Genomic DNA, 68,158 nt, shown 5'->3' with positions numbered 1-68,158 from the left:
CAATCTTATTAATTCTTTCAAAGAACCAGCTCCTAGTTTCGTTGATTTGTTCTATTGTTTTTTTGGTTTCTATTTCATTGATTTCTGCTCTGATCTTTATGATTTCTCTTCTCCTGCTGGGTTTAGGGTTTCTTTCTTGTTCTTTCTCCAGCTCCTTTAGGTGTAGGGTTAGGTTGTGTACCTGAGACCTTTCTTGTTTCTTGAGAAAGGCTTGTACCGCTATATATTTTCCTCTCAGGACTGCCTTTGTTGTGTCCCACAGATTTTGAACCGTTGTATTTTCATTATCATTTGTTTCCATGAATTTTTTCCATTCTTCTTTAATTTCCTGGTTGACCCATTCATTCTTTAGAAGGATGCTGTTTAGTCACCATGTATTTTGGTTCTTTCCAAATTTCCTCTTGCGATTGAGTTCTAGCTTCAGAGCATTGTGGTCTGAAAATATGCAGGGAATGATCCCAATTTTTTGATAACAGTTAAGACCTGATTTAGAACCAAGGATGTGATCTATTCTGGAGAATGTTCCATGTGCACTAGAGAAGAATGTGTATTCTGTTGCTTTGGGATGAAATGTTCTGAATATATCTGTGATGTCCATCTGGTCCAATGTGTCATTTAAGGCCTTTATTTCCTTGTTGATCTTTTGCTTGGATGATCTGTCCATTTCAGTGAGGGGAGTGTTAAAGTGCCCTACTATTATGTATTATTGTTGATGTGTTTCTTTGATTTTGTTATTAATTGGTTTATATAGTTGGCTGCTCCCACGTTAGGGGCATAGATATTTAAAATTGTTAGATATTCTTGTTGGACAGATCCTTTGAGTATGATATAGTGTCCTTCCTCATCTCTTATTATAGTCTTTGGTTTAAAATCTAATTGATCTGATAGAAGGATTGCCACTCCTGCTTTCTTCTGATGTCCATTAACATGGTAAATTCTTTTCCACCCCCTCACTTTAAATCTGGAGGTGTCTTCGGGTTTAAAATGAGTTTCTTGTAGGCAAATATAGATGGGTTTTGTTTTTTTATCCATTCTGATACCCTGTGTCTTTTGATTGGGGCATTCAGCCCATTAACATTCAGGGTAACTATTGAGACATATGAATTTAGTACTATTGTATTGCCTGTAAGGTGACTGTTATTGTATATTGTTTCTGTTCCTTTCTGATCTACTACTTTTAGGCTCTCTCTTTGCTTAGAGGACCCCTTTCAATATTTCCTGTAGAGCTGGTTTGGTGTTTGCAAATTCTTTCAGTTTTTGTTTGTCCTGGAAGCTTTTAATCTCTCCTTTTATTTTCAGTGATAGCCTAGTTGGATATAGTATTCTTGGCTGCATGTTTTTCTCGTTTAGTGCTCTGAATATATCATGCCAGCTCTTTCTGGCCTGCCAGGTCTCTGTGGATAAGTCTGCTGCCAATCTAATATTTTTACCATTGTATGTTACAGACTTCTTTTTCCAGGCTGCTTTCAGGATTTTCTCTTTGTCACTAAGACTTGTAAATTTTACTATTAGGTGACGGGGTGTGGACCTATTCTCATTGATTTTGAGGGGGGTTCTGTGAACTTCCTGGATTTTGATGCTTGTTCCCTTTGCTATATTGGGGAAATTCTCTCCAATAATTCTCTCCAATATACCTTCTTCTCCCCTCTCTCTTTCTTCTTCTTCTGAAATCCCAATTATTCTAATGTTGTTTCGTCTTATGGTGTCACTTATCTCACTAATTCTGTCCTCGTGGTCCAGTCGCTTTTGTCCCTCATTTGCTCAGCTTCTTTATTCTCTGTCATTTGGTCTTCTATATCGCTAATTCTTTCTTCTGCCTCATTTATCCTAGCAGTGAGAGCCTCCATTTTTTATTGGACCTCATTAATAGCTTTTTTTTATTTCAACTTGGTTAGATTTTAGTTCTTTTATTTCTCCAGAAAGGGCTTTTATATCTCCCAAGAGGGTTTCTCTAATATCTTCCATAACTTTTTCGAGCCCAGCTAGAACCTTGAGAATCGTCATTCTGAAATCTAGATCTGATATATTACCAATGTCTGTATTGATTAGGTCCCTAGCCTTTGGTACTGCCTCTTGTTCTTTTTTTTGTGGTGAATTTTTCCGCCTTGTCATTTTGTCCAGATAAGAGTATATGAAGGAGCAAGTAAAATACTAAAAGGGTGGATACAACCCCAGGAAAATATGCTTTAGCCAAATCAGAAGAGATCCCAAATCATGAGGGGGGAGAAAGGGGATAAAAAGGTTCAGAAAGAAAAAAAAAAAAGAAAAAAGAAACAATTAAATAACGAAAACCAATAAAGAAAAAATATAAAAAGGAAATATATATATATACATATATATATATATATATATATTAGATAAACTAGTTAAAAAACGTTAAAAAAGAAAAGGGTAAAAGTTAAAAAAATTTGCAGAAGAAGAGAAAAAAGAATTGAAAAAGAAAAAAAAATTAAATTAACTGCAAGGCTAAAGAATCATGGAGAGAAAGCCATGAGTTCCGTGCTTTGCTTTCTCCTCCTCTGGAATTCCGCTGCTCTCCTTGGTAGGTGAACTTGGTCCTGGCTGGGTTTCTTGTTGATCTTCTGGGGGAGGGGCCTGTTGTAGTGATTCTCAAGTGTCTTTGCCCCAGGCGGAGTTGCACCGCCCTTACCAGGGGCGGGGCTGAGTAATCCACTTGGGTTTGCTTTCGGGAGCTTTTGTTCCCTGAGCGCTTTCCGTAGAGTTCCAGAGGACGGGAATGCAGATGGCGGCCTCCCAGTCTCCTGCCTGGAGGAGACGAGAGCCCAGGGCCCCACTCCTTAGTGCGCCCTCAGAGAACAGCGCCCAATTACTCCCGTCACCCTGCCTCCGGCCGTGCTCCGAGCTGACCGAGCCTGCAACTGGTTCAAGGTAACCCCGAGGTTAGAGCTCACTCCTCAGCTCTGTCTCTGTAGCCGGCTTCCCCATTCTAATACCTGTAAGCTCTGCGACACTCAGACACCCACGATCCTTCTGTGACCCTGCGGGACCTGAGGCCACGCCGACCCTGCATGGGCTTCACCCTGGTTTAGCCTCTGGAGCAATGTCCCTCGGTGGAACAGACTTTTAAAAGTCCTGATTTTGTGCTCCATTGCTCAGCCACTTGCTGGGAGCCGGCCCCTCCCCCCGCAGTCTATCTTCCCATCGCTTTGGATTCACTTCTCCACCAGTCCTACCTTTCCGACAGTGGTTGATTTTCTGTTTCTAGAATTGCTGTTCTTCTTCTCTTTGATCTCCCGTTGGATTTGTAGGTATTTGCAATCTTTAGATAAGCTATCTAGCTGATCTCCTGCTACCTGAAGTAGTCTCAGCCTGCTACTTCTCCGTCATCTTGACTCCTCATTTTTTTTTTTTGTCTTATTTCTCTTTGCCTCTCATTTTGGGAAGTCTCTATTGAGCTATTCTCATGATCAGAGATTCTTTGTTTAGTATGTCCAATATGCTAGCTAATAATCCCCTCAAAGTCTTTCTTCATTTCTGTTACTTTTTTGAAACTTAGCATTTCTTTTTGGTTATTTCTTAGGATTTCCATCCATCTGCTTACATGGCCCATGTGTTCTTGCATGATGTGTTTCGTCCAATAGAGTCCTTAGTATTTTATTTTAGTATTTTAATAATAGTTTTTAAAAGTTTTTAAAAGTCATGGTCTAGGAATCCCAACATCCTTGCCGTATCTAAGTTTGGTTCCAGCTTTGGCTCTTTCTCTTCAAATTGTGTTTTTTGCCTTTTAGTATGTCTTGTAATTTCTTTCTTATAGCTAGACACGATGTCCTGGGTTTGAAAACTGCCACAAATAGGCCTTTAGTAATGTGGCAATAAGATGTAGGGAGAGGGGGATTGCTCATTGTTTCATGACTAGGTCTCAGTCTTTTAGTAAACTTTTACATCTGAGCTATAAATTTCCTGTGTTATACCCAATTTCCCCTTCATTCCACTTAGGAGGAACCAGATGTCTAGGGTGGACTGAAGTTGGCTCTTTCCCTTTTCCCACCTGGAAGGCTAGAGCCAGCCAGAATTGAGTATTTCCTTTCCTCCAGACCAGTTAGACTCTGAAAAAACCTTTGCAGGTTAGGGTTTGGCTAACTAGTTTTTCCTAAATGCAGACCTTGTTAACAAGAACAGAATGCTGTGATGTATTTAAAAATGGTTCACTTTCCCCTGCCCCTGCCGAATGAGAGGATTTTCTTTTATAACACTGTGAGGACCTGATGAGTTCCTGTATGTAAAACTTATGGAAGAGTGGGGACCGATCAATGACTGGGTTCCCCTGGAGTTTATCTCTCAGGCTTGCCCACACTAAGCCTCTAGCAACTTGTCAATTGTAGTTTGTATTTTCTTATCCTGGCACTGCTTCCCATGGAGATTTCTCCTCCAATAAATTGTATTCTTCTGTCTTAACTTAATGGTTTCTTCAGCTTCAGAAGAAGCAGTTTGCCCTGTAATCTTGCTTTTCTTATGGGTCCAAGAAGAGTTGCTGGCTTTTCAGTTGGTTCTGCTTTTTACTTGTTGTTAGGGTGCAGTGTAAACTTCCACTGTCTCACATGCTAGACTGGAAAACTGAAGTCTGGATTCTGTTTGTTTTTTTTTTTTTTAAAGATTTTATTTATATATTTGACAGAGAGAGAGAGAGAGATCACAAGTAGGCAGAGGCAGGCAGAGAGGAAGGGGGAAGCAGGCTCCCTTCTGAGGAGAGAGCCTGATGTGGGGCTCAATTCGGGGCTCGATTCCAGGACCCTGAGACTGTGACCTGAGCCGAAGGCAGAGGCTTAACCCACTAAGCCACCCAGGTGCCCCTGGATTCTGTTGTTTTAATCCATCCTGCCACTCTTTGTTTTGACTGGGGATTTTTAAACATTTACATTTAAAATAATTGTTCATAAGAAAAGATTTACTATTATCATCTTATTGTTTTCTGTATGTCTTATAATTTTTTTTGTCCCTCCTTTCCTCTCTTACTGCCTGCCTTTGTATTTTTTTTAATTTTTGCAATGACACTACTTGATTCCTTAACATTTCCTTTTGTAAATATTTGACAAATATTTTCTTCGTGATTGCCAGAGGGATTATATATAACATCCTAAATTTATAACAATGTATTTGAAACTGATAACAACTAGACTGCAATTGCATACAAAAGTTCTACTCCTCCCTTTAGAGCTTCACCATCCACACTCTATGTTATTAATGTTACAAAGTACATCCTTGTATGTCCTATACCCATTAACTTAGACTTATAATTCTGTTTGTGCTTTTGTCCTTCCTATCCTGTAGCAGAATAAAAAGTAGAGTTATGAACCAAAATTGTGATCATACTGGTTTTTATATCTGTGTGTGCTTTATCTTTACTGAAGAACTTTGTATTTTTGTATAGGTTTGAGTTACTCTCTAACTTCCTTGAATTTCAACATAAAAGACTCCCTTTAGCATTCCTTGCAGAGAATGTCTAGATAATGAACTCTCTCAGTTTTTGTGTACCTGGAAATGTTCTAATTTTTCCTTTATTTTTGAAAAGCAGTTTTTTAGATAAGGAATTCTTGGTTATTTTTTAAAATAATTTAAACATACCATCCCCCTCTCTTCTGGCCTGCAAAGTTTATGTCTCAAGTTGACATTGGGATGAAGTTGGTTTATACAAGGAATAAAGAATGTGTTCTGTATTTTTTCAATTCCCTTCAGGTTCTGTTATGTGATTGATAAATTATACCAAAATACTAAGAGATGGCTTCATCTGTAACTATCCCTGAAATTAGGAAGATTATCAAACCTTTTACCAAAGTACTAATACTGCCCCTCTCCTAGTGATTCCATAAGGACCTGGTTGTGTCAGATGTTATCCCTGCTTATCCTCTGAGATTACCATGTTGAAGCTGCTATATATAGAAACTGCATGTTTAGGCTGCTTCTTTGTTCTGAATCAGTTTCTTCATGAACTAATTAAGGTTATGAAACAAGAAATGGATGGAGAGAAAGATATAATCTGAATGATCTAAGGAAAACTTTCAAGGACATGGGATTTTCTTAACATCTTTTTACTTTCTGAATGTCCTGGAGTCAAGAGGGAAGATGTAATTCTTTGAAACTGAGAGAATGCACATTTTTCATTCTTTATGGATAAAATGAAGAAAAAAATTCTAGGAAGCAAAGATCTTTTTAAGGATATCATAAAGTGAGGATCATCTCTTATTTTGACCATATTTCATATTATATGAATCTATTGAAGGAACAAAATAAGGCTACTTCATGATCTCCATACTCAATGACAGGTTGGCATTTTCAGGGAGATGATACCATAGAGGTTGTATTATGTGTGTTTGTACAAGAAAAAAAAATTAGAAACCAGCGTGTGTGTATCTGTGAGTGTGTGTACTTTCTAGTTCCATTTTTGCAAATGCTCTGTATTGTATCTGTAACTCCAACATGTACTTAGCACCTAAACAAGTGATAGCCACTACATTAGTCTAGATTATAACATTTCCTATTGGTTATGTGCTTACACATGAATGTTGGGGACCTTTGTTTACTCACAGAATTTTATTTCACTTTAATCTCTTTGTAATCTTTGAGTCCCAGCTACACTAGATTTATTTCATTACATCATGATTGTCCTTCAGGTGGAACTTCGCTTATGCACCTTTCCTTTTCCTTTGTTTATGTGTGTGTGCATATGGGTGCAGATAGGTAGATATGCATTATTTATATCTATACCTAAATATCTATATTCAGAACCCAGGGGAAAAACTCATGCAATCTTCACATTCTAGCCTAAGTAGAAGACTTTTCTTAATTCACTAAACTTAATTTGATCCCTTGCTGTCATTTCTGTGTAACTCATCCTTCCCTCTCCTTTGGGAAAAAAATTTGCCTTATATATTACCTGTTTAAAGTTATAGTGTAATTACTTGTTAAAAAGCTAAATCATGGGCAGGGGGAAAGCCATAGTTGTGTTCTTCAAGTGTTTTTCACTATAATAAAGCTAGGTTCTAGTAAGTGTAAAAGCCTAGAAACTATATATATATATATATATATGTATATATATATATATATATACATATATATATATGGAATATAAGAGTTTTGGCATTATTCAGGAAAGCCTATATAGCGATAACTGTGTAACTTATTAGTTCATATTGCATTTATGAGAATTTGTTTGAGATATAAGGAAAGCAGATTCTCCTTAAAAACTGATGACAACATAACCACATACATACTAAGTACTGCCTTAATAGGCGATAAGAAAAGCAGAAAACTAGTAACCAAGGGTTACTCTACAACTAGAGTATTTGTAGTGACTTAAAAGTTAGTTCTTTTCTTCAGCTCTCTCAGCTCCTGCCTCATGCTCAACCCCTTTATCCCAGGGCTTCTCTGCCACAGAGGTTTGACTATATGTTGGAACTATAGGAAGAGGTATAAAGAAACCCACTACAGTCAGTAACTGGTGCCTAAAGTATCATTAGGTAAATATACCAGTCCAATAAATAAACTGTTGTGCATGTTTGGAAATTTGGGTTTCTGGATCAATAAATGAAGGAGCACAATTAGTATACAGCTGTGCAGTGAAATAATCTAAATCAGAAAAAAAAAAGAGGATAAAAAAGTAGTGAGGGGTTAATGTTAAGAAATACCTTATCTTTACAAACAGATATCTGCTGGTTCAAAAAAACAATATGTGCCTACTTAAGTAGTACATGATAGAAAGAAATAGGCAAAAAGAAAAAAGTAACATCGTTGATAACTTTAACAGATTAGTTACATATGCAGAGTCGTAAATGAAAGGCTAAAGATAGAAATTGAATTGATGCTACTTCAAAAGTTGTGCCAAAGACTTCAGTATCATGTCCAGAGAGGGACAAAGACCATTTATTTCTATTCCTCACATAAATGGCAGAGTGTATTATAAGGGTCCTTTCAATAACTCCTAGATATTTTCACAAAGTCTCTGCTAGATCACTTCCAGTTATGGAAAACTCACTGACCTGAGGGAAATACTGAATGAGAGCTTAAGGAAAAAATTCATAACCCCTCAGTAAATATTTGTTGAACTAAGTACAGGTGTGACTAAAGATGGAATCTTTTATTGCAAATGAAGGGGCAAGGTGACATATAGGTCCCTGATATAGTAAGTATTATCTTTCTGTACTTCTGTCATTTGGTATGTTATTACTGATTTTAGCATTATTATCCTAGTGAATTTAAATACACATGATTATGACTTAAATTGTTTTTAGCAACAAATCATTAAGGGTCTTCTTGAACTGAACCTCCATGTTTTCAGCATCTGGTTGTGCTGCTTCCTCTTCAGAAGTAGTGACAAAAACCAAAGGGAAAAGCAACATGCCTCCTCTCAACACTTCTCATCCCTCTCCTGTCACCTTCCTGTTGATGGGCATCCCGGGACTAGAGCACCTGCATGTCTGGATTGGGATTCCCTTCTGCTACATGTATGTGGTGGCTGTGGTGGGGAATGTGACCATCCTGGCTGTGGTGAGGGCAGAGCGAAGCCTCCATGAGCCTATGTTCCTCTTTCTCTGCATGCTCTCCATCACCGACCTGGTCCTCTCCACATCTACCCTGCCACGAATGCTCTGTCTCTTCTGGCTCGGAGCCCATGACATTGCTTTTGATGCCTGCCTGACCCAAATGTTCTTCATTCACAGTTTTACTGCTATGGAATCAGGCTTTTTCCTGGCCATGGCCTTTGACCGTTATGTCGCCATTTGTCATCCACTGCGCCATACCACCATTCTCACTCATGCTCGCATCACCATAATGGGTATTATTGTGGTGATTCGGGGCATAGCCTTCTTTTCTCCACATCCCATCCTGCTCAAACAGCTGCCCTACTGCAGAACACGAATCATTGCCCATACCTACTGTGAGTTCATGGCTGTGGTGAAGTTGGCGTGTATGGACATAAGGGCCACCAAGAGTTATAGCCTCAGTATGGCTTCTATCATTGGCTCATGTGATGCCATCCTCATTGCTGTATCCTATGCCTTCATCCTCCGCTCTGTATTCTGCCTGCCATCCCGAGAAGCTGGCTTTAAGGCTTTGGGCACATGTGGATCACATGTCTGTGTTATTCTTGTGTTCTATTCCACAGCTGGTTTTTCCATTTTCACTCACCGTTTTGGGAAGAATGTGCCTGCACATATCCATATTTTTATTGCAAATATGTACCTTTTGGTGCCCCCTTTCCTCAACCCCATTGTGTATGGAGTAAGGACCAAGAAAATACGGGAGCGTGTTCTTAGGACATTAATGGTCAAAGTTGCTTGATTTTAGTTGGATTGACAAAATAAATGGAAATAAAAGAGATGATATGAGTAAGATAAGTTGCTGCTCTTACTCCTGCAAGTTGAATTGCATCTACTGCCTGAAAGTTCTCTTGCTTACTACATGTCTGTGAATTCCAAAAATTCTAATCTAACAAGTTATTTCAGATTAGTCATTTATTAAATATTGGAGGACAAATTGTTAATCTCCTTCTAACTGTATATCTTTTGGAGGATAATTACAAATAGAGAGTGAACAATAGAGAAAAAGAAGACAAAAAGACATACATCGTAAACAAAATAAGATTCCTCTAGAGAACTAAATGATGGATACTTTCCTACTCTTGCTTATGGAACAGTTTAGGGTACAACTGAAAGAAGCTTCCACTGATGTTTCTTTTTGTTAATATATATTTGTATGTTGGTAATAAAGAAAAAGCCATGAAGATCAATCTATCATCTACGTATCTATCTATCCAATATTACCATTCATGTTTTTAAGCATTAAGGTGGAATATAACTAAAGGGTGTTTACTGGTGCCTTTTTTATTATTGTGGTAAAATACCATAACTAATAGTTATTATTTTAACCACTTTTAATTGTCCAGTCCAGTGATTCATGCATTCACATTGTTGTGCAATCATCACCACCAACCTTCTTCAGAGATTTTTTTTTATCTTCCCCATCTGGAATTCTATGCATTAACATTAACTCCCCATTCCCCACATCCCCTGACAACTGCTATTATTCTTGCTTTCTCTGTGAATTTGGCTCCTCTAGGTACTTCATCCAAGTGGAATCATAACAGTATTTGCCCTTTTGTGATTGGCTTACTTCATTCAGCATAAAATCTTCAAGGCTCATTCATGTTGTAGAATGCATCAGAATATCCTTCCTTTTTAATGTTGAATAATATTCCTGATATTATAGTGGATTATAGTTACACAGAGGAAACATATAGATCTAGATGTAGATTCCTATCCATCATCCATCTATCATCTATCTATCATCTATCATCTACCTATCTTACATTTTACTTATCCATTTATCTGTGGATGGATGTTTTGCTTCTACCTTTTGGTTATTGTGAATATTGTTGCTATGAATATAGTTGTATAAATATCTGTTCGAGTCCCTATTTTAATTTATTTGGGATATATATCCAGAAGTCAAATTGCTGTATCATATGGTAATTCTTTGTTTTCATTTGTAAGGAATGATCATGCCTTTTTCTACAGCATCTGTATCATTTTACATTCCCACTAGCAATGCACAAGTGTTCCAATGTTTTCATATCCACACCAACTGCTGTTTCTTTTTTAATTTTATTTTTTAAAGTAATAGCTATCCTAATAAATGTGAACTAATGTCTCATTGTGGTTTTTGATTTTCATTTCCCTAAAAATTATTGATGTTGAACATCTTTTCACGTGTTTATTTGCCATTTGTACACATTCTTTGCAAAAATGTTTATTCAGGTCATTTGCTCATTTTCTGATCCAGTCATTTTGTTGTTATTGTCAGTGCTGTTGAGTTTTAGAAGTTCTTTATGTATCCTGGCTATTAATTTCTTATCAGATGTATGATTTTCAAGTATCCTCTCCCATTCTGTGGGTTGCCTCCTTTTTACTCTGTTGATAGTGTCCTTTGATGCACTAAAGTATTTTTCTGTCATTTTTAATTAAAGAATAATCAACATACAGTGTTCATATCAGTTTCAGGTGTACAATATAGTGATTCAACACTTACCTGTATCACCTAGAACTCATCACAGCAGGTATACTCCTTAATCTGCATCACCTATATCACCCATCCCCCCATCCACCTCTCCTTTGGCAACCACCAGTTTGTTCTCCGTATTTAAGCACAAAAGTTTTAATTTCGATGAAATCCAGCTTTTTTTTTTTTTTTTTTTACTTCTGTTGCCTATGTTTTGGTGTCATATCCAAGATATTGTCAAATGCAATGAAGTTTTTCTTTTATTTTTTATATTTTTATATTTATATATTTTTATATTTTTATATATTTTTTATTTAGTTAGTTTTTCATGAAGTTTTTCTTTTATTTTTTTTTCCCCTAAGAATTTGATAGCTTTAGCTCTCCTATTTAGGTGTTTGATCTATTTTTACTAATCTTTTATATGCTGTGAATCCAACTTCATTCTATTTTATGTGGATCTGTAATTTTTTCATCACCATTTGTTGAAAAAAAATTATTCTTTCCCCATTGAATGGTCTTGTAGAAATTACCTGACCATATGTGTGAGAGTTTAATTGGGAGCTCTCCTTTTTATTCCATAGGTCATATGTCTGTCTTTAGGCCAGTAACATACTGGTTTAATGACAGTCATTTTGGAGTAAGTTCTGAAATCAGGAAGTATGAGACCTGAACTTTGTTTTTATTTTTCAAAAAAAAAATTTTTTGGCTATTTCATGTTCCTTGGGATTTTGTATGAATTTTACATTGGATTTTTCTGTTCAAAAAATGCCAGTATGACTTTGATAGGGATTGCATTGAATTTGTAGATCACTTTGGGTAGTATTAACTTATTAACAATATTATGTCTCCCAATCTATGGGTATAGGATAATTTTCCATTTATTTGTGTCTTCGTTAATATCTTTCTACAATGTTTTATGTTTTTTACTGTACAAGTGTTTGTCTCTTTGCTTAAATCATTCCTATTTTATTCTTCTTGATATTATTATAAATGGAATTATTTAGATAATTTCCTTTGTATAAAATGCAATTTTTGATTTTTGCATGTTGATTTTGAATCCTGCAATTTTGCTAATTTATTAGTTCTATTAGGTGTGTGTGTGTGTGTGTGTGTGTGTGAGAGAGAGAGAGTGAGAGAGATCTTTATGGCTTTCTTCTCAAAAAATCAAGTCATCTGTAAACAGAGATAATATTATACCTTCCTTCCCAACTGGGATGCCTTTTATTTTTTTTTTTCTTGTCTATTTATTCTGGCTACAACTTTCAGTACTATGTTAAATACAAGTGATAGAAATGGGTATTCTTTGTCTTGTTCCTGGTCATAGAGAACAAACTCTCAGTCTTTCACCATTGAGTACAGTGTTAGCACAAGTGTTTTTCATATATGGCCTTTATTATGTTGGGGTCAAGGTTGCTGGTTATTTTTTATTATTCCCTTTCTAATATATTTTTTAAAAAGTTAACTATGTAATACTGTCATTCTTTCAAATCAACCAATTACCAAAGCTATATAGTATTGTGAAAGGTATCTATATTAGTCAGAATCTAACCAGGAAACAAAAGTTCTTGAATATTTAAGATAGGGCATCTTCAATACTAATAATTATATAAGCTATAGAACTTCCAAGAAGTGAAATATTCAAAAATAAAGTCTTCCAGAAATTAAGAAATATAGGTACTCATTGGGGTACCTGGGTGGCTTAGTTGGTTAAGCCTCTGATCTTGATCTTAGCTCAGTTCTTGATCTTGGGGTCATGAGTTCAAGCCCTGCATTAGACTCCATGCTAAGCCTGGAGTCTACTTAAGAAATTAAAAAAAAAAAAATTTAATTTTTATTTTATATATTTTTTCAGTGTTCCAAAACTCATTGTTTATGTACCACACCCAGTGCTCCATGCAATACATGCCCTCCATAATACCCACCACCAGGCTCACTCCATCCCCATCCCCCACAAAACCCTTAGTTTGTTTCTCAGAGTCCACAGTCTCTCATAGTTTCATATCTTTGAGATTTGATTGAGATATGAGATATGATTTGTATTTCTTATACAAAAAAATTTTTTTTAAGAGCTATGGAAGGCCATACCAACTCTAGGTCTGTGAAACAGAGAGAAGAATCAGGAGTTCAATCATATCTCAAAGATATGAGTCTCTCAGTGGAAGCTTAAACCATGGAAGTCCCCTCTGGCAGGATATGGAGTCCTGGAGCAAATGGCAGTTAAAAAGAGTAAGAAATAGGGAGAAATAAACCAGGTTTTTCTTTCTTTTTCCCTAATATTTTCCCACCAGTGCCCCCACTGAACAAACCCAGCATAAATATACATCATCTGTGATCCTGAAAAATATAGCCTATAATGTTCATCACTCCTGAAATACAGAAATAGAATAGGAGGATGAGGAAGGACATATCTATAAGGAAAACATACCCATTATTTGCATAACGCACTAACCAAAATGTAATTAGTGATTCTTTTGTAGAGGGGGATAATGAATATTCTGTACTTGATCAAAGAAGTAAAGTTCATGGGTGATTCAAGAACAGGAACATGACTAAAAAATATCCTAGAGCTTCAGTTGTTTTTCAGAACTAAATAAGATTCAGGTAAGTTACTTTAGACTATCTGGAGACATATGGGAATGTTAATGTTGACACCCTAATTAAATCATAAACATGCATCTTTCTGGTATCCCCCACTCCTTCTAGCTCTCATCACATACAATGTAAGAAGACATTAATTTACAACCTCTGAATGTGCTTAGGCCCAAGGGGTATAATAAACCAAGTATCTCAAGAGACTTGGGAGTCCAGAGGCCATCTCCTTTTTGTTTCTAAGCTAAGAGCTTAGGTGGTGAAGACACTACAAGATTGATTCCCTTCAAGAGACCAAATTGTGCCTGGAGAGACTGGAAGAGACTAGTGAAATTGTTTACAATCAGATAGCATTCTCATGAGTGGTGATAGGCAGGATATTCCTTGCAGGCCTCTAGTCCCCCAAGAAAAGAGGTATAATGGCTCTTGCAGTTATAGCCAGTATTAAGCTGACCCTCAGGGTGAGCAATGAGACCATTTCATTGTAAAGGTAAGATAACCAGGATATAGGGTGAAAAACTGTAGTTGAGTTGGGATGGGAAAATTCAGGGCTTGCATGAGAAGGGAATATTGAAGCCTATGATGGGGCTCTAGATCCAGTCTTAAGTAATGAAGGCAGCACCTATGGTTCTCTGAAAGATGCTTAAACTTCTTAACAAAAAATAAGGTAGAAGATGAACTCAATATTTAAGATGATCTAAAACCTTTGTTCATAACTGTTAATCCACTCCTAGGATTTAGTACTGAGCCACATTTGTCAAAACCTTTAAAAAAAAATCAAACTTAGTTTTATTCTGAGTGAAAGGATACCTCATGTTACATAAGATCACCATATACCAATATTTGAAACAAAATAATGATTTATCGATTTTGTATTATTAGGATACCTTTCCAAAATAATTGCTTACATATTCTAAGGCACCCTTTCGGGCAAGCTGATATGTGGGAGCCAAGAGTTGCATTTAAAAGTTGGCTTCAGAAATCAGACCTGTAAATGCAGACAACAAACTGAGGGTTGCTAGAAAGAAGGGGGTGGGAGATAGAAAAAAATGGGTAAAGAGGAGTGGGAGATAGAGGCCTTCCATCATGGAATGAATTAAGTCACAGGAATAAAAGGCACAATATAGGGCATATGGGAGTGGGGAAAGTTTGCTTTGGAAACAAAAGTCAGTGTGAAGTATATTGTCTGATTGATGAATGTATTACTCACTCACTTTCTGGAAAAATTTGATTGATCTTTTACAAAAAACATACAAATATCTGGTAATCTGAATAATTGTGCTTTTCAGACTTAGTCATTTTCTCTATAGTCCTTTGCTAAATATTTTCTTATCATTCAGTTGAACTCATTTTATGAAGATAAGTGTCCTTCATTTATTAGCTCAATGAATCATCTTTAAAAATAGGACCAGTTTTGTTCATACCTCTTCATTCTGCTTTTTTAGATCATTTCCCCAATTGTTCTTTAGTATTTCCCAAGTCACCTTTTCCTTATATCTGTAAGTTCTATCATTGGGAGGGGAATAAGAGAATTAAAATCTCACAAATCACTGATCTTATTCGTGATTGTGGTACTTACACTTTTTTGCTTTTCTCAAACAGTAGAAAATTATATCTTCATTCTCAGCAATATATCAATTACTACTTCTGGGATACTTCTGAAATGCATCTGGCTATCTGAGCAACACTTTGTGAAAAAAAAAAAAAAAGTCAGGGAGATAGAATAGATAGGTAGATAATAGCTAGCTAGCTGGCTAGATAGATGATTTTCTACTGATTTTTCTTACCCTCCAAAACGCAGTCCCATGTATTTGATGCCTTTCAAGATTATATTACTGAAGGATTAATTCAATAGCCAGCATCCACTTTGGCCTAGAATAATGAAAAAAAAAAAAAAACAACCAAGCCTGGTATCCATATATTTATAATTTTTGTGATTTTTTAAAAATTTGGACAGGGCCATGGAATATCTACTGTTTGCATAATGTTAAATTATAACAGGACCAATCTTCACCCTACCACCTTCCTACTGCTTGGCATCCCAGGATTGGAGACTGTCCACGTATGGATTTCTATCCCTTTTTGTCTCATCTACATAGTGTCACTAATGGGAAATGTTGCCCTTCTATTCATTGTCAAGACAGACCACAAACTGCATGAACCTATGTACCTCTTTCTATGTATGCTATCCGTGGCTCATTTGATGCTTACTTCTTCTACACTTCCCAAGATTCTCAGCCTCTTCTGGTTCAATTACAGAGAGATCTACTTTGAAGCCTGCCTCACTCAAATGTATCTTATTCATTCTCTGTCTACTATGGAATCTGGGTTTATTTTGGCCATGGCTTTTGACCGCTACATAGCCATCTGCCACCCATTAAGACATTCCACTATCCTAACACCTGCAGTGATTGTAGGCTTGGGTTTGGGCATTGTCTTCAGAGGAGCTATACTCCTCAGTCCACACCCCTTTCTACTGAGGTGGCTTTCCTACTGCCAAACTAATGTCATCCCTCATACCTACTGTGAGTTTATGGCCCTGATAAAGCTGGTTTGCACCGAGACCAAGATTCGTAGAGCCTACAGCCTAATTGTGGCATTCCGGACGGGGGGACTGGATTTCATATTGATCATCTGTTCTTATGTTCTTATTCTTCTCACTGTCTTTAATCTCCCATCCAAAGCTGCCCGCCTCAAGACCTTAAGTACATGTGTCTCCCATGTATGGGTCATCTTAGTGTTTTATACACCAGCTTTTTTCTCTTTTCTTACTCATAGGTTTGGCCACCACATTGCTCCACATATCCACATTTTTATAGCCAATATATATCTTCTTATTCCACCCATGATGAACCCTATTATTTATGGTGTGAAAACCAAGAGAATCAGGGAGAGATTCTTTAAGTTCTTAACAATCAAATGTATTTAAAATCATATCTTACTGCTTGGGAGATTATCCCTTTGTTTTCTTCTTTCAAAAGTTTGACACTCTGGTTAAGAATATCTTGATTTCATCCTACTTGAAATTTGCTGAGCTTCTTGTATATGAGGACCAAAGAGTTGTTTTTTTAAGCAGTTTTTGAAAAATTTCAGCCAATATTTCTTCAAATGTTATTTCTGTCTCTCTTGTCATTTTCAGTTTTCTTCTATAAGTAGGTTGCTATTTTTTGTTAGTATCCTGAAAGTTTTTGAGACTTTATTTTTCTGCAATTTTTTTTTTCTTGCTTCTTTAGTTAGGTAGTCTCAATTGGCCTTTCTTCACGTTTGCTTATTCATTTTTTCTACAAGTTCAAATATGCTTTTGGGTACTAGGAGTGAATTTTACATTTCATTTATTATATTTTTCCATTATATTTGGTTCTTTTTTTGTAATTCCTATCTCTTTATTTCTATTTTCTATTTGGTGACACATAATTCTCAAACTTTTTTTTTCTGCTTTAGACTTGGTTTCTTTTAGTTCACAGAACTTATTCATAATAGCTGATATGAAGTCTTTGATTAGAAAGCAAATTTTTATTTTGAGTGTTTTTTTTTTTTAATCTTGTGCATGTACTATGCACACAGGTATATGGTTCTAGATTCTAAGGACTATGTTGGAACTTTTCAAACTCTCTGATCAGCATCTCATTCTCTGTTTTTTGCTTGTTTGTTTGTTTGTTTAAGTTTTATGGTCAGTCTTTTGTTAGCCCAATCAGTAAATTTGCCTTAAGATACTCCATTGGTAAACAATTGCCACTAAAAATGTCTTTTATTCAGGGTGATTTCTGAGTCACGTCAAATTAGAAAAATAAAAAACGCTTTTGAATGGGGCATTTTAGTGAGCTTCTAGTTGTGTCAAATAGTGACAGTTTATGTTGATGGTGAATTTTGGACTGCCCTGGGATGCTAGGATGCTGGTTTTCAAAGATATGGAATGAATTTGTAAAGACTTTAAATGCTTATATCTATTAATTCTCGTATCTGTGTCATTTGTCTGGGTCAGTATTAGTTGATTCATTGTTCTCACTTATGAACCTTTTTTCTGCTTAGTTTCATGACTGGTAAATAGGAACAAATGCCAGACATTATGTATTTTACCTTGCTGGTTGCTAATTTTTTTTTAAATTTCTCTGTTTTCAAGCTTTATTCTGAGACTTGATTAGGTTGCAAATGGGTTGATCTTGTCAGGTTTTGTTTTTATATTGTGCTATGCGAAAGCAGAGCATCTGGTATTCATTTTGCCTCACTGTATGGTCTCCCTCTATCTTTCTATCACTATTGTGATATTGTGACATAGAGATTACTCTGTAGATAAAGCTATCACAATAAATTATGAAAAATTCTGGTGTGGCTGCTCAAAAAGGGTTAGCTTCAAGTATTGCCCCAATTTTTTGTGTGTGGTTCTTCCAATTTCGGGTAGACTGGTTCACACATGTTATGGGTAGATTAGCTAGAACTAATTAGTTCGTGCATGAACTAATCAGCATTAAAGTAAGTTCTTAATGCAGTCCTTCTGAAGATCAAAAGAGTTCCCTCTCTGTGAAGATTACTTCTCTTTGGTATATTGGTTGATTGTTTCTAATTGTTTTATTCTCCCAAGAATCCCAGCTCCAGATCCTGAATTTAGGAATCATGTTGAACTCTGCCTGGGTTCTACCTTTCCCTAATGTGTTTTGATAGCTTTCCCTAGGCAGTAAGCTTGGGGATAACCTCAGTTGGTTCCCATCCCTCAGGTTCCATTGCCCCTCATTATCTGATGTCCAATATCTTGAGTACCTTGACTTCATTTATTTTGTGGTATTTTAGTTCTTTGTTGCAGGTCCCTTTACTCCAATTTGTCCAGAAACAAATGTCCCCATATAATTCTTTAAATTCAAATTTAGAAAACCTAAGCTATCTAAACTCTTATATCTGAGTCTTCATTATACAAATTGTGAGACATTTTTCCATATTATTCATTGGTTGAGTAAACATACAGAGACACATGCATATAGATACACACACAACGTATCTACACAGATTGCCATCAGAAATGTCAGTTGAGGACAAGCCTATCCAAAAGGATACAGAGTGGACTTTAGGTTTACTCTTTAAAGTGTTACCTTTTCCTTGTATTCTTTAAATGAGTTTCATTTTATCATGTTATTTTCCTCATATTATTAAGTGAAAATATGTCCTAAGGAAATAGAAAAGTCTGTGAAAACTGTATTCCAATCTAAGAGACATGTAAAGGCCCACATACAGGAAGCAAATTCTCATTCTCCTTCCCCACTACTAAGTAGCAATTATGACCAGAGCTTCATCTCCCTTTTTTTCCCCAAATTTTTATTATAAATATTTTTAAACAAACAGAAAAGTTGAAAAAATCACAAATACTTGTCATGTTTACTCAGTCCCTTGACTCTCCACTTAACATGTTATGTTTCGTTTATCTCATATCTATCCTTCTGTTCATCCCTCTATCATTTGTCCATTCATCCTGTTTGGTTTTTGATTCATCTCTCTCTTACTGACACCAAAACTTATTGAGATAAACTCAGTAGGTAATTAATCATTTCAATTGGCTCTGATTATTCTGTTTTAATTTGCTAATGAAATGACTATAAATGTGCCGTGCTTTTTTAACTGTGTATTTATGAAAGGGTGTATGTTACTGATGACACAGAGAGTAGACTATTTGGAAGCACTACATCAAAAACGAATGATGTACTCTATGTTGGCTAATTGAACATAATAATAAAATAAAATAAAATAAAATAAAATAAAATAATAAAATAAAATGAAGGAAAATAAATTATTCATATCTATTCTGTTGATTATTTTGCATATATACTCCAACATTCAAGTAATAAGGCAAGTGTAATAAGTAATTGATGTTAATATATCTATATTGGATAGAAATAATTGATATAACATTATACACTTGTTTTTGAGTGTTTAAGTGATATCTAGGGAAATCTGGGAGACTTTTTAAATTAGCTAGGACCAGGTTAATATTGTTATTATGTATTTAAATAATGAAATAGGGGTTGATACTATTCTAAACTTTATTTCCTACTATATTTTCTGTAACAGATATCATTTAATAAGTAAATGTATAATTCTATTTTTAATGCGATCAATTTTTTTCCCTATGGAAAAAGCCTACTACATGGAAGACTTATTGCCAGACATCAGGCATAAAACAGTGATAAAATCTAGATGTTGCTCTCAGGAATCCAGCAATTTATTTGGAAGATAAATTTAAGTATCATTGTATAGGGGGCACCTGGGTGGCTCACTTGCTTAAATGCCTTCAGCTCAGTCATGATCCTGGGGTCCTGGGATGAGACCCCCATCAGGCTCCCTGCTCAGTGGGGAGCCTGCTTCTCCCTCTGCCCCTCCCCCTGCTCATGCTCTTTCTCACTGGTGCTATCTCTCAAATAAATAAATAAATACTAAAAAACATATATATATACATTGTACATATATGTAAAATAGCATAAAAATTAGAACTACTTGAATGTGTGTTCTGTGAGTGCAAATGAGAAGCAAATAAACTAGGCTTTATCACCAGAGTCATTCAGAGATAGTTTCCTGGGAAGGTAATACTTGCTTCAATTGAAACTAGTGGGTATAGGGATTTTCTTGATAAAAAGAAGAAGAAGCCTGCATACTTTTCTAAAAAAGCATCACTAGCCATCAGGGAGATTCAAATTAAAACCACATTGAGATACCACCTTACACCAGTTAGAATGGCCAAAATTAGCAATACAGGAAACAACATGTGTTGGAGGGGATGTGGAGAAAGGGGAACCCTCTTACATTGTTGGTGGGAATGCAAGTTGGTGCAGCCACTTTGGAAAACAGTGTGGAGATTCCTCAAGAAATTAAAACTAGAGCTTCCCTATGACCCTGCCATTGCACTACTGGGTATTTACCCCAAAGATACAGATGTACTGAAAAGAAGGGCCATCTGTACCCCCAATGTTTATAGCAGCAATGGCCACGGTGGCCAAACTGTGGAAAGAACCAAGATGACCTGCAACGGATGAATGGATAAGGAAGATGTGGTCCATACACACTATGGCATATTATGCCTCCATCAGAAAGGATGAATACCCAACTTTTGTAGCAACATGGACGGGACTGGAAGAGATTATGCTGAGTGAAGTAAGTCAAGCAGAGAGAGTCAATTATCATATGGTTTCACTTATTTGTGGAGCCTAAGAAATAGCATGGAGGACAAGGAGAGTTAGAGAGGAGAAGGGAGTTGAGGGAAATTGGAAGGGGAGGTGAATCATGAGAGACTATGGACTCTGAAAAACAATCTGAGGGTTTTGAAGGGGTGGGTGGTGGGAGGTTGGGGGAACCAGGTGGTGGGTATTGGAGAGGGCACGGATTGCATGGAGCACTGGATGTGGTGCAAAAACAATGAATACTGTTATGCTGAAAATAAATTAAAAAAATAAAAAAATATATTTAACAGCATGTATAGCAAATTTAGTGACCAATGAATGGACTCCAACAATAGGAGAAAAGCAGGGTCAGGAAGGTCTCCTCCTGGGCCAGTCTTTACCTCAGAAGCTAAACTGTAATTGTATCTAGAGGGTCTCCGATATAGTAAGGTGAGTAAAAGGAAGGTGATGCTTAGGGAATTTAAAATGGAAACCATTGACAAGAACATTTTATGGACTTACTGGTGCATACAGCTGAACAAAATATTTTGGAAATTTAAGATACTTAAGAGCAAAAATGATGATAAATGAAGTAGGCTAAATTCTGAAATAGTGCTTATTTTGTTGCTGCTATAGAAATGTGTCTGAGAGATGTAGCTAGATGCTTTGTTTGAGCTTCATAAAGTGAGAGTAACAAAGATCAGTAAAACTAAAAATCAAGGTTTAAATGGTCCAAATTTTCATATTTGTCTTTGCATATCAATCTGATCATATTCACAGAAATTGATTTGTACTAGGTTCAGTAAGTGTTTTTAATCTAAAATAGCAATATGCTTTTATAGAGAGTTTTATGAAAAAAGAAAATTTTCCAATGAAGAGAAAAAACAAGCTTAATAGAGCAAAAGATGTTTCAGAGACATAATCAGAGTAATAAGTTTCTACTTTTCATTTGAAAATAAGTTTCTTTTGTACTTTTTTATTTGTTTAGTGAAAATATAATCAAAATAAGTTCTTGACATGTTTCTAGCAATTACTAGGTGGTGTTTATGCAGTGAAGAATAAATGAGATACGGAGCAAAATGTCACAACTGTAAGTTCTATTCTTTCTTTCCCTAGGTTTCTGTTCTTTCTTCTGAAATCCTACTCTTTCAAGCACCTTTTGAATTTTGAGATAAAAACAAATATTATTGGCTAATTCCATGTCCTCACCCTGATACCTGAATCTGGCACAAAGTTTCCTACTGTAGATTGTCATAAGATATGTATCACATATTTCAGGTATAAACAAAGAGTATTTTTTATGCTCAACCTATTGAAAATAACATTGACGACACTTAAATTACAGCAAGGTTAGTGACTGAAAATGTTAGTTCAGAAAAGAACCAGTTTCCACCCAACTACTTTCCTTCTCCTTGGAATTCCAGGGCTGGAGGTGGCTCATGTCTGGATCTCCATCCGCTTTTGCCTGGTCTACCTACTGGCTCTGATGGGGGAATTGTGTTCTTGTGGTCATCATCAAGATGGACCCCAGTCATCATGAGCCCATGTGTCTCTTCCTCTGCATGCTCTCTCTGAATGACTTGATGCTTAGCACCACTGCCCTTCCCAAGATTCTCAGCCTTTTCTGGTTCAATGACAGAGAAATCAGCTTTAAAGCTTGCCTCACCCAGATATTCTTCATCCACTCTCTGTCTGCCATGGAGTCAGGTTTTTTATTGGCCATGGCCTTTGAACAATATGTGGCCATCTGCAACCCTCTAAGGCTCTCCACCATCCTTACACATGGAGTAATCATGGCTTTGAGTTTGCCCATTGTCCTACGTGGAATTATCCTGCTGAGTCCTCATCCTTTCTTACTGATGAGGCTTCCCTACTACAAAACCAATGTCATCACCAGTAACTACTGTGAATTTATGGCCCTGATCAAACTGGCCTGTGCCAATACCAGGATCCACAGACTCTAAGGCTTAACTCACCTCTCTTTCAGGTAGGCCGGACTTAATATTGATAATGTGCTCTTATATTCTCATTCTTCATGCTCTGTTTCAACTTCCATCAAAGGAAGCTAGACTCGACCTTAAGCACATGCAGCTCTCATGCTTGGGTCATCCTAGTGTTTTACATTCCCGCCTTTTTCTCATTCATCACTTATAGATTTGGTGAGAACATAGCTCCTCACATCCACATCTTTATAGCCAACATTTATCTTCTTATCCCTCTGATGACAAACCCTGTCATCTATGGTGTCAAAACAAAAAATATCAGGGAGAGATTTCTTAAAGTCTTCATAAACACATACATTTTGATATGTTTTGTTTATAAAGTTTGTTGTTGTTTTGTTTTGTTTTGTTTTGTTGTTTTTAGTTTTTCTTTTTGTTTTAATTAGCCAGCAAGACAGGTGGATACCATGTAATTATGGCCTTGTTTATATTCAATTAAATCACTACTACCTAAGAAGACAAAAATTTCCCAGGTGAATGTGTCATACTTACTAAAAAAATTTGTAATTGATATATGGAATACAGTAGGTACCAACACTTAGATACTACTTTGTGAAAGACATTACTATTTTTAGTATAGGGCCATTTCCTAATTTGTGTTCCCAACACAAACTGCCCAACACTTAGAGTTAAATTCAAGAGCATAAGTTACTTATTATGTTTCTTCAATGACAAATGTTTTCTCATTCCATCTTTCCTTAGCACAGGCACACTCAACCTGGAGTGGCTAATACACTGATGACAGTATAGCTTTGTAGGGAGTCAGCATTTTTTCGCTTGCTTGTAGCAGTTAATAATCTAGGACTTAAAAGTAGAACTGAAAAGGCAAAGTGTGTCTCTGAAATTTTTAAATTTTCTTCCATTTTAAAGAAACTGAGCATATAATTGAGGCTTTAATTATCATATATTGTTTTGTTTTGTTTTAGTTTATCATATATTCTTTAATTTTGTGTAACCAATGCAGAGGTCAGTTCTACATATAAGTAGAGCTCTTCTATATAAGTCAGCTTTGGCCACAGATAATATAGGAGCTGCTTTGCTTCAAAAATAATATATACATTAAAATTTTTTAGTTTGGGAAAAAGTATAAAACAAAGGGAAAGGAACAGAAGCAGAAAATCTGCATACAATTTTCCCATCCAACAAGACTGTTATTCTTCAAAGTAGCTGTTTAAAACTGAAGTTAGTTTTGAGGAGAAATGCAGCATGTTATTAAATTGGCTTTATATGATATAGATCATCTCAATTTATTCACAATGACCATATGGCAATGACTGTATACTTTTCCTGACAATGCAACTGAAATATTTTTTAGAAAATTTGAACACCATAAAGGTAAAAGAAAAATATTTGTTTAGAAGTGTAAATCAAAGGGTGCCTGGGTGGCGGAGTTGGTTAAGCATCTGACTCTTGGTTTTGACTCAGGTCATGATCTCAGGGTTGTGAGATCAAGTCCCATGTCAGGCTCCATGCTCAACATGGAGTTAAGACTCTCTCTTCTTCTACCTCTCCCCCCTTAAAAAACATAAATCTTTAAAAACATAGATCTTTAAAAAAAACAGTCTAAATCTAGCATACTGACAATAAACACAATGGACATTTTGTTAGTCTTCCTTTCATGAAACTGTGATTTGGAGTGTACATAAATTTTGTAATTTTCCATGATGTGGACAGTATACTTACTTTTCTTACTCTAGAAATTACCTTTTGTTTTTTTTCTGTCATTCCTTATATATTCTTAAGTCTCTCTCAAGTTAACTAGTGTGACAAAATTGTCAATCCTTTTATACCTTTCACCATTTTTATTTGTAGTTGAAAAAAATATTAGGGAAAAAAAGAAATATTAGAATCAAGAGAATATAGGTAGTTTTAAAAACTACTGAAAATGGAATATTTATTTTAAGTGATATTCTACACTTACTCAGATTTTACTTTATGACTATGAATGATTGTTAGGAATAATGTCAATGTTAATATCTAATTCCTTTTTGATTTCCACAAAATATTCATTAGTATGGGTATATTGGACCTTATTAAATTTACTCTCTGTTGCTGGGCAATTTCTTAAAAAAAAAGTTATTTATTATCTAACTAGTTATGTAAACTTTACTTTTTAGGTCCAAAGCAAAATTGAGAGGAGGTTACAGAGTTCCCGTATCCCTCTGCCCTCACAAACACATAGGATACCCTACTATCAACATTCCTCATGAAGGTGACGCATTTGTGAGAGTCAGTTACCTTACAGAGGCACACCACTAGTACTCAAAGTCCACAACTTTCATTAGGGTTTACCCTTGGTATTGTACATTCTGTGTATGTTGACAAATGTATCATGACATATAACATGTATCCATTGTTTTAATATCATACAGAATAATTTCACTGTAGTAAAAATCTTCTGTCCTCTACCTATTCATCCTTCCTTTCCCCCAGGCCCTGAAACTGAAACCACTGGTCTTTTTACTGTCTCCCTAGTTTTACGTTTTCCAGTATGTCATGCAATTGCAATCATACAGTATGTAGCCTCGGTTTCTTTCATGTAATAATATGCATTTAAGTTTCCTCTATGTTATTTCATAGCTTGACATGCTATTTTTTTTTTGAAGATTTTATTTATTTACTTGACAGAGAGATCAAAAGTAGGCAGAGAGGCAGGCAGAGAAAGAGGAAGGGAAGCAGGCTCCCTGCTGAGCAGAGAACCTGATGCAGGACTCTATCCCAGGGCCCTGAAATCATGACCTGAGCCGAAGGCAGAGGCCCAACCCACTGAGTCACCCAGGTGCCCCGACATGCTATTTATTTTTAGTGCTGAATAATATTCTACTATCTGAATATACCATGGATTATTATAATTATTATTTTGTACCACAGATTATTTATTCATTCACCTGCTAAAGAACTTGGCTGCTCCCAAGTTTTGGCAAGTAAGAATAAACATTCTTATTGTTTATATTGTTATAAACATTCATGTGCAGATTTTGTGTGGGCATAAATTTTCAACTCTTTAAGTAAATACTAAGGATAGCAATTGCTGACTCATATGGTAAGAATATGTTTAGTTTTGTAAGAAACTGCCAAACTGTCTTCCAAGTAAGTGTACAATTTTGCATTTCCACAAACAATGAATAAGAGTTCCTATTGTTCCATATCGTCCTCAGCATTTGGTATTATCAGTGGCTTGAATCTTCCCCATTATAATAGATGTGTTACACTATCTCACTGTTGCCTTAATTCACCATTCTCTATTAACAGATAATGTTGAGCATCTTTTCATATGCTCCTTGCCATCTGTATATCTTCTGTGGTGAGATGTCTATTGAAGTTGGGTCAGTCATTTTCTTCTTGTTGAGTTTCAAGAATTCCTTATATATTTCATGTAACAATCTTTAACCAGATATGTCTTTGCAAATATTTTCTCCCACTTTGTGACTAGTCATCTTACTCTCTTGACAGTGTCCTTCATAGAACAAAAGTTTTAAATTTTAATTGGAGTCTAATTAATCAATTATTATTTCATTTGTGGTGCCTTTTGGTGTTGTAAAAACTGATTGCCTAACCCATGGTCATCTACATGTTCTATGTTATCTTTTAGGAGGTTTTAGTTTTGCATTTTACTTTTAAGTCTGTGATCCATTTAGAGCTAATTTTTGTGAATAGTTAGAATGTGTGCATCTAGATTTTTTTTTTTTGCAGGAATTCAATTTATATTTAAGTTTATGTTTAAGTTTATTTATAGTCATGTTTATATATATATATTTAAGTTTATGCAACTTATATTTATGTTTAAGTTTATGTCATTAAGAATTGCTATATCAACTACTATTGTAAATATTTTCTTTTTTGTTTGTTTGGTTTTTTTAAAGATGTTATTCTTAAATAATATCTACACCCAACCTGGGATGCAAACCTACAACCCCAAGATCAAGAGTCACATGCTCTACTGACTGAGCCAGCCAGGCTCCCCTATTCCTTCTTTTAAAGTCAGATTTATTGGGATACAATTTATGCAGTGTAAATTTAATTCTTTTTAGTGGGCAGTTCTATGAGTTTGTTTGTTGTTTTTTATTTATTATGTATGTATGTATGTATGTATGTATTTATTTATTTATTTTAAGTAGGCTCCATGTCCTATATGGGACTTGAACTCATGATGACCTCTGAGCTGAGATCCAGAGTCACTTGCTTTACCAGCTGAGCCAGCCAGGTGCCCTTCTTCTATTTATAAGCAAATTCTGAATCACCATATTACTTTTATTACTTATATTACTTGTACTATATTACACTTCAGTTCAAAATTATATGCATACTGAACAATCTTTAATGAGATGAGCCATTTTTTAAAAATGTATAGTCCATACAGAATTGCTCTCGTTTGGATTACTTGTAGATATCATTTCATTAACTTTTCTGTTTGTTTGAATTGATTTCTCTTCCATGGTCCACATTTCTTTGTACATTGAGGAGTTTATCATTTCCTGTGCAAGATATATGTTCTACAGGTCTCATTTTTAAGAAATCATGATTGTGTTTTCTTTTACTATAATTGTTAAAAATAATTTCTTAATTGTCAGGTGCTTCTGTATTTTCATTTGATAATTCCTGCCTTAATTTTTTTATAACTAGCCAACAAGATAAGAAGATAGGCATCTATCTATTTATATAGATGCATATATAGTAGAGAACATAGATTATGATATATGAAATTAAATTCTATAATACAGTCTAGGATATTGTATGTACCAAACCATTTGTTGTTTTTTAATACATTTAAGTTTTCAGGATAATTTAGCAGAACCTTCTTTTTCATATGTATTTTGGGGTATTTTTGCATATATATAACCTCTTGTGCTGGCACCATTAGTTACATGAAATAAATTTGCCCTACGGATTTGGAAAAACCACATTTGTCATATACAAAATTGTTATGTATATTGAAATTTTCACAGGGCTCTTTATATTTTATTGTTCTTATTGGAAGCAGTGCTCTTATTTAAGAAATCATAGCCTATTTCAAGATAGTGAGACAGTTCTATGTTTTCTTCTAAAAGCAATATTTTCTAATTGACTAATTGTATAAACATTATGAAGCTGATTGTTTGGGGAGGAGGGTGCAATATAGGATGGGCATACATATTTCCCTAATTTGGCTACATTTTCTTTGTTGGAAACTCCATTCTATCCACACATTGTTATAGATCATATGTGGATTTCTCCCCCCACATTTTTTTTGTTTGTTTGTTAAGGTACAACACAGATAACATAAAATTTACCATAACCATTTTTAAGTGTACAGTTCGTTGGAATTAATACATTGACGTTGTTTGTAGCCATCAACACGACCCATTTCATGCCTCTTTTCATCTTGTAAAACTAAAATTCTATCCCTAAGATATAATAAATCCTCACTTTTTCCTTCACCCAGCTCCTAGCAGCAACAAAATACATGATTTCTTTTTCTTTTGTTCCCTATGCCTTTGGTTTCTTATTTAGTAAATCATCACTAAATCCAATGTCATGAGGCTTTTTCCTGACGTTTTTCTCTTAAAAGTTTTATAGTTTTAGGTCTTTTATATATTTTGAGTTAATTTTCATTTGCGGTCTTAGGTACGAATTAAACTTCATTCTTTTCCATGTAGATATCCAATGTTCCCAGAACTGTTTGTTGAAAAGACTGTCCTTTCTTCATTGAATCATGTTAGCACAATTCTATGGTTGTGAACAAATAAGAAACATATATTTTAGGGTTTCACCTAATAATGATATGTATACCTGCCTCCAGTTTCTGACACAGGGGTCCTAAAACTCATAAATTTCTAAATGATTTGAACATTAGGAATATCTTTTGCTCCTAGATAGGCACTGGTCACCAGAAAGACCAAAACATAATTAGAAGCTTGGAAGTTTCATCCCTAAACCCCAGCCATTTTTCCAGATAGAGGAGAGGGGCTGGAAATGGAGTTAGTCATTGATCATGCCTAAGTGAGGAAGTCTACGTAAAAAATCCCAATCGTATTGGGTCTGGAGAGTTTCCAGGTTGGTAAACACATCATCCACCTATCAGGAGGTTGATGCACTCCAACTGCACAGGGACAAAAGCTCCTTCCCTGACCTTGTCCTATGCATCTCTTCATCTAGCTGTTCATCTGTATCCTTTATCATATCCTTTAATAAACTAGTAAACATAAGTAAGTGTTTCTCTGAGTTCTGTGACCCACTCTAGCAAATTAATATAGCAAGCTCTGACTTAGAGCCCATCATCAGTCAGAAGCACAGATGACAGCCTGGATTTGTGATTGGCATCTGAAGTGGAATGGGAGAAATCTTGTGAGACTGAGCCCTTAATTTGTGGGACATGATGCCATCTCTAGGTTAATAGTGTCAGCATTGAGTTAAATATAGGACACCCAAACGATGTTGCAGAATTGTCAGGTGGGAGAAACCACCCCGACATCTGGTGTCAGAAGTGTTATGAGTGAGGTGGTAGTATAAGAGTAAAGGAGAAATAACAGGAGGGAGGACTGAGTTTTTCCTAACACAAAGGTTAAATCCTATTTGGTTATAATGTGTACTCCTTTTAATATGCTGCTGAAGTTGGTTTGCTGGAATGTTATTGAGGATTTGTGCCTCAGTGTTCATAACAGATATTGTCTATTCTGTTCTTTTCTTGTATCTTCTAGGACACCATATGTGACTTTATCTTTATTCTGTTTTGCTGATCTATTTTTCTGTCCTTGAACTGATACCACACTGTCTAAATTATCCTAACTTTTAATTGTTCTATTATCTTGTATTGAATGACCTCCAGGCACCTCAAGGGAGCAATCGAATCTTTTACCTTTAGTGTAATGCTTACTGTAGGTTACTTATTTATATTTTGAATATATATACATCTCATTGTAAACTTAATTTCTGTTGATTTTTAGTCATGAACGGCTATTTAATATTAACAAATGCTTTTTCTGTACATATTGGTATAATTATGTTTTTTCCCCTTTTCTGTTATATTCCTTGATTATCAGATATTAAACCAAACTTGCATTTCTGGGATAAATTTAATTGACAATATTTTTCTTATCATTAACGTTGAGAAGTCTTCTATCAAGAATAATTTATATTTATATGCTTATTTGGGTAATCTATCTTTTTACTCTTTTTTTTTAAGATGATGTACTGTATGGTGACTAACATAACACAATAAAAAATAACTAACATAAAAACGATTTTACTTATTTATTTGAGAGTGAGAGAGAGAGAGAGAGAATGAGAAGGAGCGGGCCGGGGGCAGAAGAGGCAGAGGGAGAGGTAGAAGTAGGTTCCCTGCAGAGCAGGGACTGTCCCCCATGCGGGGCTCTGTCCCAGAACCCAGCTCAGGTCATGATCATGGGATCATGACCTGAGCTGGAGGCAGATGCTTAACTGACTGAGCCACCCCAGATGCTCCCACTCTATCTGTTTTAAGATCTCTATGAGTTCTGAAACTTGACTTTTTTAAAAATTTATTTATATTGAGATACAGTTAACATATAACACTGTATAAGTTTAAGGTGTACAGTTGTTAATTTGGCACATCTACATATTGCAGTATGATTACCACTGTAGCATTAGGTAACACCTTTAATCATATCTTTTTATTTCTTATTTTTTATATTTTTATCTTCTTTTCCATTTCTATATTCTTATCTTTTATTTTTTATCTCATACCATTTCTTTTTTGGTGGTAGAACGCTTAAAATGTAATCTCTTAGCTACTTTGAAGTTTAGAATGCAACATTTTTGTCTAGAATCATTATGCAGTACATTAGATCTCCAGGATATATTACTAGTTGTAACTTTCCATTGACATTTTGCTAATTTTTAGAACTTATTGCTAAGTTCTAAATTTTTTCATTCGTTTTATTCATTTCAAAGCCTCACTCATATCAAATTTCATTATAAACAGATATTATGTGACAGAGTAATTATGAGTGTAATTTTGTACTCTCTCTGGTCTATTTATACTCCTCAGAAGGGAAAGAAACATCTGTTGTAGGGTTCAAGACCCTGGGACTAATCTGAAATTAGCCATTCATGTGGGAATACTTCAAATCTCTGAGTTCCTGGTTTTGATTCAGCAACACAATCAATCTGGAGGAATAGACAACTCAACTATGTTTGCTCAAGCTTAAGAAAAGAGAGAGGCAGTGATGGGGGACTATAGTATATTAGTTTGAGGAAGAGCTTTCTAGACCTCAGGAAAAAATATTCAAAATTACTTCGGACTCTTGAGACTCAGCTGTGCTGAAAATAAACTGAGAGCAAGATAAGGTGATCCCTCTGAAGATAAGTTAAATAATTATTTGGATCACCTCATTGTTGAGAGATAAATCAGTGTAACCCCACCATGAAGAATTAGCCATTTATAAAGTTAGATGAGGATGCTCTTGAAGTTCTCCTCAACCATCCTTTAGAGATTTTTGCCCACAAGTCAGCTGGTAACAACTTTGGAAAAGGAAGTGTATGCAGGTATATTCTCTGGGCTTGGGAATAATTTAACAAGAAATAACATACTAACCATTAGTTTCATGGTGAGTTAGTTTCACAGTGAACATCTGGCATTAACAGAGGTGTTGGAGTGCTCGCTTCGGCAGCACATATACTAACAGAGGTGTTGGAATAGAAAGTTAGGATTATTTTATGGATTTTGCATGGGCCATATTAGTCCATGAAACCACAGTTATAAAGCAAAAGAAATCAGAATGTATGTCCTTATTGCTTCTGAGTATGCTGTGAGAATCACTTATGATAAAATTTGTGAAAACCTTTAATAGGAGCTTTCTTTTTAATTTTATTGCATATTGTAGTGGAACAAAGGTGAAATTTTGGAGTGAAACTAGGGTGTGTTTTCCCCTACAACATGCTGATTGTGTGACTTTGGAGGAATATTTAGCTTATATAAAGTATGTTTCTTCTTTTATAAATTGAGAATAATGGCAGCTTCACCAGATTTTATGCAAATCAGCAATTGGGCACTGGAAATGACATTTGCATTTTGTGTGGTACATATAATGATACCAAAAGGTAGTAAGTGTTACTACTTTCAAATGTTGATGTTGTTTGATTTAGAGCTCAGCAGTCCTTCTTTCCCAAAGTGTATTCTAATTTCTTAGGTGTGGTAAGAAGCTCATGTACCCTAGTTAGTACTGCAGTATAAATTTTATAAAAAAGATTTAATGATTTAATGAGAATGTATAGACTTGTGGAATTGTTAAGTTGTCTACCTGAAACTGATATAACATTGTATGTCAATTACACTTCAATAATAATAAAAAGAGGCTGTGTTCTTTAGCAAGTAACTTCTCCTCCCTGGGAATTTTGTTAAACAAATTTAACAGTTATACTTTTGGGGATAGATGATAGATGGAAAGATAGATACATAGATAGATAGATATAGATATAGATGATATAAATATAGATATAGATATAGATATGAATTACCATGAAAACATGGACAACCTGACCAAGTCACATTTTTCCAGAAATCCTAAAAAATCCAGGGAGCATTATTTTTTGGGTGTGTCAATGAGTTGTTTCTGTTTTTTGTTTTTTTTTTTTTTTTTTTTTTTGTGAGAAAAACATACTCTTTATTTTTTTTTTTTTTTATAAACATATATTTATTTTTTCCCCAGGGGTACAGGTCTGTGAATCGCCAGGTTTACACACTTCACAGCACTCACCATAGCACATACCCTCCCCAATGTCCATAACCCCACCCCCCCAACCCCCCTCCCCCCAGCAACCTTCAGTTTGTTTTGTGAGATTAAGAGTCACTTATGGTTTGTCTCCCTCCCAATCCCAACTTGTTTCATTTACTCTTCCCCTACCCCATTAACCCCCCATGTTGCATCTCCTCTCCTTCATATCAGGGAGATAATATGATAGTTGTCTTTCTCTGATTGACTTATTTCGCTAAGCATGATACCCTCTAGTTCCATCCACGTTGTCGCAAATGGCAAGATTTCATTTCTTTTGATGGCTGCATAGTATTCCATTGTGTATATATACCACATCTTCTTTATCCATTCGTCTGTTGATGGACATCTAGGTTCTTTCCATAGTTTGGCTATTGTAGACATTGCTGCTATAAACATTCGGGTGCATGTGCCCCTTCGGATCACTACGTTTGTATCTTTAGGGTAAATACCCAGCAGTGCAATTGCTGGGTCATAGGGTAGTTCTATTTTCAACATTTTGAGGAACCTCCATGCTGTTTTCCAGAGTGGTTGCACCAGCTTGCATTCCCACCAACAGTGTAGGAGGGTTCCCTTTTCTCCGCATCCTCGCCAGCATCTGTCATTTCCTGACTTGTTAATTTTAGCCATTCTGACTGGTGTGAGGTGAGATCTCATTGTGGTTTTGATTTGTATTTCCCTGATGCCGAGTGATGTGGAGCACTTTTTCATGTGTCTGTTGGCCATCTGGATGTCTTCTTTGCAGAAATGTCTGTTCATGTCTTCTGCCCATTTCTTGATTGGATTACTTGTTCTTTGGGTGTTGAGTTTGCTAAGTTCTTTATAGATTCTGGACATTAGCCCTTTATCTGATATGTCGTTTGCAAATATCTTCTCCCATTCTGTCAGTTGTCTTTTGGTTTTGTTAACTGTTTCCTTTGCTGTGCAAAAGATTTTGATCTTGATAAAATCCCAATAGTTCATTTTTGCCCTTGCTTCCCTTGCCTTTGGCGATGTTCCTAGGAAGATGTTGCTGCAGCTGAGGTCAAAGAGGTTGCTGCCTGTGTTCTCCTCAAGGATTTTGATGGATTCCTTTCTCACATTGAGGTCCTTCATCCATTTTGAGTCTATTTTCATGTGTGGTGTAAGGAAATGATCCAATTTCATTTTTCTGCATGTGGCTGTCCAATTTTCCCAACACCATTTATTGAAGAGGCTGTCTTTTTTCCATCAGACATTCTTTCCTGCTTTGTCGAAGATTAGTTGACCATAGAGTTGAGGGTCTATTTCTGGGCTCTCTATTCTGTTCCATTGATCTATGTGTCTGTTTTTGTGCCAGTACCATGCTGTCTTGATGATGACAGCTTTGTAATAGAGCTTGAAGTCCGGAATTGTGATGCCACCAACTTTGGCTTTCTTTTTCAATATTCCTTTGGCTATTCGTGGTCTTTTCTGGTTCCATATAAATTTTAGGATTATTTGTTCCATTTCTTTGAAAAAAATGGATGGTACTTTGATAGCAATTGCATTAAATGTGTAGATTGCTTTAGGTAGCATAGACATTTTCACAATATTTATTCTTCCAATCCAGGAGCATGGAACATTTTTCCATTTCTTTGTGTCTTCCTCAATTTCTTTCATGAGTACTTTATAGTTTTCTGTGTATAGATTCTTAGTCTCTTTGGTTAGGTTTATTCCCAGGTATCTTATAGTTTTGGGTGGAATTGTAAATGGGATTGACTCCTTAATTTCTCTTTCTTCTGTCTTGTTGTTGGTGTAGAGAAATGCGACTGATTTCTGTGCATTGATTTTATATCCTGACACTTTACTGAATTCCTGTACAAGTTCTAGCAGTTTTGGAGTGGAGTCTTTTGGGTTTTCCACATAGAGTATCATATCATCTGTAAAGAGTGATAGTTTGACTTCTTATTTGCCGATTTGGATGCCTTTAATTTCTTTTTGTTGTCTGATTGCTGAGGCTAGGACTTCTAGTACTATGTTGAATAGCAGTGGTGATAACGGACATCCCTGCCGTGTTCCTGACCTTAGCGGAAAAGCTTTCAGTTTTTCTCCATTGAGAATGATATTTGAGGTGGGTTTTTCATAGATGGCTTTGATAATATTGAGGTATGTGCCCTCTATCCCTACACTTTGAAGAGTTTTGATCAGGAAGGGATGCTGTACTTTGTCAAATGCTTTTTCAGCATCTATGGAGAGTATCATATGGTTCCTGTTCTTTCTTTTATTAATGTGTTGTATCACATTGATTGATTTGCGGATGTTGAACCAACCTTGCAGCCCTGGAATAAATCCCACTTGGTCGTGGTGAATAATCCTTTTAATGTACTGTTGAATCCTATTGGCTAGTATTTTGGTGAGAATTTTTGCATCTGTGTTCATCAAGGATATTGGTCTGTAGTTCTCTTTTTTGATGGGATCCTTTTCTGGTTTGGGGATCAAGGTGATGCTGGCCTCATAAAATGAGTTTGGAAGTTTTCCTTCCATTTCTATTTTTTGGAACAGTTTCAGGAGAATAGGAATTAGTTCTTCCTTAAATGTTTGGTAGAATTCCCCCGGGAAGCCATCTGGCCCTGGGCTTTTGTTTGTTTGGAGATTTTTGATGACTGTTTCAATCTCCTTACTGGTTATGGGTCTGTTCAGGCTTTCTATTTCTTCCTGGTTCAGTTGTGGTAGTTTATATTTCTCTAGGAATGCATCCATTTCTTCCAGATTGTCAAATTTGTTGGCATAGAGTTGCTCATAATATGTTCTTATAATTGTCTGTATTTCTTGGGTGTTAGTTGTGATCTGTCCTCTTTCATTCATGATTTTATTTATTTGGGTCCTTTCTCTTTTCTTTTTGATAAGTCTGGCCAGGGGCTTACCAATCTTATTAATTCTTTCAAAGAACCAGCTCCTAGTTTCGTTGATTTGTTCTATTGTTTTTTTTGGTTTCTATTTCATTGATTTCTGCTCTGATCTTTATGATTTCTCTTCTCCTGCTGGGTTTAGGGTTTCTTTCTTGTTCTTTCTCCAGTTCCTTTAGGTGTAGGGTTAGGTTGTGTACCTGAGACCTTTCTTGTTTCTTGAGAAAGGCTTGTACCGCTATATATTTTCCTCTCAGTACTGCCTTTGTTGTGTCCCACAGATTTTGAACCGTTGTATTTTCATTATCATTTGTTTCCATGAATTTTTTCAATTCTTCTTTAATTTCCTGGTTGACCCATTCATTCTTTAGAAGGATGCTGTTTAGTCGCCATGTATTTGGGTTCTTTCCAAATTTCCTCTTGTGATTGAGTTCTAGCTTCAGGGCATTGTGGTCTGAAAATATGCAGGGAATGATCCCAATCTTTTGATACCGGTTGAGACCTGATTTAGAACCAAGGATGTGATCTATTCTGGAGAATGTTCCATGTGCACTAGAGAAGAATGTGTATTCTGTTGCTTTGGGATGAAATGTTCTGAATATATCTGTGATGTCCATCTGGTCCAGTGTGTCATTTAAGGCCTTTATTTCCTTGTTGATCTTTTGCTTGGATGCTCTGTCCATTTCAGTGAGGGGAGTGTTAAAGTCCCCTACTATTATTGTATGATTGTCGATGTGTTTCTTTGATTTTGTTATTAATTGGGTTATATAGTTGGCTGCTCCCACGTTAGGGGCATAGATATTTAAAATTCTTAGATCTTCTTGTTGGACAGATCCTTTGAGTATGATATAGTGTCCTTCTTCATCTCTTATTATAGTCTTTGGTTTAAAATCTAATTGATCTGATATAAGGATTGCCACTCCTGCTTTCTTCTGATGTCCATTAGCATGGTAAATTCTTTTCCACCCCCTCACTTTAAATCTGGAGGTGTCTATGGGTTTAAAATGAGTTTCTTGTAGGCAACATATAGATGGGTTTTGTTTTTTTATCCATTCTGATACCCTGTGTCTTTTGATTGGGGCATTTAGCCCATTAACATTCAGGGTAACTATTGAGAGAAATGAATTTAGTGCCATTGTATTGCCTGTAAGGTGACTGTTATTGTATATTGTTTCTGTTCCTTTCTGATCTACTACTTTTAGGCTCTCTCTTTGCTTAGAGGACCCCTTTCAATATTTCCTGTAGAGCTGGTTTGGTGTTTGGAAATTCTTTCAGTTTTTGTTTGTCCTGGAAGCTTTTCATCTCTCCTTCTATTTTCAATGATAGCCTAGCTGGATATAGTATTCTTGGCTGCATGTTTTTCTTGTTTAGTACTCTGAATATATCATGCCAGCACTTTCTGGCCTGCCAGGTCCCTGTGGATAAGTCTGCTGCCAATCTAATATTTTTACCATTGTATGTTACAGACTTCTTCTCCCAGGCTGCTTTCAGGATTTTCTCTTTGTCACTAAGACTTGTAAATTTTACTATTAGGTGACGGGGTGTGGACCTATTCTTATTGATTTTGAGGGGGGTTCTCTGAACCTCCTGGATTTTGATGCTTGTTCCCTTTGCCATATTGGGGAAATTCTCTCCAATAATTCTCTCCAATATACCTTCTGCTCCCCTCTCTCTTTCTTCTTCTTCTGGAATCCCAATTATTCTAATGTTGTTTCGTCTTATGGTGTCACTTATCTCTCGAATTCTGCCCTCGTGGTCCAGTAGTTGTTTGTCCCTCTTTTGTTCAGCTTCCTTATTCTCTGTCATTTGGTCTTCTATATCGCTAATTCTTTCTTCTGCCTCATTTATCCTAGCAGTGAGAGCCTCCATTTTTGATTGCACCTCATTAATAGCTTTTTTGATTTCAACTTGATTAGATTTTAGTTCTTTTATTTCTCCAGAAAGGGCTTTTATATCTCCCGAGAGGGTTTCTCTAATATCTTCCATGCCTTTTTCGAGCCCAGCTAGAACCTTGAGAATCGTCATTCTGAACTCTAGATCTGACATATTACCAATGTCTGTATTGATTAGGTCCCTAGCCTTTGGTACTGCCTCTTGTTCTTTTTTTTGTGGTGAATTTTTCTGCCTTGTCATTTTGTCCAGATAAGAGTATATGAAGGAGTAAATAAAATACTGAAAGGGTGGCAACAACCCCAGGAAAATATGCTTTAGCCAAATCAAAAGAGATCCCAAATCTTGAGTGGGCGGGGGAAGGGGACAAAAAGAGGTTCAGAAAGAAAAAAAAGAAAAGAAAAAAGAAAAAAGAAACAAATAAAAAAAGAAAACCAATAATGAAAAAAATATAAAAAGGAAAAATATATATATATATATATATTAGATAAACTAGTTAAAAAACTTTAAAAAAGAAAAGGGTAAAAGTTAAAAAAAATTAGCAGAAGAAGAGAAAAAAAATTGAAAAAGAAAAAAAAATTAAATTAACTGCAAGACTAAAGAATCATGGGGAGAAAGCCATGAGTTCCGTGCTTTGCTTTCTCCTCCTCTGGAATTCCACGGCTCTCCTTGGTATTGAAACTGTACTCCTCGTAAGTGAACTTGGTCCTGGCTGGGTTTCTTGTTGATCTTCTGGGGGAGGGGCCTGTTGTAGTGATTCTCAAGTGTCTTTGCCCCAGGCGGAGTCGCACCGCCCTTACCAGGGGCTGGGCTGAGTAATCTGCTCGGGTTTGCTTTCAGGAGCTTTTGTTCCCTGAGCGCTTTCTGTAGAGTTCTGGAGGACGGGAATAAAGATGGCGGCCTCCCAGTCTCCGGCCCGGAGGAGCCGAGAGCTCGGGGCCCAACTCCTCAGTGTGCCCTCAGAGAACAGCGCCCTATTACTCTCATCTGCCTGGCCTCTGGCCGCACTCCGAGCCAACCGAGCCTGCTACCGGTTCAAGGTAAGCCCGAGCTGTGAGCTCACTCCTCGGCTCCGTCTCTGTAGCCGGCTTCCCCGTTCTAATACCTGCAAGCTCTGCGACACTCAGACACCCCAATCCTTCTGTGACCCTGCGGGACCTGAGGCCACACTGGCCCCGCGTGGGCTTCACCCCAGTTAAGCCTCTGGAGCGATGTCCCTCAGCGGAACCGACTTTTAAAAGTCCTGATTTTGTACTCTGTTGCTCCGCTGCTTGCCGGGAGCCGGCCCCTCCCCCCGCGGTCTATCTTCCCGTCGGTTTGGATTCACTTCTCCGCCAGTCCTACCTTTCAGAAAGTGGTTGATTTTCTGTTTCTAGAATTGCTGTTCTTCTTCTCTTCGGTCTCCTGTTGGATTTGTAGGTGTTTGCAATCTTTAGATAAGCTATCTAGCTGATCTCCCACAACCTGAAGTAGTCTCAGCCTGCTACTTCTCCGCCATCTTGACTCCTCCCTCCGAGTTGTTTCTGTTTTAAAGCTATTATACATTTAAGTAATCAGATGCTGGTTCTTTTATGGCCAAAAATTCACTAGGGCAGCAGATTTCAAAAAGCATTGTAAAATTGAAAAGCTTATTGTCATTCAAAGCATTGTAAGTATGGAAAGTTTATTATTCCTTCATGTCCTGCGTTCAAAAATCTCTATTTAGAATTAACCTCATGCAAAAAGTCTTCAAGATTATTTTAGAAGGGTATTTTTCAGTGAAGGCAATGTTATAATTCCCCCCCCTCCCCCATTGCCTTGTTAAAGAGAGGAACCTGAGTTACTTACTGAAACTTTTTCTTAACCTGGCTATAACAGACAGAAAGAGAATAGTGTCAGGCAGAATACTGTGGAGCTTCTGTGCCTAAGGAGACATTCTGTACTCCAGCTAGTTCTTAATGAGATTAATAGCTGGCAGTGAATAATACAATACTTGTAATTTCAGAGAAGCTCATCAAGGAGGACTTAAAATGTTAATAAATCTGCTTAATTGTATTTTTACAGTAAGTAATTCTGCTGTATATTTATCAGAGTATATGTGCTTTTGACTGCTCCAGGGACAAAAAGGGAAAGAAAGCAAGAATATATCTTCATGTAATAGAATCACCATGCATGACTTTAACTCTACTGCATTCACCAATCCTAGTACCTTCTTTGTGATGGGCATCTCTGGTCTAGAAGACTTGCATATTTGGATATCCATCCCTTTCTGCTCAATGTATATTGTTGCCCTCATGGGAAACATACTCATCCTTTTCATCATCAAAACTGAGACTGTTCTCCATGAGCCCATGTTCTATTTTCTTTCCATGTTGGCCATCACAGACCTCATCTTGTCAACCTCCACTCTTCCCAAGATGTTGGGTATATTCTGGTTCAATTATCATGAAATCAGCTTCCATGCCTGTCTCACTCAGATGTTTTTCATCCATGCTTTCTCTGGGGTGGAGTCAGGGCTTCTCGTGGCCATGGCACTTGACCGGTATGTGGCAATCTGCAACCACTGAGACACTCATCCATTCTTACAAATTCTGTGGTGGCTCAGGTTGGCCTGGTGGCACTTCTGCGTGGGTTAGTACTAATGACACCACATCCCTTCCTGGTGAGGAGATGGCCATATTGCCAGTCCAATGTAGTCCCCCACACATACTGTGAGCACATGGCTGTGGTGAAATTGGCTTATGCTGACATTTCCATCAATAGTCTTTATAGTTTGGCAGTCATTATCTTAATTGTTGGGACTGATGTGACATGTATCTTTCTGTCCTATGTACAGATTCTTCAAACTGTATTTAATCTCCCTTCTAATGATGCCAGGTTGAAGACCCTCAGCACTTGTGGGTCCCATGTGTGTGTCATCCTCACCTTTTATATTCCTGCTCTTTTCTCCTTCCTCACCCACCGTTTTAGCAAGCATATGCCACGCCACACTCACATCTTGCTGGCCAACATGTACTTGTTGGTACCGCCTATGCTGAACCCTATCATCTATGGAGTAAGGACCAGGCAGATCCGAGCATGTGTTCTACAATTATTTATGACTAAAATCAGCTGAGAATTTTGATTCTTATTTTCTACTTATTCCCATCCTCCTATAATTCTTTGGTATAAATTTCTTGGAGTCTAGCTTTAGTGAGACCAAGCATTAGAATCTTAATTCTTCCTCTTACTATTTCTGGAAGTGGAAATTATATTTAATTTATCTAATAAGCATCTGTAAAACAGATATAATAATACCTGTGTCATATGTTAATGGTTACAAAGTGTTTAGCACTGTTTCTAGGATAGTTTAAGTAAGATTATTTCAGTGTGTGAAGTAATTCTTCTGTGTGTTATAGGTTTGCTCACTGTCTTTATGAAACATGCTTACTAATTTATCTTATAAAATTAACCAAATAAGAACATCTATCTCACCATTTTTTTCCATAGAGGAATTTTAGACCAGATAATCCAAATGGCAATCTGAATTGGGTTGATTTGTACTCTCACTGTAACCATAAGGGAATGTTGGTGAGAAGTGGGCAGAAGAGAAAAATGTTGGGTAAACCATAGGGCTTTCACCTTGCAACTTATGAGAAGGGTGCATTTTAGGAACTCCCTTGAGAATGAATACAGATTGTAAAGTGAGTCATTCCCACTGCTAGTGCAGACATTGTGTATCTTTCACATTTGTAAGAATTTCAAAAAATCAGAACTCTTCTTCATGAAATGAGCAAGTAAAATAAAATGATGACTGATTTTGCATTCATCTATCTACTCAGTATCTAGTAAGCATCTGTAATGTGCTTATATGGCCATAGAAGACCTGACAGTAAACAAAAGAAGGAGAATTACTTCCCTTAGTGGAGTTTATAACCAATAAAGAAAGATGGTAAATGATAGTAATTAATGTATACCTACTATCAAAGAGAGTTTTCTAGTAATATTTAATACTATAAATTTTAGTCTAATCTATTTTTAGTAGTATCCCACACCTTTTGTTTGCTGATTTTCTATTTGTACTTATATATCTTAAATTCTCTAAATATAATAGTGCATTTGATTAATGTGTTCTTTCATTCCACTAGTTATTCTTCATGTAATCTGAAAGCTCTGCACTTAAGTGCATATACATTTATTATGGTTACATCTTTTTGGTGAATTCTTTCTTTTATCTTTATATAAAATCCATTTTTATCCTTGACACTATTTTTATTCTGAGTTCTAGTTTGTCTTATATTGATATAGTCACTTCAGCCTCTTTTAAATACTGTCTTTATGGCATATATTTTCCATCTTTTTAGCTTATATATGTATTTATATTTAAAGTAAGTTTTTTGGGGCACCTGGGTGATTCGGTCAGCTAAGCATCTCCTTCAGCTCAGGTCATGATCCCAGGGCCCTGGGATCGAGTTCCACGTCAGACTCCTTGCTTGGTGGAGAATCCGCTTCTCTCTCTCTCTTTCATATAAATAAAATCTTAAAAAAAAAAAAAAGTAAGTTTTTGTACACAAATTTAGTTGGATCCTGTTCTTTTATTTGATTTCATTATCTCTCTCTTAAATAGGTGTGTTTAGACCATTTTTATTTAATGTAATTAGTGATATGGTTGAATTTATGTTTACGGTTTTAATTTGAATTTCTTGTTTGTTGCTCTTCTTCTGCCCTCCCCCACTGCCCACTTTGGGACTTGAATAGTTTTGGTAATCAGTTTTAACTTATCTATTGGCTTTTGGCTATATCTGTTATAGGGATTTTTAGGGATTTTTTTTTTTTTCTTAAGGATTGCTCCAAAGCATGGCTTTCCAGTTTGGGGACTATTAACTATCTGTAGCCAAGTAATACTTTGATGTGAAGGTTGTTCTGTGTACTGCAGGATGTTTAGCAGCTTCTCTGGTCTATGGCTGCTAGATACCAGGAACAAAAAGTGGTATCTCTAGAAACTGTCAACTGTCTTATTGGGAGCAAATGGGACTGCAAACCGTGGATGTACAGATTGCAATATGCATACCTAAACACTCACAATTGACTTACAGTTAATATTTTACCACTTTAAGTGAAATGTAAATGAACCTTCCCATTATAGGATCCTGTATGTCCCTACATGCTGCAGTCTGTGGTCATATGTATATCTGCATGCATGAAAACCCCACAAAAGCTAATTAAAAGTTCTTTTAAACAACGAGAGCAAGTGAGTCTCACATTTAACCAAATAATTATAAATTCTGTTGCTCTTCCTTTACTACTGATCTCCTAACTTTCTCGTTTGTATAATTTCTCTTCAACCAGAACTTATTTTAGGATTTCATTTTGAGAAAGTTTGCTGGTGATGGATTCTCTCAGAGTTTTCTCATCTAGCAAAGCCTTTATTTCATCTACATTCCTGAAATATATTTTCTCTGTATATAGCATTCTGGGTTAACTGGTATTTTAAAAATAAATTTCAGAACTTAAAAATATTACTCCACTGTCTTCTGGACTTTAAACTTCCTTATGAGGAATTAGTCATTCAAATTGTTGTTCATCTATGTATAATATCATATATTTTTCTGACTTTTTGCAGTAGATTTTTTTATCTTTGGTTTTTATCAATTCAACATGTTTCTTTCAATATATATGCTTTTCTTTGAGTTTTGTTGTTTAAGGATCATGGAGTCTTAAAAATTTGTAAATTTGTGTCTTTTACCAAGTTTGAAAATGATTTCCCATTGTTTCATTAAATATATTTCTCTGTCCAATATTTTTTTCTTCTCCTTCTGGGATCCTAGTGACAAGAATATTAGAGATTTTTATATGTGTTCCACACACCTGAGGCTCTGTTCATAATTTCAATGTTTTTCTCTATTCTTCAAATTGAATCATTTCTTCTTAATTGCTTTCAAGTTTACACTTTCCTTTCTCATATTCATTCTGGTATTGTGTTCATCTAATGAATTTCAGATGTTAAGACTTTTACTTGTAAAATTATGATGTTCTTTTTTAATACTTTCTGTTCTCTCTGCTGAAGACCTCTAACACACTTCAACAGTGCTTACTTTTAAGTCATGAAGAATACTTAACCACTTTAGATTCTTTGTATAACAATTTCAGCATCTGAGTAGATCATCCTTTCTCTGACAGTCACATGTTTTGTTTTTTCATATGTTTAATATTTTTTAAATTTTATCCTGGACATTTTGCAAATGGATCATCTAAAAATTCTTTGTAGAGGGTTGATACTGTTTTCCTTTGTTTTGTTTTACCAGGAAATCAATTTGGTTATGTTCAGATTGCAAGTCCAACCTTGCCTCCTGTAGTGGTTCTAATGGATTTTTTTTGTCTATCCAATGGATGTTTTTTGTCTATCCATCCTGAGATATGGAGATGTTTTATATTGTAGTTCAGTTCTCAGAGCCTTTGTTGTGTTTTGTTGGGTCTGTTCTATGCATGTGCAGCTTGGGAGTAAGCATGGTTTGTGTCAGTTCATATACAGAATTAAAGAAGACTATGGACTCTGAAAAACAATCTGAGGGTTTTGGAGGGGCAAGGGGTGGGAGGTTGGGGGGAACCAGGTGGTGGGTATTAGAGAGGGCAGGGATTGCATGGAGCACTGGGTGTGGTGCAAAAAACAAGGAATACTGTTATGCTGAAAATAAAAAAAATAAATAAAATTAAATTAAAAAAAAGAAATTCAGAACAGCCAAAAAAAAATTAATTAAAAAAATAAAGAAGCCACTTATCCAGTTCTCTCCATGATTCTTTTCATATTCTGCAATTATCAGAGGTCACCTCTCATATCTCCATGATCAAAAAGACAGCATTTCTGATAGAATTCTAGCTGCATGTATCACCATGTCATCAAAATGGATACTGCTGTTGGGGGAAGAAGAAGGAAGGAAGGAAGGAAGGAAGGAAGGTAGGTTGGAGAAGGAGAAAGGAAGGAAGGAACGAAGTGAAGGAAGGAGATAGAGAGGATTATGATAGGAATTTCAGACACATTCTCCAATATCAGCCTTCTATTTTTTTCATCTCTTTCCTCTCCCTTCTTTCTTTCCTGCCTTCCCTCTCTCCCTCTCTTCTCTTTTTTCCTTCTTTCTTGATTTCTCTTTCTTTCCTTTCCTTTCCTTTCTTTCTTTCTTTCCTGGCCAGAAAAGTAAACCTTCTCTTGGAGTTTTAGCTGCTTTTATTATTCTATGACAGGGATATAACTTTCAGTTGGATCTAGTAGAAAAACAAAGAAGAAATAAGAGGATACTCCTCTTTATCTCCAGCTCACAGACAGCTTTCTTCTGATCCTCTGACTAGCAAACAATGAGGTTTATCTTACATTTTTTTCCCTGTACTACCTGCTGTAGCTCTGTGGGATGCTTGCTCCCTAATCAGTAGAAGGAAACAAATGGTAAAATTTTCTTGAGAACCTACATGATTTAAGTCACTTCTTCAAAATTTGACTCCCTATTTTAACTTGATTTAATTGCTGACTTCATAGAATTCTGTGGTAACTATTTTGTATTTTGTTCAGATTTTAGTTGTAAACTGTTAGGGAAGCTGGCTATAGTGGACTTATTTTGGAAAGACTGAAATATCTTCTTAATATAAAGTTTTAAGCATATAGTAAGATAGAAGTAAATGCTGTGGAAAAAATAAAGAAATGGAAATGAGGGAATATTGTATATGTGATGGAAGATATATTCTATTTAGGGTTGTCAGGAAAATATCATTTAGTAGATGATATGTGAGAAAGTATTTGGAGACAGCAGATTTAATAAGGCAGACTGATAAAAGTATTTTAAGCAGAAGAAGTAGGAAGAAAAAAGCACTGAATTTTGCACTGTCCTTGAAATCTGAAATAAAGGAAGAAACCAATATACTTTGAGAGTGGTAAGGAAAATACAAAGACAAGAATACTAGTGGGAAAAGTTCAAGGATATTTCACCCCACATGTAGAACAGCCAGCTAATGCTAATGTCTTTGGCTTATATTATGAGTAATAATGGCAGTCACTGGGAATATTTTTTAAAATGTTTTTACAACTTTATTGATGTCTGACATACAGTAAAGTGAATTCATTTAAAATATACAATTTAAGATATTTTGTCATATGTATTCAACTGTGAAAGAATTGCAAGATACTAAATGTATCTTTTATTCCCTAAAAATTTCTTCATGTACTATGAAATACACACTTATTGTCTTTTGCTGAAATCCATCCTGTTTTCCAAAAAAATGACAGTTCATGTCTATACATTAGGTTAAGGTTCTTGTTTTCTGTTTTTGTTTTATTTCAAATCTATATAGATATAATTATGCACTATGACTCTTCTCTTCTGGTATATTCTTTCTTCATTAGGCATGTTATTTTAAGATTTACCCACATGTGGTATGTATCATACCTTTATAATGCTGAATAGTATTATATTATGTGGAAAAGCCTGAGTTTGCCCATTAAGTCATTATTGATAAATATTTGAATTGGTTCCAGTTTTTGGATATTGTGAATAAAGTAGCTTTGAATATTTGTGTATAAAACTTTCTGTGAAAATATGCCTACCATTATCAAAGGTAAAATTACTTAGCAGTAATAGGCAATTACAGGAAGGTTGCAGGATACAAGGTTAATACACAAATGTCAATTACTTTCCAGACTTCTGGGGAAGATTGTAGAGTAGGATGACCCTAGGCTCACCTCATCCCATAGATACAACTTGATAACACTCATATTAGTATAAATAAGCCAGAAAATGACCTGAAGACTGGCAGAAGAAACTCCACAACTAAACGTAGAGAAGATACCACATTTAAGAGAATGGATATGGTAGAAATGTAGTCAGGAACTAACAAGACTTGTGGTCCTATCCACAAGAGGGAGAGATGCTGCAGGTCTAGAGAGGGGAAAGAAGCAGACCTGCACACCAGGGAGTCCACATGGGAAGATGAATCACCATAACAGCACTATAACACCAAGTTTTTACGACCAGGAGGACTTAAAACCCAGAATTCTTTAAAAATCAGTGTACTAGGTTCTGGGAAAGCCTGGAGGGTGAGAGCACACTGAGTCCTTGTCCATAAAGAGACACCACAACAAACAACCCAAGGAAATACAGCATAGAAGCAATAGTTTAAAAGGTTTTTTGGAACATACAGGAAGGAGTTTTTTCTTAGTCTCAGAATGTATCCTGGAGCAACAGAAATCTCTGGGGAACTCCTCCAGGAACAGAAGAACTGATGGATGCCATTTCCCTCCCTGAGGGTAAACACATAACCACCTGTGAGCTCCTTACCTAACTTCTAGAAGTTAGGTAACTTGCCATGTCCTCCCACCCCATGCTGTGCTTCCACCCTCTCTCGACATCCTGCCTCAATCTGGGTGAAGCTGGTGCCCCACTGTATATACTTGAACAGATCTGCCTTTACCAATATGTGTTTGGTTAGAGCCCATACAGGGTGCCACAGGCCAGGCAGTGTGCAAGCAGGCACTACAGTGGTCCACATCAGTCCAAAGTGAGTCCTTCCCTGGAAAGAGGGTAAGACAACTGTACACACTAGTTAGAAAGAGATCCAGCAGTGGGTTGGAAGCAGACAACTGATCTGATTGCAGGATGCACCAACCAAAAAAAAAAAAAAAAAAAAAAAAAAAGCTTCTTTGGGGGCAGCACAGAACACAGAGAAAGCACCCTACATTTACTGCTACTGCATCTCTGCAAAATGCCTAGTCTGAGTCAACCCAAGTCCAAGGCATCCCCATACTGGCCCACTAATACCACAGAAACCAAAGACTGTCCACAACAGGCAGAGGAAAAAGTGGTTCAGTCACAACAGTAGGATACACACATCACACATAAAAGACACCTACAAAGTGCCAGGTTCCAGTGAACAGAGACAGTGCATGGTGGGGCACTACAAGACCTCTTTTTCATAAGGCCATTACTTTCAAGTGCAGGAGATGCAGCTGTCTTTCCTAACACACAGAAACACAGAGTTAAACAAAATGAAGAGACACAGAAATACATATCAAATGAAAGAACAACAAAATCACAGAGAGACACTTAAGTGGAATGTAGATAAGTAGTATGCCTGATAAAGAATTTAAAGTCATGATTATAAAGATATTGGACTTGAGAAAAGAATAGAAGACATCATTAAGATCCTTAACAGTGAGATAAAAAAGAACTAATTGAAGATGAAGAATGCAATAAATGAAATTAAAAATACACAGATGGAATAAATAATAGACTAGATAAAGCAGAAGAACAAATCAGTGACCTGGAGGACAGAGAAACTGAATGTAATCAAGCTGACCAGGTGATAGGGAAAAAATTATGCAAAATGAGAACAGACAGGGAACTCAGTGACAGTATAAAGCATAATAACATTTGTATTATAAGAATCCTAGGAGAAGCGAAAGAAAAGGAACTGGATTTTATTTGAAGAAGTAATAACTAAAACATCCTGAATCTGCAAAAGGAAAGAGAAATCCAGATCCAGGATGCACAGAAATCACCAAATGAAATCAATCCAATGAGGTCCACACCAAGACACACAAAATTAAGATGGCAAAAAGTAGTGACAAAGGGACAATTTTAAAAACAGAAGCCAAAAGAAAGCAATTATATAGAAGGGAAACCCCTTAAGGCTCTCAGCTGATTTTTCAGCAGAAACTTTGCAGGCCAGAGAAAGTGGCCTAATATATTCAAAGTCTTAAAAAGAAAAAAATCTATAGCCAAGAATATTCTATCCAGCAAAGTTATCATTAAAAATAGAAGGAGGGGGACCTGGGTGGCTCAGTCCTTAAATGTCTGCCTTCGGCTCAGGTCATGATCTCAGGGTCCTGGGATCAAGCCCCACATCAGGCTTTCTGCTTAGTGGGAAGCCTGCTTCTCCCTCTCCAACTCCCCCTGCTTGTGTCTCTCTCCCTGTCAAATAAATAAAATTTTATTTTTATTTTTTTAAATAGGAGAGATAGTTTCCCAGACAAACAAATTTAAAGGAATTCATGACTCCTAAATCAACCCTACAAAATGTGTTAAAGGGGACTCTTTGAGTGGAAAGACCATAAGCAAAAGTAAGGAAAATAGGAAGCACAAAGCAGAAAAATAAGTATATCTGTTAAAATCAGTCAAAGGACCCATAAAATAAAAGGATGTAAAGTATGACAGTATATTGCTAAAACATGGGGAGGAGAGGAGTAAGAATGGATTCAAACTAAAGCTACCATCAACTTACTATAGATGGCTATATACAGAAGACCATATATAAAACAGAATTATAACAAATCAAAAACCAACACAGATATGCAAAAAATAAAGATAAAGGAATCCAAGTATATCACTACAGAAAGCCAGCTTATCATGAGAGAAGGCAGCAAGGGAAGAGAGAAGAACTACAAAAACAACCATAAAACAAAATGGCAATATATACACTCCTATCAATAATTACTTTGAATGTAAATGGACTAAACACTCCAATTAAAAGACACAGGGTGATAGAATGGATAAAAAAAATCCAGGACCCATTTATATACTACTTACAAGGGACTCATTTCAGACCTGAAGACACATGCACATTGAAAGTGAAAGGATGTAAAGGATTTATCATCCAAATACATATGCAAAAAAATGAAAATTTAAAAAAAAAAAAAAAAAGCCAGGACAGCAGAAACTTATCTCAGGCAAAATAGAGACTTAAAACAAAGACTATAACAAGAGACAAAGAAGGACATATGCAACCACTCAGGGGACAGTCCAACAAGAAGGTCTAACAATTATAAATATTTAGGCACCCAACATGGGAGCACCCAAATACTTAAAGCTTAATACTTAATACTTAATACTTAATGTTAAAAACAAACATAAAGGAAATAACTGGTAGTAATATAATAATAGTAGGCCATTTTAACATCCCATATACATCGATGAACAGATCATCTAAACAAAAATCCAACAAGGAAACAGTGGCTTTGAATGTCTCAAAGGACCAGACGATTTAGCAGATATGTTCAAAATATTCTCCCCTAAAATAACAGAATACACATTCTTCTCAAGTGAACATTGAACATTCTAGAGAATAGATCATATATTAGGCCGCCACACAAGCCTCAACAAATTCAAAAATATTGATGTCATACCATGCATCTTTAAAGATTTTATTTAGTTATTTATCAGATGAGAAAGAGAGAGAAGAGCACAAGCAGGGGGAGCAGCAGGGAGAAAGAAAGAGAGAAGCAGGTCCGCTGCTGAACAGGGAGTCCAACACGGGGCTCAATCCCAGGACCCTGCAATCATGACCTGAGCTGCAGGCAGATGCTTAACCAATTGAGCCACCCAGGAGCCATGCCATGCATCTTTTCTGAGCACAGTGCTATGAAACTAGAAATCAACCTCCAGAAAAAAATCTGGAAAAACCACAAATACATCAGAGGTTAAACAACATGCTACTAAACAATGAATGGGTAAGTGAAGAAATCAAAGATGAAATAAAAAAGAACATAGAAACAAATAAAAATGAAAACACAACAGTCCAAAATCTTTGTGATACAGCAAAAGCAATTTTAAGAAGGAAGTTTAGAGCAATACAAGCCTACATGAAGGGGCAAGAAAAATCTCAAATAAACAACCTAATCTTACACCTGAAGGAGTAAGAAAAAGAAGGGGGAAAATAAAAAAAAAAAAAACCCAAAACCAGCAAAAGGAAGGAAATAAATAAATATTAAAGCAAAAATAAATGACATAGAAACACAAAAAGGAGATACTTCTTTGAAAAGATCAACAAAATTGATAAAACCTTAGCCAGACTCATTAGAAAAAGAAAGAAATCAAATAAACAAAACCACAAATTAAAGAGGAGAATAAAAAGCAATGTTATAGAAATACAAATGATTGTATTAATACCTATTCTTCTCAACTATTCAAAAAAAAAAAAAGGAAGAAGAACTTCCAAATGCAATCTATGAGGCTGATAACACCATGATACTAAAATCAGATAAAGGCACCATGAAAAAGAGAATTATAGACCAATATCTCTGATGAACATAGACACAAAAATCCTCAAAAAATATTAGCAAACTAAAAGTAACAACATTAAAAGAAGGCATTCACCATGATCCAGTGGGATTTATCCCCAGGATCAATGGTTAAATATTCACAAATCAATCAATGTGATATGTTACATCAATAAGAGAAAGGACAAAAACCATAACACCATTTCAGTAGATGCCGGAAAAGCGTTTAATGGAGTTAAACATCCATTCGTGATAAAAACCCTCAACAACATAAGTTTAGAGGGACCTTACCTCAACATAATAAAGGCCTTATGTTAAAAACCTACAGCCCGTATCATACTCAGTGATGAAATACTGAGAGATTTCCACCTAAGATCAAGAACAAGACAAAGATGTCCATTATCACCACTTTCATTCAACATAGTACTGGAAGTTCTAGTCATAACACTCAGATAACATAAAGTAACATAAAGGAATAAAAGGCATCCAAACTGGTAAGGAAGAACTAAAACTTCCACTATTTGCAGATGACATAATACTCTATATAGAAAACCCTAAAGACTCTACCAAAAAAAAACTGCTAGAACTGATAAATGAATTTAATAAAGTTGCAGGATACAGAAATCGGTTGTATTTCTACCCACTAAGAATGAACCAATAGAGAAATTAAGAAAGCAATCCCGTTTACAATTACACCAAAAATAATAAAATACCTAGGAATAAACTTAAAGAGGTGGAAGTCCTATATTCTGAAAACTATAAAACATTGATGAAAGAAATTGAAGATGACACAAATAGAACATTATACACCAATGGATTAAAGAACAAATATTGTTAAAATGTCCATACTACCCAAAGCAATCTACAGATTTAATGCAATCCTTAACAAAACACCACCATTTTTCACAGAACTAGAATGAATAAGTCTAAAATTTGTATGGAACCACAAGACTCTGAATAGCCAAGAAAATCTTGAAAAAGAAAAACACAACTGGAGGTAGCACAATTCTAGATTTCAAATTATACTACAAAGCTGTCATAATCAAAACAGTATGACACTAGCACAAAAATTGACACAAAGATCAATAGAAGAGGATAGAAAACCCAGGAACAAACCAATGATTATATGGTCAATTAATTTCAACATGGGAGGAAAGAACATATCATGGGAGAAAGACAGTCTCTTCAATAAATGGTGTTGGGAAAACTGGAAAGTTACATACAAAGGAATGAAATTGGACCACTTTCTATGCCATACACAAAAATTAACTCAAAATGGGTTAAAGACATAAATGTGAGACCTGAAACTCTAAAAATCCTAGAAAGAACAGAGGTGGTATTTCTCAGACATCAGCTGTAGCAACTCTTTTCTAGATATGTCTCCTGAGCCAAGGAAGTAAAAGCAAAAATAAACCAATGGGACTAAATCAAAATCAGAAGCTTCTGCACAGTGAAGGAAACAATCAACAAAACTTAAAGACAACCTACTGAATGGGAAAAATATTTGCAAACGACATATCTGACAAAGGATTCATATCAAAAGTATATAAAGAACTTATACAACTCAATACTCAAAAAACAAATAATACAATTTAAAAATGGGCAGAAGATATGAATAGACATTTTTCCAAAGAAGACATCCAGATGGCCAAGAGACATGTGAAAAGATGCTCATCATGACTTATCAGGGAAATGCAAATCAAAACCACAATGAAATACCACCTCACACATCTCAGAACAGCTAAAATCAACAACATGAGAAACAACAGTTGTTGGCAAGAATGTGTGGTACACTACTGGTGAAAATGCAAACTGTTGCAGCCATTGTGGAAAACAGTATGGAGCTTCCTCAAAAAGTTAAAAATAGTACTAAAAATACCCAGTAATTAAATTATTGGGTATTTACACAAAGAATACAAAAACAGTAATTTGAAAGAATACATGCTCCCTTATGTTCTTTTCAGTATTATTTGCAATAGCCAAACTATGGAAGCAGCCAAACCATCTATCTATAGATGAATGGATAAAGAAGATGTGGTATATACATAATCACATATTATTCGGCCATAAAAAAGAATGAAATCTTGCCATTTGCTACACATGGATGGAGATAGAGGATATAATGTTAAGCAAAATAAGTCAGTCAGAGAAAGACAAATACCAGTCATGTATGGATTTAAGAAAAGAAACAAGCAAAATAAGTCAGAAAAAGACAAATTTCACTGATATGTGGAATTAAAGAAATGAAACAAGCAAACAAAGGTGGGTGCTGGGGGTGGGTAGAAAGAGACAAACCAAGAAACAGACTCATTAACAGTAGAGAACAAACGGATGGTTACCAGAGAGGAAGTTGGGTGGTGGGAGATAGGTGAAATAGGTGAAGGGGATTAAGGAGTGCATTTACCATGAGAAGAGAGCACTGAATAATGTATAGAATTGTTGAATCACTAAATCTTACACCTATAACTAATATAATATTATATGTTAACTATACTGGAATTAAAACTCTAAAAAATGCCAATTACTTTTCTATTTAACAACAATGAAAAAGTGGAATTTGAAATTTAAAACACCATACAATTTACATTAGCAATTAAAAAATGCTTAGGTACAAATCTTAAAACACATGTATAATATCTATGTGAGAAAAACTATAAAATTCTGCAAATAAAAAGATCAAAGAAATAAACAGAGGAGTAATACATGTTCATGGGTAGGATGACAATATTGTCAAGAGGTTAGATCTTTCCAACTTGATGCATAGATTTATTACAATCTAAACCAAAATCCCAGAAAGTTACTTGTGAATATTGAAAAACTGATTTTACAGTTCATATAATGAGGGAAAAGATGCCCAGAATAGCCAATGCAATATTGAAGGAAAAGAACAAAGTTGGAGAAGATATACTACTTTACCTCAAGACTTAATATAAATATACAGTAAATTATGATAGTGTGGTATTGACACAAGAATAAAAAAATAGATCGATGAGACAAAATAGAGAGCCTAGAAATAGGTTCCTCAAAATATACTCAATAAGTATTATAGTCAGGTTTTTAAGATTTTTGGATATCATAATAGTGTGTTGTATGTCACTGAGATTTTAATTACATTTCCTAATTATTAATGGCACCAAGAATGTTTTTCAATCTGTATATACCTTTTGGTGAAAAGTTCATTAAAATATTTTGTCCATGTCTATTGAATGGCTAGTTTGCTTTTTATCTAAATTTAAAACTGCCTTATGTATACTAAATGCAAGTCCACTAACACATATTTAATTTGTTAGATTTTCTTGAACACTGCAACTTGTGTTTTATTCTGTTAATTGTACTTTGGAAGAGCAGAGGTTCTTAAATTTTATGAAATTCAGTTCAATAATTTAAAAATATATGTGATTATTGATTTTTAATGTAATGTTTCCCTAGAGTTTTTTTTTTAATTTTAGATTTTACATTTATATTTATGATCCACTTTTACTTTATTTTTGTAAAGGATGTATAGATTGAGATGCATATATTTGCATATGACTAACCAGTTGTTCCAAATCTTTCCATTCTACGTTGAATTACCTTGGAATTTTGTTGAAAATCAATTAAGATTATATGTATGGGTCTATATTTGGGTTCCCTAGACTAGTTTGCTGATTATCTTACATATCTTTATGTCACTACTTTATGCATACTGTCTTACTAATTAAGTACCTCCAACTTTGTTAACATATTTTTTCAAAGTTGTTTGGTTATTTTAGTTACTTTCCATTTTCAAAAAGATTTTAGAATATGCTTTTCAATTTCTACAAGAAAAAAACCTGTTGAAAATTAGATTGGAACATGAGTAAATCTATATATCAACGTGGAGAGAAGAGAAATATTCATGATATTGAGACTTGGATACATGACAATCGTCTATCTCTCCTTTTATATATGTTCTCAGCAATGATTTTTAGTTTTTCTCCCTACAAGTCTTACTTTTTTTTAATCAAATGTGTCCCTAAATATTCTATTTTTAGGCTTTTGCAAATGATATTTTTATCTAATTTTCTAACAGAATGTTATTAGACTAAGAAATTTAAATGTTTGTGTAGTAACCATGCATCTTCTAAACTTGCTAAACTCACATATTAATTCTAGTAGCTTTTAGTAGGTTATGTAAGATTTTTCTACATAGAAAAACCATATCAAAAGTAAATTTTGTTTTGATATCAGTGATTTTTATTTCCTCTTACTTACTTTAATGCATTGGCTACAAGCCCCGGTACAAAAGCAAGCAGACATTGTAAGAAGAGCCTTACTTTTTTTTTTTTCTTTTTGGTGATAGAGAGGAAATAGTCTTTCTTCATTGCAATGTAACCTACCACTTTTCATAGGTTTTCTTTACCCTACTGGTGAGTTCCCTTCTTTTCCTAGTTTTCTGAAATTTTTATCAGAAATTCATGATAGATTTTGTCAAATGTTTTTTCTGCATTTATTAACATTATATGCAATTATTTTTGTTTGAAAAAATGGTGAAAAACAGTAATAGATTTTTTAAATGAAAATTTCCCCCCAAATTTGTAAGATAAGTGCTACTTGATTGTGATATAGTATCATGTCATATATCACTAAACTCGATTTTGCATAATTCTTATTAATACTTATTGTAACTGAGTTTATGAAGGAATTTGATAACAAATTTTATTTCATGAATGCTTTCCTCTGGTTTTAGTATCATTGTAGGACTGGCAACAGAGAATGAGTTTGACTCTTTCAGAGACTGAACTGAGTGATAAATAGCATGCAGGTTGCAGTAACTCTCTGAGTGAAATTAAGAAATATCACCTAGATGAAAGTAATATTGGCAGACAAATAGGTAGTTAAAGAACATATTCCAAAATACTGATCCATGAATATTTCCAAACCCTGAAGAATTTTATGCCACCAGAATCTTTTTTTTTAATCAAATCTGTACATAAATTTTACTGCTGGCATGTCTGTACATACTCAAGAATTTCATTATGTCTTTGACTAGGTCCCACAATCTTCTCTCACCTTCAATGAGAAAAAGCAATATATGATCTATTGAAAAAGTGGAGATTACATAAAGGCATGATGGAGTGTGAGTTTAGGAGACTCTAAAAAAGGCTGAAGTAACACCTAACTGGCCTTTACTAATCTCAGTTTGGGGCACACTGAGAGATGTACAAGTTGGAGGTTAGCCTTAAAGAATTTATTAATTTTTAAATACATTTAGGTTACTCTTTCTTTACAAATATTTTCACAACTTGGTCCCGAATTTGCTTTGTCCTAACCCCATAAATGACTGGATTTAAACAAGGAGGAACAACCACATACAGATTGGCTAGGAGGATGTGAATGTAGCAAGGAATATTTCTACCAAATCGGTGAGTCATAAAAGAGAAAAATGCTGGTGTGTAAAAGGCTAAGATGACACAGACATGTGAACCACATGTGCTAAGTGCTTTGAGTCTGGCATCTCTTGAAGGAAGGCGGAAAACAGCTCGTAGGATCTGAACATAGGAGAGGGCAATAAGAATCAAGTCAAAAATCAGAGCAGCAATGGTAAATAAGCCATAGATGATATTGACCCTTATGTTAGCACAGGCAAGTCGGGCGATTCCCATGTGTTCACAGTAGGTGTGAGGAATAATGTAGTGTCCACAAAAGGGCAATCGTTTGAGCAGTGGGCAGAAGGGGATGACAAGGAGAACTGGCCTCCCCACTACAATGGACGCCATGATGGCTACCACTCTATTGGTGAGAATAGTGGTATATCTCAGTGGATAACAGATGGCGACAAAGCGGTCAATTGCCATGGCCAGCAGTACAACAGATTCCATGCCAGTGTAGGTGTGGATAAAGAACATTTGGATGAGACAGCCTTCAAATCTTATATCCCTAGAGTTGAACCAGAAGATAGCTAGCATCTTGGGAATGGTAGAAGTGGAAAGGCCTAGATCAATAAAGGAGAGGAGAGCCAGAAAATAGAACATGGGTTGATGAAGACTCTGTTCAGTCTTGATCACAAACAGGATTGTGACATTCCCCATGAGTGCTATCAGATAAACAACAAAGAAAGGGAAAGCAATCCAGATATGGAAAGCTTCTAAACCAGGGATACCCAACAGAAGGAAGGCAGAAGGATAAGAAGCACTATCATTGACAGAAGACATCCTGAAGAGAACTCTTGGAAAATACTCTATGGTCTTCTTCAGTATTTCTGGGGAGACATAAAGTGATATGTGGTGGTTGGCTGTGTATAATAGCATTCCAACTAGACACTTAAGAACATAATAGAAATTTGAGGACAACTGACTATTAAATTCAGATTATTGACTATCCATTTAATATTCCAAGGAGATTGCAGAAGTTAGAAATAGTCTTTCTGCTGTGGTGGTGATCCATGATCATTTTTAGCTCATTCTTTTGTGAAATTCTCATCCATATTTACTAGTATCAACTGAAAACCCTTCCAGTAACCAAAATTTGTATTATATCTTTAAATTACATTGGTTACTTAGTTGAGTGGATATGTAAGAGAAAACTTTACCAAAATGTTAAAAAAAAAAAAAAAAGAATGTGAAATTGGAATGGCGAGAAACTTTGGATATGGTGATCAAGAAGATGCCTACTTACAAGGCTTATTTGACTGTCATAGTCCCCTCTTTGTTAATTATTATTTTTCCCCTTATTTGCTTTAATAAGAGTGTGTTTATAGCTATCTTTTAATAAAATGTGCTTTTATGCTGTGATTGATAAATTTATTATTAGTATTTTTCTACTTTTATTATCAAAAAATTCACCACATAAATAATGCAAAAAATAGATAGTTTTAATACAAGTTTTAAAAAGTTATTAAATTCAGCATCCATATGTGTTATTAAAAAAAAGAAACTTTTAGCAAACTAGGCAAAACATAAAACTTGTTCAATTTAATGAAAGGAATCTATGAAAAATGCACAGCTAATATCATACTGAATAGTAAAACACAGAATGGTTTGTTTCTAGAGTTGGAAATAAGGCAAGCATATCAACCAGTATCAATTACATTTAATATTTTACTAGAGGTCCCAAAAATGTCAATGTATCAAAAATAAATAAATAAATAAATAAATAAATAAGAAGACATTAAGATTGGAATGAAAGAAATAAACTTTCCTATTCATAAGTGACAAGACAACTTACATAAAAATTAAAGAATATAGAACAAATTATTTAGCTTATCAATTAATCAGGTAAAAGAATCAATACTTTTCCATATACTGTTAACAAACAATTAGAAACTAAAATTTTTAGTTAAAATGTTGTGAAAATTCCCACTGCCACTTAAAATGACATCAAAAGCATGACGTACTTAGCAATAAGCACTTAAAATTGTAAAACATGACAGAAATTAAAAAGACATAAAAAAGTTTTAAATTATAACATGTTCATGGTTTGGAAGACTGAAATATGTTATGATGTCAGTTCTTCCTAAAAAGATCAATAGCTTTAAAACGGCTTCAATAAATACCAAGAAATTAAAGCTTATTCTAAAATAATTATAGGAATACCCTAAATTGTTTGGAAGAAGAGTAACAAAACAGAGGAACTTATAATAAAGGACTTCAGACTTTAAAATGTATAGTAATCAAGGCCATGTGATAGTTGAAAAATGATGGACAAATAGATAAGCAGAGAAAGAACAGAATAGACTTATTTTATGTCCTCAGTTAAATTTTATAAAGTGACCAATAAAGTAATTCAGTGAAGATAGGAGAGTTGTTTCTACCAATGATACTGGTGCAACTAAATATACATATATTTAAAAAAAAAGAACCTTGCTTCGAACTTCACAACAAAATCAAATATTAATTACATTTCTAAAGTATACCTACATATTTTTTTAAAAAGCAACTCAATTTCTAACATGTATGAAGTCAAAGAAAGGAAAGTATCTTTGCAACCCAGTGGAAAGTAATGGTTTCTTAGAACACAAAAAACAATAACAATTAAAAAAGTAGCCTCTTACGTGCTATTAAATTTTATAATTTATTCTTAAGAACGTGAATTTAGAGGGCAAAGACTAAGAGAAAATATTCACAATCCCTTACAATTTCTTTTACAATTTCTGTAAAAGAATTTGTGTTAAAAGCATATGACAGTGCTTAAAATAGCAAATAAGAAAACAAGCAATGGAAAAAGAAGAGCCTACACTGTTGCTTAGCAGAGGAAAATATACAAATGACATTAAACTTCTCAAAATCTTTAGACATCAGGAAATGTACATTAAAATTAAAAATGACATATTATTACACATCTATTAGAATGGCCAAAAAAAAATGGCATGATGATACCAAATTTCAACAAGGATGTGGAACAAATTCTTCTAATTACCTCCAACAACTGAATTCCTAGCAGTTTACTCAAGACGAGTGAAAGTATATAGGTCCACACAAAGACTTGTACAAGAATGTTGGTAGCAGCTTTATTCACAACTGCTCCAAATGGAAACAACATAAATACTGTGATCAAGAGTAAACAAATCAGTTTCGAAATATTTACCCAACGAAATTCTACTCAGCAATAAAAATGGATTGACTACTTATATGTGTGACAACGTAGATGAATCTATGTCATTATACTGAACTGTCAACTGCCACTAGTTACTGGAGAGTACTAAGTATATGATTTCACTTATATAAAGATCTAGAGAAAATGGTTACAAGAGACACCTGGCTGGCTCAGTCAGCAAAGTACGTGACTCTTGATCTCAGAGTTGTGAGAGATTACTTAATATTAAAACCTTTAACAGCAACAAAAAAATGGGTACTGAAAATATCTATTCAGTGGTTGCCTGGGAATTGAAAGGGGTCACGGACAGACTGGAAAGGGACACAAAAGAATTTTTTGAGGTGACAGAAAAATTTTATATTTGTATTGGGGTATAGGATATATATTTTTATAGGGGTGTAGGAAAAGTATATACATTTTCCAAGACTGTACAGATAAGATTTTACATTTAAACAGAATTCAAATTTTCTTAAAAAAATCAAATCCAGGTCTGGAGAGAACAGAATGTTTACAGTTGTTGACATTGGATCCTGAGAGCATTACACATCTCTGCTTAGTTTGTAGATGTTTGAAATGCTCCATAATGAAATGGTATAATATATAAATCTAGTCAAAATAAGTGTCATCTTTAATATTTTTTTATAAAATACAGTATCATTTGCTTTAATAAAATATTCACTTTGGGAGCTTATTTTAAACACAAGATTATTTATCTCAATCAATACAGAGCTAAAAATCCTAAAATCTAAAATGTTTTACAATCCTACTCAAGAAGCATAAAATAAAATTAAGAATCTATGTTGTTTTAGTATTCTCTAATAATTTTTGTTATGAATAGCACCTAGCTTTTATACCTGATATTTTCCTTTTTATTCACACTCATCAGCTTTTAAGTCAAATGCTAACCATGGTATATTCTTTATGATTATTTGCAACAAGCTCACTGATGATCATCGTCCCCAAGGCTTTACAGCTACGAAAACAGAGCAACCATTTCAAAGAGGTCACTCTACTGACACCACTTTGATTTCCATAGTTCTGGACTCTGGTCACTCACTCAGGCTAACATCTGCTATGAAAGCATACCTTACTGTGCCTGGGTGCTCCTTCTCTGAGGGGTAGCTGAGAAAAAGGGCACTTACATCCTTGATATTTCTGTAAGTGTATTACCTGATGTAACTTCCCAAAACGCTCTTCAGTGTCCACTATGCTGAGCTGCCCTGCCTGTCTCAGCCTTTTCACGGAAGACCTCCCACCATATAAAAATGCAACCTGGGCTACCTTCCCAAGGCAACGTTCTGCTTCCTCCTGCAATATCAGGCTGGACTTTCTGCCCAGGATCCCTCAAAAGGATGAATTTATGCAGAGGATGTAGCTCCTCTGAGAAGGCCATCCTTGGTCAGTCCCTGCAGGGACCAGATGTCTGGGAGATTGAGTCAAGTTTTATGAAGCATCTTGGTTCAAACCTGCTTCCAGGGAACTGGGATTTCTTTTAATATTTGTCTCTTGGGCATGTTAATTTTTTTTTATGTAGCTTATTTCCCCTTCCATCTTTTCTATCTATTAATTTTCTCTAATTACTTTAATCATAGTCTCTTCATATTTGAAGCATATATATACATATTATAAGATATATATATATACTATCATCTTTTATCCACATTTCTGAATTAATAGTAATGCTCAAAGCATTATATCATTCCATTTTAAGCTGTAATATAACATGTTGCCACCTAAAAAACATTTGTTTTCTTAAACTTTGATTACCTGTTTCACGGTCTGTTTCTATATTAAATTATGCCGGAGAGGTTAAGGAAACTTCCCTGGAACTAAACTCATTTTAAAATCCTATTTCATAATAGTTACATGACTATGTGTAAATTACCTAACTTCTGAATCTCCACCTACTCATTATAAAATGTGGATTACCTAAAGAGCCAATTGTAGTTTCTAGAACATTATAAGGGGTCAAGAAATATTAGATGTCACTATTGGTAGCCATAATGCCTCTTGTTTCATAGCATTTATACGATTCTTACATCACAGGGAATTGTGGAGTGCCTCTTCCCATCAGTGTCCTATATAAGGAGTCAGTTTTTCCTACTAATAGCACTTTGTACCCATTTACATGTAAAATTTATGTACTTTTGTTCATAGTTTTTCTTTAATATGCTCATGTTGTGTGTTTAGGTTACTCATCTGAGAAATGAGAGTGTTTCTGTTCAACTTTGAAAATGCTACTTACTCTAATATAATGTTAATGTTAATATGCAATATTATTATTGGTTCAGTTCCCTCAGCTTTAGAAAGGGAAAAAACTAGAAACTACTTATTGTAGTTGTAAGAATTTAAAGAATTAATACTTACAAAGTCATGAAAACAGTGCCTGGCTCATAATATATGTCTATTTTTTTGGTATTATTATTATGCTAATCAATTTTTGTCAACTTCATGGAATTTTTTCATGTAAATGCTATTTTATTTATCACATAATTGCTGTCATTTGTCATATGTGGTTGGAACTATGCTTATATTAAATATTTATTATTGTTACTTTTGGCTGACATTTTCTAAGATGAATAAAAGACTTCATAAATCTGCACATAGGATACCACGTTCCCTAGACATTGTAATGTGACAATTTTTAGAGTAGAGAATAAGCTTCATTTTCTCGTACTCAAACTTCCTTAATATCTGAAGACCAAATTTCATAATTTATACCTGAAAGTTCTAGTTCTGCTTAGTTCTTATCTGCTTAGTTCTGACCCCATAAATTACAGGGTTGAGAGCAGGTGGGATGACAACATAAAAGTTGACAAGAATGTAGATGTATTGAAGAACATTTTGGCCAAACCGGTGGGTCATGAAGGAAAAAAACGCTGGAGTGTAAAAGGCCAACATTACACACACGTGAGAGCCACAAGTGCTGAGTGCCTTCATTCGGGCATCCCTGGAAGGGAGGCAGAAGACAGCATGGAGGATATAGACATAGGAGATGATAATGGCTATGATGTCAAACACCAAAATAGAGATGGCACATAAGCCATATATGATGTTCACCTTTATGCTGGTACAAGACAGGTGGGTAATGCCCATATGCTCACAGTATGTGTGGAGATGATTTGATGCCCACAGAAAGGTAACCTTAAGATGAGCAGAACGAAGGGGATTGCAATGGCTAAGGGTCTCAGGAGGATGATCAGTGCTATAACAGATACCACCTTGTTTGTCAACACCAGTGTGTACTGAAGAGGGTTACAGATGGCCACATAGCGATCATAGGCCATGGCCACGGGCACAGCCGACTCCATGCCAGTAGATAAGTGGATGAACAACATCTGAATGAGACAGCCCTCAAAAGTGATTTCTCTCAGGTTGAACCAGAAGATTCCAAGCATCTTGGGGATGGTGGATGTGGACAGGCCCATGTCAATAGATGACAGAATGGCCAGGAAGTAGAACATAGGATGATGGAGACTACGACCAGTCTGAATCACAAAAAGAATTGTAATGTTTCCCAATAATGCTGTCAAATATACAACACAAAATGGAAAAGCAATCCACATATGCATGTCTTCTAGCCCTGGAATTCCCAGCAGGAGAAAGAATTTGGGATGGAATTGTGTGTCATTGGATGGGACCATGTTTCCGTTGCACTTGTACTGCTGCATGTAACATAGACCAGATGTTTCATTCACTGAGAGGTGCCAGCTCTTCTTGTCCAATGTTACTGATTTCCTAAAGAATGATACAAAAATATGTTTGAACTTTTCTAAACACCCCATCCATCATTACGTAACTGTGGATTTTTTTTTGAAAACTGAAGTACATATTCTTATTGTTTGATCTCAACTGATCTATCAGATTCATTACATTTGTTCTCATCCATTTTAATAACATAATTAAGCTTTCATCAAGGACCAATAGAATATCATACAAATGGCTAGGTATTTGGTGTTCAGATCATACATAGTTAACCGTCTTTAAGGAAGTTCTAGCTTAGGAATTAAAATAATAATACAATGTATGGTTTCTCTGGGATTCTGACAAGTACGTTTTCCTTTCTATCTTATAGTCAATTGCTATAGCCTCTTGAGGTAAAATTTGCACAAAACCCTTTTAAATGTGTGAAACCTAATAGAAAAAACCACTAGGTGAACTCCTGGACCTCAAATCAGAAACATCATTGCAGTTAGGGAAGACTGTATTAAATGCAGGAAATCAAGACTCATGGTGGTTAAAATTGATGCAGTTGAGATGGCTTCACCATTAGATTTTACAATTGATTGTTTAAAACAGCAGAAGAGATAAGAATGACACTGCAAGAGCAATTTCATTCAAAACAGCACTAGCAATCAAAGATTGACTTGAATTATATGTAAAGAACTTAAATTTGAAAATTTTATGTAATGTGAACTTTTCCTTATAAAGCTGTGGTGGGAGATATTTTTAATACTTCTGTAGAAAGATCCAAAACAGTAGTAACAAAATAGTGCCAGGTTGCATTAAAATAAAGTAAATCTAATATCTGTGGATCATTAGCATTGTTCCTATTTCACATCATATGATAAAAAGGTCTGACTTTAAATTTTTGATTGACCTAAGTGGCTGTTCATGGCCACTCATCTTCTGCTATTTTCCCCACAGTTACATCCTCAATCTGTTTGCATATATGAATGTCCTACCTTTCAGTTATTGAACTCCAAGTCACAGTTGGACCACACCTCACATTTTTCCCACCCTCTTAAGGATTTTTCTTGTCACCTTTGTTCCAATGTCACATCAAGTTCTATAGCCCCTAGTTCAGTCTTTTTCTTTACAATTATTTATTTCCTGACAGCTTCACTTCTTCAACTCTCCAAACCAGATCCTTCGCATCTCTCTGCATTTTTCTTTCCTTGACTCTGCTGTCTCTTCGTTCGGCTGTCAATCCATCTGCCCCAGATTCAGCCCTGACCTCTGCAACCACTTCCCATCCAAGAGCTCCGGTTGCTGAGAGTTATTGGAGAAAAGCTACAGAATTATGCCAGTTGCAGTATCTGCAGACAGGTCATCCAGGACATGAAAATCCTTCCCATGTCCTTTAGATGGTTTCCTTTTACAGTTGTCTCAGAGAATATGCCGTACATGCACTTGTCTCACACCACAAGGTGTGAGATACATTTATTCTTTAACTTGCAGCACTTTCTCTTGTCTCTCTAGAAAATTAAGATGACCATGCAAGTGATATTTGCATCTTCTCACTCTTCCCTTCCCCAGTTGTAAGTGTTTTACTCCAGCCTGCTGCTAATAGAAACACCTCTGCTTTGATCTCATCTTTCAAGTCTGCATATACCACTCTTTATCCTTTTTGCTTTTTCCCATCTCTGTCTCTCTTATGTTTGCACCTTCTCCACCTGTTCAGTGTTTCCCCCCAAATTTTTGACCCATGTTTAATCTAATTTGAAAAAAATAGCAAGAATTTTGAAATAGTATATGTTATTTCTATTTACTCCTATTCACTTCTCAATGGGCTATAAAGAATGTAAACTGACTTCTACTTAAAAATGGAGTTTCTTTCATAAATAGTACCAAATTGTGTCCCTATTTCCAAAAGTTCTTGAATATAATTTGAACTTATGCTATTTATATCCTACAGGAAATACACTATTAGTGGTCATTTTTCTTCCCAACATCCCACCAGTCTTTTAGTGATTTAACAGACTTGTATCATTTCAGCAATTTTTGAGTATATGAAATTACTTTTTTAATAAACATCAAATCAATCTCAGTTTTTTTGTTTACTTTCCTAACATTTATTTGGGTCACCATTCTTTCTTTCTGGTTTACATTTTCAGATATTGCTGTTGCCATCTCCTCTCTTTGCTCTATGTTAAAGGAGCCCTAAAGAATGTTGTAAAATAAATCCCATAGAACACCATGTGTTTATGAGAAGTCAATGTGTCTCGTGTTCCTGTTTTGCTACAAAATATTTTTTCTGATAGCCACATGGAACTGGAAATTTCTGTAGTTCTTTTTTTTTTCCCTCTTAGGTATTTACAATGTATATCAGAACTATGAGATTCTCTCCTAAAGCAACTTTATTTAACTGGTGATTTCACAAATGTGTTTGACCAGCAAAATTCCTAAATGGAATATCTATAAAACCCATGAATGATAATATTTCAGGCTCTTAAGTTACAAAAGTGAACCTATGGTATGTCAAATTTTAAAAATGTTTCTGTGCTGTCTTCAACTGAGCATCAATTGTTTTGCCTCTGTTCTAGATGAATATATATCAGATAGATAATTTTCTAGGAAATAAAAGGAGAAAAAGGACACTCTAGACCTTGTTTTCAACACAGTGTCTAATGAATTTTTATAATATATTAACTTTTCTAGATCTTCACCAGCATGTGTTAAAACATATTAGGAGACCAGCATAAATTAAGAAATTTTAATCATATAATTGCAAAATTATTTAAGTTTTTGTTCTTGGCATCTATTGTTGTCATATTTGTGTTACCTTTCAATTAGGAAAACATTTAAAGCCATTTATAGAAATGAAATTTAGACAGACTTGCTTAATCATCTTCGTATGGATCTAGAAATGTTTGGAAAACTTTGGAATTTGTTTTGTAAATGATGAGTCAATGCTAAAATAAAAAACCCTTTTTTTGGTAATAGCTTTGGAAATACAAGGATTCTTGATCTGGTATTTTTATCTGTAAGTTATACGAAGGCATGAATTGTGAAATATTTATCTTGAGAGCTGAATGGAGGACAGAGGGGTATACAAAGTTAGTTAAAGTTCTGCATAATAGATATAGAATGGTGACTGCTATGAGAGGGCAAGACAGACAAGACTGAAGGTTAAGGTACAACCACAGGAAGCGAAGAAAAAAGTGAGTTGAATGACAAAGACTTCAAGAAAGGCACAGAAAGCAAGTTAGAAAGGTGTTTGCATAAGCACACACACATGCACACTTCACTTATCCAGATAAGAATAAGATTAAGAATGAAATTTATAAACCCTTTGTCATAGTATACACCTGACTGTGTAAATTATCTTGTTACACTCTGGGCTCCTTCCATATTCAGTCAGCTTTCCTTTTTTTCTCCATTCCTCTTGTCTATTTTATCTCTTCAACCTACATCTCAGTGAAATGACCACAATGAAATGGTTTCCGTCTCTTTGTTTCTTTGTTTGAAAATAAAAAAGAGTTACTGTCTTAGTGGATCCTTCTTGAACCCAAGGCCAGACTTACCAGTATAGCTTCTGGGCTTTTTGGATAAGCTAGTTCACCCACTTGCCCCAGAATGTTTCCATTTTCATCTGCTCTGACTGAAATGGAAGACTTACACTGTAACCATTGACCTTAAAATGGAGAGTCTCCAAACACTGGTGTTCTCTGGAGAAAACAAAATTGTCCAGAGGCACTGAGCTACATGCTCCATAAATATGAAGCATAACATCATTGGTTATTAAAAAAAAGAAAGAAGGAGAAGGAGAAGGAGAAAGAGGAGAAGAAGGAGAGAAGAAAAGAAAAAGTCCGGATTCTGAATGCTGTTTCCCAAGCTTAAAATGACTTGTGATAAACTGACTTATCTCTAGGCAGGAGCAGCTATGAGGAGGGCTTACCTCCCATTCTTTCTCTTCAAGATCCCTTTAGTTCTACATTCCCTCTCATGAGCCCCACATAAAAGGCCAGGTCACCCGAAAATCTGGGGTGATTTTATGTAAGGGATTGGCAAGTCATTCTGTTTTTTGTTTTTTTGTTTTTTTCCCATTACCAAATTATTTATCTTGCTGGGTATCTGGTCAATTTCTCCAAAATTTACCTACCTCTCCCTCTCACCCCCATGATAAACACAATTCAATCTTCAATACTATCAGGAAAAAATTGAAGCCCACCTAGTATCTATCATTTCATGGAGTATTCATTAGAACTAGGATGTGAGAGATATTGGGTCCGCAGCTCCAAGAATGCAGGAGGAACAATAAAAATGGCCAACGGGCCATCAACTTCCAGGCCGCCCCTTTTCCTTTACCCATGACTCTCCCACGGGAAGGACATATGCTGAGGACATGTCACCATAAGTAACCCGATATCTATGCAGGAAACAGGAACATCAGGACTCCCCCTACCCTCTAGTCACCAAATACCTTACTTTATATGGCTATGAACCTATGCCCTGTCTTACCAAATAAAAGACCCTCTTGACTCCCTCCTGGGCGTGACTTCCCCAGACTCTCCTCTCCTGAGTCATGGAACCTCGCTCAAGGGTGCCTTTAATAAACTTTGCCTTGCACCTCTTTCGCCTGGAAAACCTTGCAAGAGGTAATATAATTAAAAAAAAAAAAAAAAAAAGACTAGTTATTTTGAACACAAATCCTCTCTGCTTCCTGGTTCTTCTTCTTCTTCTTCTTCTTTTTTTTAAAGATGTTATTTATTTACTTGACAGAGAGAGAGAGAGGACAAGTAGGCAGAGTGGCCAGCAGAGGGAGAGAGAGAAGCTGGCTCTCCACTGAGCAGGAAGCCCCATGCAGTCTCAATCCCAGGACCCAGGGATCATGACCTGAGCCAAAGGGAGCTGCCTAACTGACTGAGCCACCCAGGTACCCCCACTTCCTGGTTCATGTTGATAGTAAAATGAGACAGGGTTTAATTTACTGGTGAGAAGAGATCTAGGGAAAGAAGCGTGAAATACCAAAAATTGATTAAATAGATGGACTTTGAGAGAAACTATGTGAGTTTGAATCCCATCTTTCCTACTTAATGCACATATGAGTTTGGGAAAGAAATTTAAACTCTTTGTCTCCATTTCCTCCTCTTATAAATGAGTAGGATAATACCTAGTGCAAAGCATTGCTGAGGAGATTAAAAAAGGTAATACTTGTATAACACTTAAAACATTTCCTGATATATAGTAAGAAATTTGTAATGGTTTATTGATAGTACACTAAACCACTTAACTAACACTTAGTATTTCCAGGCAAGGATATTTTCTGGAAATTGATACTGACAGGAGTTGCCATGAAGAAGTCTCCTAGATTCACTTTTGGAGTCATACGGGAGTTGATAAATGTGACATCATTTTCCTTCCTAGATTTATTGTCAATAAAGAACAAAACATACAGGTACAAAGAAGAACTCAGCATTATTTCTGAGTAAAAGCTGTGTATTTCTTTGTTAAGCTGTGCATCTAAACTGGTAAATTGGGCTTTTTAACAATCTTTGCCCTCTCAAACCCCCCCAATTTAACTTATCTCAAAAGTCAGGTTTTTGTTTGGAGGGGCAGAGCCTTATCAAGAAACTTATGGAACTCCTGGATTTTGGAGAGTGATACTGGGATCTGCAATGTCAACTGTCATGTGACAATTAAGTCTGTGTGTTTCTAGATTCTCTATACAGTACATTTACCATTT

At 35.5% G+C, this 68,158-nt stretch overlaps 5 protein-coding genes and 1 pseudogene across 5 annotated transcripts; 4 read left to right on the top strand and 2 right to left on the bottom strand.

Annotated features, from left to right (window-relative positions):
* Positions 1–8,283: 8,283 nt before the first annotated feature.
* LOC116864867 (olfactory receptor 52D1-like) lies at positions 8,284–9,297 on the top strand. Its single transcript, XM_032852683.1, has one exon. It carries the CDS (start codon positions 8,284–8,286, stop codon positions 9,295–9,297), a length of 1,014 nt encoding a protein of 337 aa, XP_032708574.1.
* A 6,289-nt stretch (positions 9,298–15,586) lies between these two features.
* Positions 15,587–16,531, top strand: LOC116864866 (olfactory receptor 52R1-like). The gene has a single exon (XM_032852682.1). It carries the CDS (start codon positions 15,587–15,589, stop codon positions 16,529–16,531), a length of 945 nt encoding a protein of 314 aa, XP_032708573.1.
* A 5,570-nt stretch (positions 16,532–22,101) lies between these two features.
* On the top strand, positions 22,102–23,151 carry LOC116864865 (annotated as a pseudogene).
* A 16,198-nt stretch (positions 23,152–39,349) lies between these two features.
* Positions 39,350–40,296, top strand: LOC116864864 (olfactory receptor 52E2-like). Its single transcript, XM_032852681.1, is given in 2 exon segments — positions 39,350–39,737; positions 39,740–40,296. Coding segments are annotated over 2 exon segments (945 nt in total).
* Positions 40,297–55,430: 15,134 nt separating this feature from the next.
* On the bottom strand, positions 55,431–56,375 carry LOC116865340 (olfactory receptor 52E4-like). Its single transcript, XM_032853612.1, has one exon. The coding sequence runs from the start codon at positions 56,367–56,369 to the stop codon at positions 55,431–55,433; it is 939 nt and encodes a 312-aa protein (XP_032709503.1). The 5' UTR covers positions 56,370–56,375.
* A 5,104-nt stretch (positions 56,376–61,479) lies between these two features.
* Positions 61,480–62,393, bottom strand: LOC116864863 (olfactory receptor 52E1-like). The gene is given in 2 exon segments (XM_032852680.1): positions 61,480–61,865; positions 61,868–62,393. Coding segments are annotated over 2 exon segments (912 nt in total).
* Positions 62,394–68,158: the final 5,765 nt, after the last annotated feature.

This window comes from Lontra canadensis, unplaced genomic scaffold, assembly GCF_010015895.1.
Source record: "Lontra canadensis isolate GAN:19392208 unplaced genomic scaffold, GSC_riverotter_1.0 scaffold7, whole genome shotgun sequence".
NCBI classification, from domain to species: domain Eukaryota; kingdom Metazoa; phylum Chordata; class Mammalia; order Carnivora; family Mustelidae; genus Lontra; species Lontra canadensis.
This window is presented reverse-complemented; position numbering and strand designations above follow the sequence as displayed.

Coding starts and splice junctions, on each gene's coding strand:
- LOC116864867 (XM_032852683.1), top strand. CDS start 8,284: ATGTTTTCAGCATCTGGTTGTGCTGCTTCCTCTTCAGAAGTAGTGACA.
- LOC116864866 (XM_032852682.1), top strand. CDS start 15,587: ATGTTAAATTATAACAGGACCAATCTTCACCCTACCACCTTCCTACTG.
- LOC116865340 (XM_032853612.1), bottom strand. CDS start 56,369: ATGTCTTCTGTCAATGATAGTGCTTCTTATCCTTCTGCCTTCCTTCTG.